The sequence below is a fragment of the Hetaerina americana genome, unplaced genomic scaffold (genome assembly GCF_022747635.1).
Source record: "Hetaerina americana unplaced genomic scaffold, ioHetAmer1.1.p SCAF_7, whole genome shotgun sequence".
Classification (NCBI taxonomy): Eukaryota; Metazoa; Arthropoda; class Insecta; order Odonata; family Calopterygidae; genus Hetaerina; species Hetaerina americana.
In genome coordinates, this window is record NW_027287316.1 from 47,409,855 (window position 1) to 47,481,943 (window position 72,089).

Genomic DNA, 72,089 nt, shown 5'->3' on the forward strand with positions numbered 1-72,089 from the left:
GCATAGTTTCCATGGTTCCGCCCCTCATTCAATATATCCACTCGCCATTGCGTTCGATAATGTTGTTAATCAAATTTGTGCTCGCAATACAATATATATATATATATAATAAATTGGACAGCAAGAAACAATATAGACACACATAAAAAGATCACTCACTCGTTATTTCTTGATCATTTCTACGGAATCCTACTCCGTCTTCATCGGAAGATACAGAAGTAATGCTTTACTTCTGTGTCTTCCGATGAAGACGGAGTAGGATTCCGTAGAAATGATCAAGAATTAACGAGTGAGTGATCTTTTTATGTGTGTCTATATTGTTTGTTGCTGTCCAATTTATTATTCAACGCTTCCGTGTTACGTCGACGAAATCAGATTTCGTCGACGTGTGTGTGTGTGTATATATATATATATATATATATATATATATATATATATATATATATATATATATATATATATATATATATTTATACACACATGTATATCAAGTGTAGTGAAAATTGAGAGGCACTACGTGTGATAACTTTGCTCGCTGCATTTTTAAACGTTGATTCCAAACGATAACAATCAAAAATTTCTCCTAGATTTCTCAGCATATACATGTATGCTGAGTGTTTTGCGAGAAGCTTCTCTGAAGGAAATTTGGTAAAATTCTTCCAGTAAAATATGTCACAGCCTTCACACTAAATTCTGCAAAACGCCAGTTTTACCGTGAAACATACATATTCCGTCCTTGTTGTTATATAAATTAATTTTTTTTTTACAAAATTTTGAATTTTTTAATTTTTGAAATCATGCTCCTCATTTCTCATTCACACACACCTACATAAATTAATGCCCTACAATTCACCTCAGGGTTGGGTGGCGCCATAGATTACACTTGCGGAATAGAATCAAAAGGTTCAGCAAAACATTAATTTGATCAACGCAAGGATATTAGCAACGCCTTTGGGGTTAACTGAATAATAAGTTGTAATTAAATGCATGCTCTTCCACTAACCTTATGTGCTTTGCTATAATAACTCATTCTTTCCGAAGGACCTCATTCATGTTCTGTTCATCTGTTTTTAAGTTTCCCTTTCAATCCCTCGTCCCTCTCCGCGGGGGCAAATTCCTGCTACCTGCAACGTTGGGTCGCATTCCCTGCCTTTTAGAGACTCTTTGGGGGTAGAGTGTTTCGTGGTGCATTTTCATGTGGTGTTTCAATTTCTTGCTTGTTGTGTCCTGGCTTCCGTGTTGTAGGATGGCTTTCGTGCTGCATCATGGGGTGCAGTTGTTAGTTGTTTTGCGGTATATGTGTTTGCATGAGTATTGGATGAAGGGATTTTTGCATGAGTGTGTGCGCTGCTGTGGGTGTAATTTTCCGTGTTGTTTTTTTGCATGTGGTATTTTTCCTTTTTACGGTTGGTGACCTAACACCCCCCGCCACACGCCCTTGCGGCGGCTTGCGGGGTATTATGTAGATGTAGATGTAGAACTGTTTTTTCCTGCTATTTATGGAACCAAGCGTGCACATTTAAAAAGATGAGCAGCATAATCATTTCTATTCTATTGCAGAGGGTATTTTTAAAGACGGTGTATTGAAATAAATAGTAGTAGTAGTTTTGAGGGGAGGCGACCGACAGCTGAGGTCATTTGCGCCATAGGGGATGGACAGGAAAGGATGAAGGGTGGAGAGAAACCCGGCGTCGGCATTAGCCTGCTCTTTACGAAAGGCGCCAAGGGGTCCGCAGTTTAACGTCCCATCCGACGGACGGCGTACTCACTCAAAGTGCCCTCCACAAAGCACCTCAAGTAGGGATCGAGATACCTCTGAAAAATATTCAACACCGCCGGGATTTGAACCCGCGCCCTCAGGGTGGGAAGCCAGTACGTTAGCCCACGCACCATCTCGATCCCCAACAATAATCTTATTCTAATTAATGACAAATTATTCTAGTGATTTCATTTACACAGGAAGTTCTTTTATCATTGGTCGACACATCACAACGGACGTGTCAATATCCGACTATTTTTTCTTTAAAATCACCCATCGTATTTTAGTCTAGGAATGCTTTGAATGACGAACGTGAAAGCGTAGTTATTTCAAAGTAAATAGAAGCATGTGAATTGAAGAATGGTTTATTGCCATGCAGGGTGTCTCGAAATTTATTGTAGTACGAGGCCAATTGCGGTAGTAGGTGTAGCAGTGCTTAGTCCATGTGTCCATCATGAGGCTATCTTGACCGGTGGACTACGTCTCATAGTAATAAATATCCACCTGGACCAGTTATGTCGAACGCATGATCCACAGGTCTACCTCAGTCAAGCTTGCTAAAGACTCTCGATGAAAGTTACAGGAACTTGCTGGGAACTCGCTTGCTGAGATGTTTCAAGTTAGCCATTTTTTTCCAAGTTAAAACGTATTAAATATACATAATAAGGGAAAAATTTGAAAAGGCGTAATGTTTTTTGTTTGATGAGTTAACGGAAAGTAGGTCGGAAAATTTGTCTCAATGTTCTCACACTGCAGGTTTTGATCCATTCCACTGATGCATTAGAAAGTACTTAAAATGACCACCAGCATAATTATTTGAGTGCTAGAGTTTATATCCTTGAATAGATTGCTGTTAATTCATATGCCAATTCGAAGTTTTTGTCAATGTATTACATTTCAAAAAGAACTACCTACGTCAATCCCCGTTTAGCGACTCGCTGAAAGGCAAAAATACCATTCTCAAGAACTAAGTCTAATAATTGAACGAAAATTCCACTTCAGGAGAGTTCACATTCGAGTAGATTTTCCCCGGGAGTCTGTGTTTCCAAATTCTCGTTGGGAGAGGCAGAGACCGTGAGCTTTCGCGCCAGATATGCATCAACTGCTGACCCGCATGGAGAGTGGCTTGGTAAGACTCGGGAATCGTTCCCGAGAACAATATGCAGTCGCTGCGGGAGAAGGGTGGGGTTTGGGTAATGGGGTAATTACCCTCTCTTCGTACGGGTGGCAATTGTTCCCAGCCACTCCTTTGTATCATCCCATCCCTTTGAATGGCTGGTACTTTTTTCTTCCATTTTCGAAGTTGTGGACTATTTCATGTTTTTTTGTAATTTCCTCTACTACTGACGCTATTCATTGTTCCGTTGGATGAGCATGAATGTCACAAAAATAGTATTTTAGTATTTTATCGAAAAGTAATATAAAATTAATATGTAACTACTGGATAAGAATTGGGTCGCTAGAAGATATGCTATTTGCCCACCGGCGGGTAAAATTTTTGTTTAGGTTAATATAGACGATAAATGCATCTCTATTTTATTAGGATTGTTTGCCATCGCTAAAGTAAACTGTCATCTTCAATGTTTTTTCCGGCTTTAGTGTCACTTCTGATAAGTATACCTTGTTATAGGTACTTGGAAAGAATACATTAATATCGGGAAACTTAAGAAAAAGAACCACATTAGTCATTAAAACGTGATGAAGCCTCATAAGTGGATTCGGTTTACTTCATATTGAGCAAAAATAGCATCAGGCAATAATTAATAGCATTTTATTGAAAGTGAACCAAAGTTATTTTCATTCAAAATTAGTGATATACACCAACCGAAGGTCCGTTCTGTCCATCACTTTAATTTATATGAATAGAAACAAGTTTTGCACAGCTCTACATGAATTCGCGCATTGATGATTTGCATTAAAATATTTTGCAACTGTGCAAATATATGGAATATTTCGTAAAAGCATCGTCTCGGATCCGGGAAACATTCTTCTTCGTCGTGACGAACTAATTACTTAACCTTTCACTTCCCATGTGTAGCTGAAATAAACGTAGACTTCTCACAGATCATATAACCTTTTGCAGCGATTTGATGATGCTACGTGGTGACTTTCGAGAGTGGTTGCGTGCGAGGCATTGTGTGGTTCAACGTTTCCCTCGCGTTGCGAGTGAGAGGAACTTAAAGCTTCGCTCTTGAATATGCCTGGTGCAACGCGAGAGAAACGCTGAATCCCGCATAACACTCCAAAAGCAAACACACTCGAAAGCCACCTTACCCTCTTCTCACGTTTTTTAATGCGGATGCCGCGAATCGCATTCGCAAAAGGTTTGAATGAACGTACAACTTACCATTTCCACTCCTGATTCCTCTTAACGGTGAGCGTGAAGAGGCCTTCGAAGAACAGCAAGAGTATGGGCACCGACAGGTACCACAGGAAGGGTTCCCTCCTCCGGGCAACGGCCTGCCAGATGGCCAGCAGCCCATGGGCGGCGAACACCAAGCGGGTGACCACTGCCTTTACTGTAGCCACAATTTTTACCATTTTCCGTTCTCTGTGCCGGAGTCACCTTTCATACGTCACAACAAAGAAGCACATAAAGCAGGTTATGATCACGCGTGTAAAATTCATACATTACCCTACTGCTTGTTGCTCTTAAATTACCAGGAAGCATATGACCATTGAGCACTAGCGATTGATTGGCGCGCAAGGAAGCAATCAATTTCGGTAAGACATAAGAGTACTCGTAAGGAAACGTCTCATTGAACTTCGTGGCAGAGCAAATTCGTAATATAATTCTATCAGATTTGTTATTGATCTGTGAATTTTAAATAGGTATACTATATCCACTGAAGAAAAATCGCCATTACGGTAGAGCGGAAGTACTTGTCTTCTAATTAATGGTTGGCTTTTAAATTGATTTAGGTGAAGGGAGAGATAGATGCTGATCCCCTAAGTACTTGATTTCCTCGATCTCAGAACGCACTTAATGGTAGTAATTCGCACTTTTGCTTTGATAATGAATTTGTGGAAACAATCTTTGAATAAGCCGAACATATATGAATTCACATCAGCATCATCATAGCATGTAAAACGCATTCAGATTTCAGACAAATTGCTGAATGAAAGAAGTTTCGAAAGTAGCGAATTCGGTAAAGAAAATCTGGCTGCAATTTAAACATTAGGGATTTATCGAAGATATGATAGAAACCGCCAGGTAACGGATGCTGGATCCGTGCTGTGCCATTCTTAGTGACAATATTTATTCGCTGGACAATTAATAGGGATAGGAGTTAAATCTAAGGGCCAGATGTAATGCTGTGCGTCGGAATGGTCAATGTTACGTCTGTGCGAGCGGCTGAAGTTAGAACGGTAAGATTTATTGACTGTCCACGTGTCCGCAATGCTCGATGATATCAATCAGCTTATGAAATGAAGGATTTAATGACTGTGAACGTACGCAAGATTTAATGACGGCTGAAGAATAGTGTATTGGTAATTTACTATTAAAATAAAATAACATAACTCCTGCATCGTTATTTTTGATACCTTTAAATGTTTGTGCATACTGATAAGGATGTGAACAAAAGGGTGAAAAGTATAGTCCGTTTTCTTAGAATAGCTGATTCATAAAGTTTTTATCGACTACACATCTCAAGTAAGACAAAATTATTCACTCGCGGTTTTTAACCCATGCGCAAAGGAAAATATTAGGATTCGAAATATACCGTCCAAGCGGGCTTTTGTTTTTAAACCAGAAGAATTCGTGCTAGACGGCATTATTTCACCTTCCCCTGAAAAAAAATTCGGATGCCATTATTTGAAAGCATTATTAGAATCAATGTGTATGGTTTAAGTTTAATTATGTGTATGGTTTAAGTTTAATTTGAGCAATCACAGTACGTCCTTGGAAACGAAACTTTTCAGATATGTTAACCGTTGACTGCCTCAAACAAAAGGGGAGAATATCAGGGATCCACGAGCCTCATTAAATGCATTAGTATTTCGTCTTTAAATGACTGATTATGCCCCATGAGTAGTACTTACGGCAAATATCCCACGTAGAGGAATGAATTATCGTTTTTCATAACCTTTCAGTCATGGGGAACTAATAGCGTTTGATGAATAGCAATGGTGAACCAGGGCATAATATTTTGATCTGGATTCAAAATTTACGTGAGAGGTGTGCACTTGAAAAAATTCAGTTACAAAAGTGACTGAATTATTCTAAAAATGATACATTCGTACAACTATATTCACCAAAATACAACAGTTTATTTAGAGTTTCCATTTTTGATTCCTAATGAGATACGATATTGCGGCAGGCGATTTCCGTGTATCCTACCTTTACGGCAGTATTTGCAATCGCTGCAAATTCTTGGTGCAAAAAGACGGTTTAATGTAAATATAGATTGTAGGTTGTAGATATACCATTAAGGAAATCTCGTTGCAGCGTTGGATGGTTAGTATGGAGACTCCTCACGCCAAAAGCTGGGCTTATTCCCGAAGGAATGGATTTTTTGATACTTTTCTGGTACATAAATATGGAGTAACGCAGAGATAATTTCAACTGCTGTACCCAACGCGTTCATTGGGTGAGACAGAAAACCATGATTAGCTGTGCCGACTTATCGCTTAACTTAATCGTTAACTAATGTTAAAGATGGATTTCTTTCCAATCCTCTCTCTGGTCCCTATTGAACCTTATGTTCTGATTATGACAAATGGTACATATGACCTTACATGACCGAATACCGCGAGGAAAGTGGATAGAACAGGTTTGTGTAAATCAGGATCTACGCCCAATCAACAAGACGGGTCGCTATCCCGTAGAAATCATAGCCCATTTGATTTCTCTTCGCAATACACATATACCATAAAATAATGTTGAAACAAATGTCAAAAGTCCATTAATATGATTTTGTAAGGGACTATAATTAAGGTTTGTCACTCACGATTGTGCAGGATTTCTTCCAGGATACATCCAGTCCTTGCTGTAGGGTCTTAATCGGGATAACTTTGAAATTACACTGTGCGGATAAGAGATTCAACCTCATTTTAATCGAATGGTACGATTCAAACCATCTAGGGTGGAAAGGTGTTAGTCACGTGACTGATTTCCGCGCATCCTCGCAGGGAAGTGGACCGGTCCACTTTTGCCCTCGGACCCTAAAAATATTTTTTCAACCTTTCATCATATTTTTTTGAGGATTATTTTGGATCAATTAATCCTTGTTGGCTTTGGATAAAAATACCGTATAACTCTTTGAAACAAACATAATTTCATTTAACTCTTAACACAATTGAGATTAGATCAAGTTAAATTCTATGCGGTTAAAAACTTTTGCTTTTACATATGATGAAATTAAATTGCATTTTAAGAATTTCGTTTACGTTCAATGGATGAGAGAAATGTTCAGGGTCTGCAATATATGATTCGCATGTTAGAATTGAACTAGGAAGCGGACTCAGATTTATTTTATTTCCGCATAAATTATTGTTGGATAAAATTAAGAAATGATTTCCTGATCCGTGAATGCTAACATGAAATTATAAGAACTTAGTATTCTCCTTGACCTAAGATATATCGACTGATTGGTCCTCCTTTAGACGTAAGTTACAATGAGATAGTCGTAAAGTAGTGGAATTTTATTAATGAGAGTTTGAAAAAATAAAATATACTCTATTATAAAATACGGGAAGAGTATTATTACAAATGAACTCTATATCCCCTGTGTTTCGGGGGTAGTGTTTGATTAGAGTATTAACTACTTTCTTAAAAGCGAATTAGTACATCGTGTGTAAGGATTTTAATCTGTTACATGAAATCGTAATTGGTTTCATTGTAAAAGCTCGTGTAAGCGGGTAAAATATGCCCAAAAATTTATTTTCATACATTGTTTATATTATAGTGATATAGTTTTTAGTTTTTATAGCCTTCTTTTATGATTAAAACTGAAGAATGACGCTTGAAGAGAAAGTGTTATAACACAGAACATATTTTTTTAAATAATTGAATACCTAGATATTGTAAAAGAATTTTTTCAACTTTTAAAACGTAATAATTGCATTAATGTCGTATCCGCTTCAATTTCAAATGCCGGTCAGTACATGCGCCTTTTAACAACGCCACCGTTCAACTGAATAACGAACTATGTTGGCAATCACATTTGATAACACGCTTTGCTGTCATCATTTGTCTGTAATTTTCAGACAGGCATAAAAAAAACAATATTCGTTGAAGTAGATGTGTGTAGAATGTGTTTCTTGGAAAGGCATCTCCCTTACCGCTGAAATGACTCCCCCATTGTACGCTTATCTTGATGTTCGGGAAGTAAGGTGAGTTCTACAGTCGATACCGGACATACGTCGACGTCCATAGTAATCAGTAGCCCAAGTGTATGGACTCATTTGTGTGAGAATTTCGAAGTTGCATGTCTTGACTCATCATTATTTCAGATGAGCCCGTCTCTTCTCGGTTGGGGTGGACTCATTCTCGTGTTGTGTATATCGACTTTTGGTGTGTGGTGGTGTGTGACAGTGACATTGTCAATTATAGTCGTTGTAATCGGGTGAGTGCAATTAGGATGAGTTCACAATGGTGTAACTTGTTGAAAATTCCTATCTATGTGTGGATAACGGCTTACCTCTAAGGGTTTAGTGTTCTCGCAAAATTATCAAGATTTTATCCTTTTTTAGGGGTCTAGTCTATCTTTATGTTAGCCATGCGGAAACTGCTCAGAAATATTACATCAATGTATACCGGTCTAGACTGGAGCTGTCTAGAAATCATCCTTTCGAGGTAAGACCGACCGTACGTACATATGTATGCCCAATAGTTATCGTCAATTCCCGTCCGTGCGATCTTTCAGTTTATGTGAATTTACTGCAAATTTTCTTTTAGCTGAAGAACTATTAATATGAAAGTGTGTTAACTTTGGCTTCAATAATTTTAGAATGTTGTGCATTTATCGACACCTTCGGCGGGCTTCGACTGTCGCTCTTACAAATTAGGCGTTTGGCTTACTTATGAAGTATTCACTAAATATATTTCCATATCTGTAGGTTGTTTTGGGCTTAGTTTGGATTATTTCTGATAACATTAAACAAGCTGAATTTTGACGTTTCAGGAATCGAAGGACTTTGGTTTTTCGAAAGAATCCCAGAAGGTAGACAAACGCTTAACTGGATCCACTGTGATAGATGATTCGCTACAGGAGATTTTGGCATATGTATTTAGGGACTATATATATCCATGGTATGAACGAATTAGTCCAAATGAAGAATTTCCAAAGGAAATCCGCCAAGTGGCTAGAACAGTCGTCGTGGAATTTGCCAGCAGGTAAATAATTAACCATTATACATTATTGTGTGATTTAATGAATAATTCCGTGGAATCGCCATCATTCGAATTGTTTTTCCATTTTGGTTTCGAACATTGTGCTCTTCATTTTACCTCAAAGATGTTTATTATGGGTGTTCGGCCCCCAGTGCCTATTTTTTTAATCAATTGCATGTCTGATGTTCTGTAGAGGTACATTTAATTTCAATTATACGCAGGTATACAACATCGTTTATGATATGTTGCTCTGTGAAGGATGTTTAAATATGAATGGTTGAATTTCAACTAAGTTCATTTTAATGGGCCCATATTTGTAACTTACATCATTATTACCAATGCCGTGGTTATCGTTGCCAATCGAGGTTAAGTTTAATAATTTTAAATTAGCGTAAACTAAATATTTACAGTACATGTGTAAGGGTTTTCCTCAATTTCGTACCTAACTGCTTCTTTTTGCGTGCGGGTTTTTTCAATAGTGTTATTTGAAACAGCTTATCTATATTATTGTGCATTTTTAAATAAATAAATACCTGATGGACATAGTTGAAATTTCTTCCTGGGATATTTCTTATACTTAAGACCAGATTATTGTGTGGCCATAATTCATTATCACAATACATGTTTGCATGATGTACATGTATGGTATTATCTATGGTCATCAATCCTAGGGTTTGACAGCTTTTTACTCAATTCTGCAATAAGCTCAGCATAGTCTTTTTAGCTCATATTCCAGTATAATTATACTTTGTTTTTCAGATTTTTTGGTCATTATTCATAGAATATAAGTTTTATGGATTGTAAAAGTCTTAAGTGTAAACGGGTGATTATTTTCAATTTGAAACATGAATTTTTAGTTCTGCAAAGTTAACCATTGGACCTTCATTTCCAAAAAAGCATTTCAACCGTTTTGATCTAGATATTTAGTCTTAGATACTACGAACATTCTATTTCAAATATACATAATGGTCAAACCCCTATCCGGTTTCATAAATTGTAATTTTGTAGTTGCAACAAAATACATAATTAGTATTATTGGGCTTACCACTGCATTTGGACTACTTGCCTACTATTCCAATGTGGAGAATTTTCTTTATATTAGTAATTTTTTTGTGTACGTGCTTGGGTATACATTATTTCATATCTACTCATGTTCCTGCTAGTCTGGATATTGCTCAGAGAAGACACAATCTCAGTCAAATTATGGTTTTCACTTTATATCTATTGCATATACATTTGTATATTTTTTTTATTTTCTCTCCAGGATGAAAGAAGTTGATTGGGTTAAGTACCTTACAACATGGCTCGTTAATGATGCTGCGTCACACCTTAGATTATTCAGGCAGGCTCGGGCCAGACTTAAAGCTGAACGCAGCATGAATTCACAGTCAGCCCCACAGCAGGCTTCATCACAGCTTTTTTCTCAAGCTTCTGGTACTTCTGGTCCATCGCCTCAAGCCTCTCCAAACCCTCAGGCTCAAGTCAACCAAGGACCAACACCTGTGGTGTCGGCAGCAGCTGCCAATGACCTTGAGGGAGCCTTTTTTGATCTCGAGTTGGAGATGGAGAAAGATCTTTGTCGTGATACAGTTTGCACAGGGGGTAAAGAGTTTGAGGAACGTGAGTGGCAAATTTCGTTAATCCATTAACCTGTCCACTACCAAATGTTTATATATCATTAAAAAATAAGTTTTGCAATCAGTTTTTCATCAGTGAAATTTTGGATGATCAACTATGTGTACATTATAACCACTGCTTGTCATTTTCCGCACAGCTATCCCATTTTAGAAATAAATCAAACTATACGTAATAATAGGAATCTTACATAAGTATTATTTATTTTTCTCTACAGCTACTTTGATGAGGAAATTAATTTGGTGTATAATTGGAGGTGGCTGGTTTTAGTAGTTCACTCCTATTTTCATCAGATGATCATTGCCCAAGTTTTTTCATATATTCATTTCAGAATACATAAGGGATATTGTAGAAGTGCTGCTTTACCTATTAGTGCCTGCTGAGGACTTTCATTGCAAGCCATTAAGATTTCTCTTCAGAGAAATTGTTGTCAATGCACTTCTAGTCCCTTTGCTTCACATGGTATCTGATCCTGATTACATCAACCGTACCATTGTTTGGCTGGTGAGTGGTTTCTATAGGTCTAACATCGGCTATTTTTACTCAAGTGACAAGTATTTATTTAGTAATTAATGTATGTATCACTTATTATCATTGTAAAATAATATTAAAAAATATCATTCTAGTGCTGATAGTTTGAAATTTGCATTTTTTATTTGCTGAAAGACTAAATGGAAGAATAAAAAGGATCCTGAGACTCAAGCAATTTCACTTTGTATGGGATACCTCTGCCATTGATAGGAAGCATTCTAAGAGGCTGTTTTAATAAAATGTGTCCATAAGGTTTTTTATTCACTTAATTTATTGTGCAAAAATATAATTTTGTGATATTGCTAGCTTAATGTGTGATTTATATTTTGTACAAGTTTCAATGAATTAGCTCATGCGTACGTGAACAGTAGCCATTGCAAGTTGAAACTTTCATTTGCCTAAACCTGCTTCTGTTGATGCAAACTGCTTTCTACAATGTTATTTCTTTGTATTGAGGAACATGAAAAAGTGACTTGGAGCAAGGTCTGGACTATATGAAGGTTAAGGAAGGCTTTTCTCATTGATTTTCATGAAATCATAATTTTGTGGATCAACTACACAAAGTATCTCATGAGCAATTTTTCTATTATCAAATGAGCGTATGGCAGCCAGTAAAATCTTAAGTATTTCTTGTAGGACTCTTTAATGTATTTGAAGATCTTCTATCACAGTGGCAGCAGTGGTGTTATTTGAACTTCCATAAGAGCAATAATTGACGTGCTTGGTCGCTCATTCTTTGAAATTGTCTCCCTTCTTAGACATTATAAACAATCTCCTGATTATGCAATCGGGGAGAACAGACTCTCCATTAGTCTCCTGTAGCATTCAATTGGCCTCAAATGATGTTTTATGCAGTCTATAGCAACATTTCTATGCAGGATCGTGTTCTACCCTTAATTGTAACTCGGAACAACTGAAAATGTTTCAACTTGCAATATCTGTGGCTGTCTCAGTGCTGGAGTCAATTCAATGAAGCTTGCAGCGTGTACATATTGCAAAGTAAACTAACAGTGTGAAATGAAATTACATTACGGTGCATGAAAATATGTATGGGTCTGCAGGAGAAAATTAAACTAGGAGTATAACACTTTGGAGGGCTTAGATATTTTTTGTATTGAATCCTTAAGTCATCCTCTTTCATGTCAAAACTTATTCTCATCACATGCAAATTCTAGTTTGAGTCTCATATACTGCACTTGGAGTTGGAAAACCCATTAAAGAGCATATGATTGGATGCATGACTGAGCAAATAACATATATGTTTAAATGGTAATGATGCAGCCAAAAGTGTGCGCTTACCAAATTCTCTTGTAGCAGCCCACGTGCAGGAAAATTTCTACATGACTTCAGAAGGAAGCACACTCGTTTCTATGTAATTTCTGATCGAATCTTCTCTAGAGGTGCTTTAAGGTTCTCTTTGTGTGGGTTATGCTACCTATTACCTCAAATGGCACATCATTACCAGTTCATTGATTGTGAGTGGCTTGCCTAAGCTTATCTGTGCAATATTTGCTTTAAAATGGTTCACTGCTAGGAAGTTTTCAGGGAATGGGGTAGGCAACATGCATTCACTATACATAGTGTACTTTTGTAAGGTGGTGGAAATTCGTTTCATGTGGATATTTATTGTAATCTTTCCATACAAACTGATGTAGTATGGCAGTCCTGCTTTAATGCACATCCATTAGTCACTCAATGATGAAAAGTTATGGAAGGAAAGAACACTGCCACTCCTATTGTAATGCCACTTATATTATCATCCATCTGAAATAAAAAGTATCAAAATAATTACCTCGTATATTTAATTGGAGTTGCATTCCTCTTCTTTATGTGGTGCTGCACTGGTATTGTTATTTCTTGGATTTGCCTCTCGCATAAATCCCAGATAAACACAGCTGAGACTTGCTTCTTTCATTTATAGTGCAGCAACATCCCTTTCACTTGTGAAGCATTCCTGACTGCTATTCGCACAACTGACTGTGTTGGAGAACTCCATGCTACCCGTGAAATGGTTTCCAAGGAAGTGGCAATTTTAGTGAGTAATACTTAAATTTCTTGAGACCATATCTTGTATACTATTTGGACGGAGTTGTAATATTATTACAGTCTGATAGAATTGAATTTTTGCTTTTAAAGATAATAAGGTACTCGTTTTTGTCTTCATTTCTGCTTTTCTTGCCTCACTGAAAATAGTATTCAGTCAAATATCCAGCTAACTTATATTTATCATTCATTTGACAGTTAAATGATCTTTTCTTGATTAAGACTGGGTTTTCAAGAGTATTTCTTTCTTGATATTACTTGTAATTGGACCATTTCAAGTAAATCAAATTTTACTTTTCCTTATATTTTTATGGTATTTTATTTGCTAGTCACTCTAGTTCTTGTTGTAGAAATTTATCTCTGCAATATGTAAGTACTGAGTCTAAAAACTCCAATTACTTTGAAGAATATCATAACATTTCCAATGCATTTGTTTATGTAATATATTATATTTTTGGGAGTAAGAGGTTTCGTAGCCAATGTAAAATTTGAAGTGTGATACCTTGAAAAAATGTAAACTATTGGCTGGGTTTTCATAGTTTGTTTCAAAGCATCCAGGCATGATAAATAATTTTATATTTATTTAAAGTGATACCCAATCAATAATGGCTGTATTATGTTCAACTTAATATGTTGGCTACCCGATTTTATTGAAACCTTGACTCATTACACTCAAGTATTCCTTCATTCCAATTCATGGCTCTGTCAATAATTCTTCCCCCTGTAAATTTAAACTTTTATGATAGCAAGCCTTTCACTCTTATTCTAATGATGTTAATATTGAACTGCATTTTACAGTTCCCTCTATATATGATTTTTGAGGTTACAATGATGTAATTTTCTTATCTGTTATAGAGATCTCGTGATTCTGGTGGTGATGATGATATTTTAGTAAAGCAACAATTAAGTAGCCTCTTATACATGAAAAAGGTAATTGAAACTCGTCTGCACAGACTTCAAGAAGGATTAGAAACAGATTCTGCAGGTAGGAAATGGCCCATTGATCTTGTTATGACGTTGATTTGATTTTTAGTGTTTATCTACAAATAGGTTCTTGATTTTTTAAAATGAATATTTATAAAATTTGTATCCATTTCCTGCATGCTTAATTTCAGGATTGCCTACATCATTTGACTGGAACCATCTGATAGCTCCTGGTTCAAAGCTTTTTTGTTTGCCTTTGGATTTGGTCCTGAAAGATAATGTAGCTTTGTCGTATTTTATTGATTACATGACTAGTATTGGGGCCCAAACGTACTTGTATTTTTACCTGAATGTTGAAGGTAAGAAATGAATAGTTCTTTCGGTAAAGGAAAAAAATTTTAAAGCAGCTTAGCTGTTTGAACAAGTTTGGCAAAAAAAATCATGTGTATTCTAAAATGATAAGCGAGATAGTCTTTAATTATTTCTATTATTCTGTTATTATTCTGAATATTATTGTTATTACATCTAGAACAAATAAAGTTCAATTCTTCTCTTAAATATGGTTCTTTGTTAATGTCACAACAAAATTATTTTAAAAGGAGCTCCAAGATTTTGAAATATGGAAAATTTTTGTTTTCACCTCTTATATTTTGTGACATGTTTATTTCTTCAATCTCTACTATTTGTACCTTAAAATGTCTTAAATTTTCTTTACTGTAATGAATGTGCAAGTTAAAATGGCAAGTAAATATTCAGCTCATAAATTTTTATGTCTAAACTATTTAGGATGGAGGGTATCAGCTGAACAGCAAATGTCAGATTTAGAACTTCAAAAGATAAAAAATTCTCAGGACCAAGGTGAACCTAGCTCTCAAGCCAGCGTGGAAACTCTGCAAGTGCTTCCAAGCAAAGTTCAACTTCTCCAACTTCAACCTCAGGGTCATATACTTGAGAATATGAGGGAGGCAGCTATAAGTATATATGACCAATATCTTTCTGAAAAGGTACCTTGGCTTTACATGGGCATCATAAGATTGTTTCTGTCCATTCCGTTTTTTTATAATAAATACTGCTGTTAAGAATACCATCATTGCCGTAATGCAAAACATGCCCATGTCTTCATGATGGAAATATGGAAAATATCTGACCACTGTATGTATCTGGCGCCTTGTTTTAGATGCATGATGTGTGAGATTGTCACCTTTTGGCATTTGAACATTTGTGTCAGAGAGTATGAACCACTGACAACCTCCCCTACTCCATTTGATGTGACATTTTTACAGTATATGCAGTCACTGGAAGGAGGTTCTTCCTCAACTTACTTCCCAGCAAGCCTGTTGGTTTTTGTTATTTTTTTGTATTTAAAGAATTATGACATTAAGATTGGTCCTATATGATGTAGGTCTACAAGCATTTGTGTCTGCTCCATTAATAACCTTTTCTATGGCACTAACCTACATTTCCTATAATTTTTACACAGCAGCATAAGGATCTTTTCCACATTATGTCCATGCATAGATGTCCTAATTCCCCAGGCCGAGGTCATAGCTGTTCAGTATTTGCTCTCATTGCATTAAATGACATTCCATGTAATGTAATATCAAGTAATATTTCAGACACGAGCCAAAGATCATGGGAACCTTAATATAATTCCTGGGAAGATGAGAATCTATTGTAATTGATGGGCCTCTGCTAAAACTAATTATTCAAAGTTAAAAAAGTGTAATGAATGGTTATATTCTGGTGGACATGAATTGACGGCTACAGGTACTCAAAAGAAAATGGGCTACTTCTAAATAATGTAATTGATTAAAGAACCTTGAGATGCAGTAGATTTATCAATTATGTATTAAGTGAGACTTTAATAATTGTAATTTTGAATTATGAATGTTAATTATATAACAAGGAGGGCAAAGATCATGTCCTTGGAATTGCAGTGTACACAACCCTGAACTTGAAATCCACACCTCTGACTAATTTTTTGAGTCAAGTGAAGACAATAGTCATCAAGACAGTTTTAATTATCTGATTATTTTTTTAACAAATTGCATTAATATGCAGGATTTTGGGTTCCTATTATGCACATAAAAGTTCAATTATCAACCTAAAAAATATGTGATACTCATTGCATTGTGCAAAAGTTAGTACATGGGTCAATCAGAAAGTAATTTTTAGTAGATTTTTTATTTTTCAACACGATTTCCTTTCTGACTGATACACTTTCCCAGCATTTCTATAACTTTTAAAGCCATCCGAAAAGTAGGATATCGGAAATTCCTTAAAATAGGCATCTGTGTTGGCAATGACGTCCTCGTTCTATGAGAATCGTTTTCTGCGCACAATTTTCTCAAGTTTGGAAATGAGAAAGTCACTGAGAGTCAAATGTGGTCAATATAGTGGATGTTGTAATAATTAAGAGTTTTAATTCCTTGATTTCAATCATTAAAATGGTATAGATGTTCACCCATACATTTTCTTGATTGAAGAGAATTTTTTATTTGCCAAATGAGGATGGTTTTCCATAATTTCTTCACTCAACCGGTACAATATTGACACGCAATGCACTCCATTTATCATTAATCCTTTTGCAATTAATTGATGTTTATGATTCGGTGTGCATCCCAAAAATACATGGCCAACAACTCCTTGTCGGCCAATTTCACAGTCTTCACTTTCTTTGGAGCCTGATCACTTTGAGAAACCCACTGTTTCAACTGTTCCTTAGTCTCTGAAGTGTAGTAGATAGTGTAACCAGTTTTAGTCCACAGGTATCAATGCAGTAACTCGTGAGGATTATGGTGGAAAAGCACCCAACCAACCTCCGGTTCAATCACATGATTACATTTATTCTCCACTGAGAGCATTGTGGTTGCCAGCTTATGGAGATTTTTTTCACACCAATCTTTTGTGCAAAATTGAAAACACTGTACCTTGTGATATACCTATGGTCTCAACTATTTAGTGAACTTTGATTTGTCAGTTGCTCAAAACCATATAATGGATTTTTCCAATTATTTTAGAGGAAGTCACTTCTACTGGATGTCCTGAATGATGTTCATCATTTGTGGATGTACAGCCAAGTTTAAACTCATTTACCCAATTATAAACAGTTGCAAACACAGGAGCAGATATGCCATGAACTTCATCCAACTCAATGTTGAACTTTTTCAGTGTTAAGACTTTTAAATATAAGTGTGTTATCAATGCACAAAACTCATTTTTTTCCATTTTGCAAAATAAAAGTTTTTTACCTTAATCAACTACGAGAATGAGACCAGGTGATGGATATTGCTAAAACTTTAACAGCAGAGTAGTGAGAGATGTTTTATTAGAATCAAACATGTTCTATCACCATAGTTCCATCTCATAGATTTGATACAGAATTATTGAATAATCCACATGAGTTCACCACTACTTGGTCCAGTGGCTATGATACTGGCTTCCCACCCAGAGGGCCTGGGTTCTAATCCTAGTCGAATATTTTTCAGTTTTATCTCAATCCCTACTTTAGGTGCTTTTTGGAGTGCACTTTGAGTGAGTACACCATCCATTAGATGGGACATTAAGCCGTGGATGCCCCTTGGTGCCTTTCGTTAATAGTAGGCTGATGCCATTACTGGGTGTCTCTCCACCCTTCATCCTTTCCTGTCCATCACTAATGGCACAAATGACCTAAGCTGTCGGTCACTGCCCCTAAATACTACTACTTCACCACTACTTTTTTGAGTACTTTTTAAGTCTACTTTTTTGACAAGCTTTGGTGGCAAAAATGCATATATGTGGAAAATTGTCTAAACCTTGGATTTTTGCAATGCATATTTGAAGCTTTGTGGCACCATAAATCTTATTTCTATCATAAATCATTGGTAAAACTGTGTTCTAATTATTGTTTAAAACAATGCACTTCTGATCATTTCTTTGCTTTAAACATGATTAATTTTTACCCAGAATACAGCTGTGGTATTAAGAAGATATTGTCATTATTCTGGTAAATTGTCAAAGAGCCTCATAAATTTTAATAAGACATGTGATATATATTTCACTTGATGGTCTCTTAATTCTCACCAGGCATCTCCCAGGTTACGATTTGATGAGGCAGTTGTTCGTCGTTTGGCCCATCAACTTCGAAGTGAGTCTCCGAGCGAAACGTGGTTTGATGATATACAATCTTTAGCATATGAGAAACTACAGGTTAGTTTGCATTAATCTAACTTCAGGAAGTTTTTGGATGAATTGGTGGTGTCTTGTGTGCATTTAGTTTAAAGCATTTATTATATCTGTGAACAAATATTTTACTACTTCCATCATTGCTGATAGAATGCTGTTTTATGAATCAGTGATTATAATATTATGACAAATTTTATTATTTTGATCACTGTAAGATTAAATTAGTCTTAGAAATGTAACATTTGTTTTGAGTAAAATGTTCAACTCAACGTCTGAGGAATGGTTCAGTATATGAGGAACGGTTCAAGTTCTGAAGTCTTTTGTTTTTGACAAACTACCTGACCAGAATTCATAATGTTTATGTTATAGTTACATGGCTGCAAAGAGTGCTTTTGTAGGGTTTCAGGATATCTCTTGTCAAGTGAAAAATTGCTGTTATCCCATGGCTGAGGTTTATTTAACTTGGTTTGTTGATACATCACGTTCAGCCTTTCTTTAAATGTTGCACCATTAAATGTGCATTTTTCACGGCCATATCACACTCACTGCCTGTTTAACTTATTTGACAATAAATATTAATGGGTGTCATACCATGAAAATGGAAAATATGGATGATTACCTGCTGTTATCATGCAATAAATGGTGTAATTTTCTAGTGAAAATGCTTCTCACTCTAGAGACAACTGTACAAATCTTGTGATCTGTATGGTGCAGTGATTTGTCTTGTATTCAATGACACTGCCTGCATCTTTTAAAATAAACTGTATCTTCTCCTATCACTGAATAATAAATAAGGATACCTAGAACTTTAATACACTTTTTTAATATTTCAATAAACCTGCCCTTGGATAATAGTAAAATAGGCTTTGTTATTTTATAAGTTGCTCAACATAATGAGCTTAAGCAAAGCCTAATCATATTACACTTTTGACAATGTACAATGAACTAAGCTATTTTTGTGTTTTTTGTGTCTAACTTAAACACCTTTGGAGTGTGATTTGGTTGGGTGTTTTGCAAACTGTGTTGTTCACATTTTTAGTTATATATCAGTACAGTACAGTCCTTGCTGTCTGATTTATAATGCCCATTGCTGTCATATTACTCTTTCACATGTAATTTATTATTTTAGTCAATTTAAAGCAATTGCTAGAAATACTCCCAACAGAAAATTTGCTTTAATCATCTATTTATGTGCAAAAAATGTGAGAATTTTATTGTAATAAATTCATTTGTACTGACCAGGATTAAAGCCCACATCCCTTGAAGTCAGGCTAAGTGTTTAGGTTGTTTAAAATACAGAGAAGTCTTTTAACTGAATTTATAAGAGGGCACACAGGTATAACCAGTTAAAGCACACAGCCATAAATCAAGAGATTGTTTAAATCCTGGTCAATGCAAATGCATATTTTTATTACTCTGTGAAATTCTGGCATTTGCATTTTTTAAATATTTTCACGATTAAAAAAGTGAAAATCCATCATTCATAAAACCAGTGTATTTGAAGATAAAATTTTGAAGTTTCACTTGAATGTGAGGTTTTTTACATTGCCTTTTCCATTTTTTGGTGATCCAGTCGGATGAACGATTCCTTCCATCATTCCGTCGCTCTGCCAGCTACATTCGCCTGCTGGCTGAACTTGATCTCTTGAAGGAGCCGTCACGTTCAGATGAGGAGGATGATTCACAGTCTCTTGAAGATGAAGCATCCGCTTCTTCACTCTCAGGTGGAGACGCAGCTTCTGTTTCATCACTCGATGCAACTTCAACCCAAAGTACTGAGACCACTGCTCACCACAACCACAGGAGACAGGGGAGTGTGGGCTCAATCCCTACTTCATCCATTTCGGCTCCCTCCTCTCTCCCCCATCGTGCCATGGCTCCAAACCATAGACGTCAGGGTAGTGGGGGCTCTATAAATTATCCTCTGCCCATATCCCCACTGACATTCAATCAGAAGGTGTCTACAGACAGTGGCATCCCTTCAAATGCTGTGGATTTAGTGCCCCCAGCATCTAGTGCAGCTGTGAATGAAACAAAACAAAGGTTGGGCAGACATAAAAGTGGTGAAGCACATCATGGATCGACTGAAGCAACACCTATAAGTAATCAGTCCTACCTTTTATTGGCAGAAATAATTGAAACTGGTGAGTAAGATTTATCAATTAATTTCAATTGCCGGGTCCAGGTATCTTATTCTGTTACATATGCGTCAAAGGCTTGTGAATGTCCAAAGTGATGTGCAGTATCTTTTTCGACAACTCCCTATGCTATTGGCTTATCTTTGCTTGCTAAGTGTTTAAGACTTTTCTTTGGTACCTTGGTTTACAATTGGTTATTGTGGGCTATCGAAAGTAAACTAATAATTCAATAACTTATGGGTCATGCTCCATGGTGCCTTTAGCTTGTAAAATATGTACTTCTTCTCAAATCTTCTGCTCCTTGTCCTTTCTGAAACTGTTCTATTTGCTAATCACTTATTGCTCTAAAATTAGTCTACACAGAGCTTCATCAAGCAAAAGTTAAATTATGTTAACCAACTGTGTTTAATTTGGAAAATCAAAGGTATACTCTGAGGTACATCAATCGAATCAAGGTATATATATCCAAGTACATATTAATTATCACCATTTATGGTGATAATTAATATGTACTTGGGGAGAAGATGAATGATGCAATTTTGCCTGGTTATTCAAATTAATCACTTTCATTTACCAAGAGAGGGTCATCAAATGGAGGAGGTAAATATAATGATCCAAAGTAAACTAAACTCGTGTGTCACATTTGATGTACAAGTTATTTAATTGGAAGTTTTTAAAATCCTGAAAAAACTGTTCAAGTTCCTGTCTAATTAGCCTTGTGGATCTAAATTAGGGTGTGTTTAGATTTTACATAGGCTTAAACAAAAAATGCAGGGGTATTATTTATTCTGGGATGATATGTGTGGTGAGTAATTAAAGAAAATTGCAGAGCTGTTATTGCACTCTAATTTGAGTTGAAAGCTAATCTAAATTTTAATTTTTTTCTTATAATCAGCATTGGTACTTTATTATATGAGCTGACAGTAGTGCACATGAAAGTCTTTCATCATATCCAAATGTCAAAATATTTCTAAGTTTTCCAGTAATCTTAGAGTTTGGTAGGTTTCCCTCATGATCTTCTTTTACAAGATTGCAGTCATAGAAATTGTGATAATATTAGGTAGACTTAATGCTTTTTGGTTATATCGGTGATTATGCTGGATTTATATGGCACAACTATACTAAATGAGAACTTTAGGCTATTATGTCAGTTGTGTGATAATTGTTGTTAAATATTGATGGTGAATATAATATATATATATATATATATATATATATATATATATATATATATATATATATATATATATATATATATATATATATATATATTAATATATATGTATAGTTGTCCAATGTTATTAATTATTTTCAGCAGCAATTTATAAATTATTTCAAAACAGCAATATTCAGGCCCCAATATTACATATACTTGGTATTTCTATCTTAGTTATGCAATTAAAGATGGAATGAATTCAGGGTGATACATTTTTGTCGATGTATGAATTTGTAGCATGATTAATGGGTCCCGACTGATAGTTAGGCAATTTGTGGTAAATTAATGTAGTTGCACCTGGGTTTCATATGACTTCTGTTTACATCTTTGCAATGTCTGTAATTCCCAATGCCATCATCTTTACTTTTACAGGTGTCGTGAATGATCGAGGGAAGACTTACGGCATTTATGCCATTCATGTGACTAAGCGATACGAATCTGGTCATGAAGAAAAGTGGCATGTATACCGACGCTATTCGGACTTTTATGACCTGTACCAGAAGATTAAGGACAGGGTTAGCATGATAGTATACTTTTGTATTTTGTGTTTTTAATGCCTTAGGATTTGAAACTTTTTATGAAATCTTTGCACTGTAGTTTCTTAATACTTTTTTCAGTATTTTGCCTTTTTCTGATTTTTCTCTTTGCCAAATGCACATTGTAGCAAGCATTTTGTAGCCAGCTGATAAATGTGCATTAATGACTTGGTACTTTATTTGTCTTAGCATAAGGCTTTATATTTTCTTTTGGTTTTGTTGATGGGGGTAGAGGAAGAATTTTGGGTGCTTTTTAAGCATAAATTTCCCTGATAGTGAACATCACCATTTTCATGAAAATAATATTTTCATACATGCTGAATGAGTTTGTTTTCAAAGGGATATAAGTTTATACCCAATTGAATGCCTCTAATCCATTTCATTCAACTCATTTTGGTACCTATTTATAGAATCTTCCTTCTGATATTGTTTTTCACACGTTTTGTAAAATGCCTCTAAATGTCTTCATTAAAATTTAAATTTGCCTAATCAAATTACAAAAAAATATATTATGGATATGTAATCCCCAGGGTATTATATTGGTTCATTTAGCCATTAAATAATAATATCTATTCTGCTATTACTTTCATTGTATATTGGCCCTCCAAATACTTGAATCATGCTGGGAATAGCTCTTATGCCTTGGCCTTGCATACAAACTTTGATCTGCTAGCAAATTTAACAAACTTTCATTCATGATTATTAATCAAAACTTGTATGTTGCAAAAGTCAAAGTAATTTTTATGTGTATGACTTTGGCATTTTGAAGGAATTAATATTTAGTTGTATTTTATCCATTCCTAATTACTGATCCTCACTCACATTCAAACGTGTTTTTGTTGTTGTCAACAAATTCTCATGCTTTCCATTCTGAGGTCATGTGTTTGAAAGGTATCCGACTTTTGGCCGGGAAAAATGTGTTATTTATATGATGGTGTTTAGACCTAAATCCCCTTCAAAGTATTACCCTTACGCACTAAGCCAAGTGATCCTTCCACTGGCAAAAACACTTCTGAAAGACTTCTATTGGAATGTTGTTTATTTCTGCTGTTGCGTTTTGCATTATCTCTTCCCTACTCTCAAAGCAAATTGAAGTCACTAGTCACGTGTCTGAAGAGTGTAGAAGTTGTTGAATGACTGATATTCCATGTTTTACCTTAAAAATCTGTATTAGGTGCGATGCATTATCTTCGCTCAATTCTTTCTGTCATCTTGAGATAAATTGAAAAGTGATGAACACATATGACAGCACCTCAATGGCTGCTAGTAGGAAGAGACTGGCTCACTCAAAGATGGAGAAAAAGTTCAAGTATTTACATTAATTTGTCTTCTTTCATTGCTCACAGTAGCGTGGTGCCCTGGTGGGGAAATTCAAAGTGGGATACTTTTTCGACAGGCCTCATAAGTGAATTTTTGCTGCTAGCACCTTTCAAATGGTTTTGTTTCATGGACTGGTTTGATTTCCAAAATAATGTATTTGTACATGAGACCTTTTCTTTTGTAGCACTCACTTTTTTTTAATTGAAGCGACTCTGTGACAATTAATAAGTGCACACAGTACAATATGTGATTACTTCACTCACTTTCCTTAAAAGAATTTTATTTTTATGGGAGGAATTAGAATCTGCCAGGTATGTGCGAGGCTTGGCTGCTGACTTTGAGGATTTCATGTTCAGACCCAAAGCACCATTTTGAATACCCTTAGCCAATAATAGGCTATTTTATTTTGTGGGCTCTGAATAAATCTCGGAAATCATTCTATGCACTGGAAAATAAATTCTCTATTGTCTCATAGTTGCTGTTTTTGTACCCAAAGTTGAAGTGATGTGTTTAGTAAGATGTCTAACCTCTCATATATCTGACTACCTTAAGATACAAGTGGTACATGTTGATGAGTTAGCTAAGGCATTTTAAAATATGGAATTTGTGCTTGATGAGAGAAGAGCTATTTCTTTTAGTTAACTAGCTTATTCATTTCATTTATAAAACTAAAATGTTTTTTGAGAATTTTTCCATCCAGTTAATTTGGGTGGAAGGTAAGATAAGCTATTTATGCATTTTTGGTGGTTGTAATTTTACTTTTTAAGCACTTCTTTAATATTATTCTCTGCTTTATATCAATGCTTATTTAGTTCGATGACCTTGCCAAGCTGACCTTCCCTGGAAAACGTACCTTTCACAACATGGAACGATGGGTTTTGGAGCGGCGGATGAAAATGCTTAACGATTATCTTCAAATCCTCCTCCAAGTGGGAGTCATTGACAAGCATCCAAATCTGAGGGAGCTCCTATTGGCCTTCTTTGAGCAGGGTGACTATGACCGTGGAAGATCAGGGGTGGCCCCTGTAGTTGCACGTACGGTAGGTGGTATTTCATTTGTGATTTGCTTTTTGTATAAAATGTAATTTTATTGTATTTTTTTGAAAGATTGTTGCTCCAATCCTTTCCAGCAAAGTTATAAAGCTTAAGTTTTAGTCCTGAGAAATGAGGTTTAGTCCTTTATATGAGGGTGGGGGTGAAGGGTTTCCAGCCTGATAAAGAAAAAGAAATTTTTTCGTTTTTTTTTGCTATATTTTTAACATTATCTTCATCAAGATTAATACAATATTTGTAAGATTGCTCTAATGCAGTGATACCATTTTTGTAATCTGATTTGTCAAGTCCCTCCAAATACTCATTTACAGCATCGATGGCTGCCTCATTGCTCTCAAATGTTTTGCCCCTGAGCCATTTTTTAAGGATAGGAAACAGATGATAGTCGCTGGGGGCTAAATCTGTTGAACATGATGGATGGGGGAACAATTCGATGATATTAGCCATCGCAATGACTGACGAATGGGCAGGTGTGTTGTCATGGTCAAACAAGATCTTTTTCTTTGCTGAATGAGGTCGTTAATTTTTCATTTCGTCCTTTAAATATTGCAATAACTCTGAGTAGTACTGTCCTGAGGACCTAAGTTTGATTTTGGGTGATGTCCTGGGCACCCTCAGCTTTATTACCCATGCTGCATGATTTTTGGTGTGCCAGATCTTCCTGGTAAACCAAGGGTTATAAATCTAAAGGAACTGGCTACTACCCTGACATGTGAATATCACATGCTGTTGGGCTTAGTATTAGACAAGCACTATCCTTGCCTATCCAACCAACACTTGAGTTTAATACTTTTTTTTTTTTGACCCATTTGACCAATGGTTTCCTGGGTCCACTTTTATTTTACTTCACAGTTAGTTGGGAATTCCTTTGAATCTTAGTTCCCCTTTTTACAAACAATAATGAGACATAAGGAAACAACATACATAACAAAACAGACAAAAAGACAAAAATAATCAGACATAAGGAAAGTTTTTCTAAAATTTTAACATCTACAGGTGCTTATATATGTTGGGAGTTAAACTAATGATAAACAATTCAAGAAAAGAAAAAAAATCACTCAATAGACATATAGAATACATTGCTACATTTTACACAAAATTTTACACAAAATATTTCCCAGTTAGTTCGCTTGTTGTGGTTCACTATTTGCTGGTTTTCTTATTGCAAATTTTCCGAGCAGGTTATTGTTGTTCTTTAGGCAGAATGTAATCATTTCCCTAAAGCTCGTTAGCTTCTCTTCCATACTGTTCCATAAGAGTTGCCGCTCTGTCTCATAGAAAACACAATCCTCCACTCTGTGTTCTGCTGTGTCTTCTTTTCCACAGTTACACAGAGGGGTAAAACATTTCCCTATGAAGTTTAAGTAGGAGTTAAAGTTTCCATGTCCGGTTAACACTTGTGTGCTTGCTGATGTGTGTTTAATATTTAATTTAATCCGGTCATCTATGTTCGGAAATATACGGTGTGTTTTCCTTCCCTTTTCTGTTCTGTTCCATTCGTCGTTCCATTCTCTATGTGTTTCCTGTCTCAGTAGTCTTTTTAATTTTGATATTTGTACTGCATTTTCTGCATCTAACGAGAGGTTGAAATACTCTATATTTAATTTTTTCATCGATTTGTTTATAGCAATTCTTTCCCAAATTCGGTATTTTAGAGGTGGAGTTGCAGCCACTATACAGAGTGCGTCGCAGCTCACGGTGGAATAGCTGTTGCACATCGCTATCAAGCAGGCACGCTTAATACTGCAGTTTTTGTGGGTTATAATAAATCAATATTTTGTTGCAAGTTACTTCTTATCGAACATTGTTTCCATCAAGTTTAGGGTGTGGCCATGGCACGTATCAATTGAAAAATCCAATCAGACCCTGGAACAAGCCTACTATGGCATTTTCCCAGTACTTCATCTGAAATTTGATTCCGTTGATATGATAACATCTTTTGGTAGTAGTTAAAAATGGATGTATAAAGGACAATGATAAATACTGAGAAATTCTTCAAATGATATTGAGGAAGCATTGGATTTTGAACAATGAAGATATTGAAAAAAACACTGCTTGAACTGAAAGGAAACTGCTTGATGTATTAAGCAAACCTTTCAATACGTAGATGAATAATATTAAGTAACTAATTATACAATTATGTTTTTTCAATGATTCTTGCTAGCACTTGGCAATCTCTACTGAAGAAATGCATCACTCTGTTACATGTCATGTTTTCACTTGTCTTCATCAATTTGTGATTGCGACAAAAGCTCAGTCAATGATCTGTGTGTCACAATTGTGGTGCTTTCTTGTTGCACGGCATCATTATGAGCTTATAATGGAATAAAATCCTGTAGCATATTTGATCTCAGGCATTACTAATTGTTCATGTGTCCTTTTTGATCTGCTAATATTTCTAAATGTTCGATATTGTTTTTAAACAGTTGGACAACATTGTGCATCCAATTCGATCATCGATGCGTTCTGTGGGTAATGCTGTTCGATCTGTTCCTGATAACCTTTTGTCAACTGTTGATGGAATGGTGGATAACATCAGTAAAGTATTTTCACCATCAATTGGTTCTAGTCGTCAGCAACAGGATACTCCCCTCTTACTGGATTCCTCCAAAGTTGGTGCATCATTGGACGTGGAGGTAGATGTTTTTGTGCTGCTATGGTATTATTTAGTTGTCTATCTGCTGTGATATCCAAATGCATGCATTATTTTTCAACTTGTGGTATGTGCTATGGCATTGACTACTTAATAGTTATCTTCAATCAAAGTTATTCGATCGCTAATCAGTAAACATTATTTCTGAAACAGTGAAATAATTTAAGGGAAATATTTGATATTCTGTTGGGGATAATTTTTTAATGTACTAATTAATTTTTCACTCTTCCCTGTGGAAAATTATATTTTAAGGTTTCACTCCATTCATTCCAAAAGATTAAAGAAATAAATTATGTTATTGGAGCATTATCCATGTTTTATAAGTCATATTAATGTTACAAACAATTAAATGTACTCTGAAAACTTGTTCATTGTTTTTGTGTTGAGAAACCACTGTTTAGGCAATATTGGAGCAGTCAATCTAATCCTAAAAGTGACAAGGGATTTCATTCTTTTAAAATATCTATAAAATTTGTGAATATTCAATGAGTTTTACCAGATATAAATATTTTGAAATTAATTTTTCTCAATTTTTTTGCCCTTGATACCCTCCATCTTTAGGCTGGAGACAATATCCCTTTGAGGGTAATGCTCCTTTTGATGGATGAAGTTTTTGATCTTCAAAGTCGCAATCAGTGGCTACGGAGAAGAATTGTTACATTACTACGTCAAGTGGTTAAGGCGATGTTTGGAGATATTGTCAATAGGAAGATAGTAGATTACATTGGCTGGGCTACAAGCCCAGAACGTGTCGCTGAGTACCTGAGGGCTTTTAAGTAAGTGAAACCATTTATTTGTGTTAATATTCCTGGATGATGTGCTAATATTTTTCTTATCCCTTCTTAAGGCATGAACAATTTTATGATTTATTATGATTTTTTGAAAACATGAAAGCCCGAGAGATTGGTTAAATGAAATCATAAACTGTAAAGTTTATGGGAATCTTTTTGAGGTAATTGACTGAAATTTAGATGTGAAAATTGGTACTGCTGTAGTAGTTCCTGTACTTTCTTTGTCCTAGTTTCATTTTATATAATGTCAATGATATTAAGTAATAGCTCTTTCCCTTCATTCCCAGTTTTTACTTGAATTTAAGTAAACATAAGGGGTTCAAATAAAACCTTTGTATGTTTTGTAAATTTTGAGGTGATGTTCAACCAAGTGAGGTGTGCAAGTAAGACAGCAAAGTCTGTCAGTTTTAAAGATGACCAAGCAATAGCTATATAGCCAATGGATTGCTGTTATTGTGGAGTGCTTTAAAGGAACAGTGTGAGAGGTATAGGTTGAGGATTAGCTGCAAAAAATAAAGCTAGTAATCACTGAATAAGGAAACTTTATATATTTTTGCATATCTATATATATAAAGGAGAGTGTTTGTTTGTATGTATGTAATTTTTTTACTTTTTTGCTGTCATAGAAACAGCATTTTTCCAACTATGCCAGCAGGATACTTTTGCAAGAACACTATTGTATTCAGAATTGCCGAGATATTATACGTGGAATACATCAAGGAAAGTCTTTTGTAGAAGAAAAATGGGCAACTTTGATCCTGAGAATAATATTTATTCATGTGACGCATTGGGCCGAGTCTACACAGTCCATCCTAACAACGCCGAATGTTATTTTTTAAGAATGCTTCTACATACCATTAGAGGACCTCGCTCATTTGCAGAATTAAGAACGGTAAACGGAGAAATATGTGAGACATTCAGAGAAGCTTGCCAGAATTTAGGGTTGCTAGAAGGAGATCAACACTGGGATGACTCATTGCGAGAGGCCAGTTTGATTTCTCTTCCTGGACAAATCCGAATTTTGTTTGCCATCATAATAACCTCCTGTAATCCATCTAACCCAAAAACAATATGGGAAAAATATAAAGAATCAATGAGTGAGGATATACTGGCTAAAGTTCGAAGTGAAAATCCTACATTGGATATTTATTTTTGAGGAAAAGTGTATCACCATGGTTAACAAGACTTTGGTGGAACTCTGTCTTTTTGCACCTGTACAAGATCAACAGGGTGTATTTTATCCAGATTATATACGTGAAACTAGCTACAATGTCTTAGACTTAGAAGCATACATCGCGGATAAAAAGCCACTTCTTAATGAAGATCAGAAATTCGCATACGAAACAATAATGGATCAAGTAGATAAACAAGAAGGAGGTATCATTTTTCTTGATGCTGCTGGTGGCACGGGAAAAACATTTTTAATTAATTTAGTTCTCGCTGAAATCAGGGTTCATGGAGAAATTGCTCTAGCCGTTGCATCTTCAGGTATTGCAGCGACATTAATGGAAGGAGGAAGAACAGCCCACTCTGCCCTTAAGTTGCCACTTAATATTTCCCGACAAGAAAATCCCACATGTCATATAAATAAAACAAGCGGCCAGGCACAAGTTCTTATAGAATGTAAATTGATAGTATGGGATGAGTGTACGATGGCTCATAAAAAATCTCTTGAGGCCCTCAACGCAACACTTCAAGATCTTAGAGGAAACTGCAGTTTAATGGGAGGAGCTCTGATACTCCTGTGTGGAGACTTCCGTCAAACTCTGCCTGTCATTCCAAAATCGACTCCAGCCGATGAAATTTATGCCTGTTTAAAACATTCTGTTCTATGGAATCATGTCCAAGAAATTAGCCTTAAACAAAACATGCGAATCCTTTTAAGAGATGGGAATGCTCAAAATTTTGCAAATAAACTTTTGGAGATTGGAGAAAATAGATTAGTTATTGAAGCATCTGGTATGATAAAATTGTCATCAGATTTATGTGTATCGGTGAAAACTGTCCGCGATATGATACAAGCAGTCTATCCTAATGTTAATCAAAATTATAAAAATTTAGAATGGTTGCGAGAAAGAGCCATTCTTGCTCCTAAGAACGATGATGTTAATGAAATCAACAAGGAGATACTAGCCATGCTGCCAGGAGACGTGATTGAATATAAATCGGTTGATACCGTAGTGGATGCTGACGAAGCCGTCAATTTTCCAACGGAATTCCTAAATTCACTTGATCCAGCTGGATTGCCACAACATCGCCTTATACTTAAAGTAGGATCTCCAATCATTTTATTGCGAAATTTAGATCCACCAAAACTCTGCAATGGGACACGATTGTGTGTGACAAAATTAATGAAAAATATAATCCAGGCAGTCATTTTAACTGGAAAAGGAAAAGGTGAAATCATTTTTATTCCACAGATACCTCTAATCCCAACTGATCTTCCCTTCAACTTTAAAAGATTACAGTTTCCAGTCCGGCTAGCTTTTTCAATTACCATTAATAAATCACAGGGACAGTCTTCAAAGTTTTGTGGTGTTGATCTAAGATCGCCATATTTTAGCCACGGGCAACTTTATGTTGCTTGCTCCAGAGTAGGTTCGCCTAAAAATTTATATATTCTTTCTCCTGGATATGAAACAAAAAATGTAGTTTATAAACAGGTGTTAAATAAAAAAGATTCTTAAATTTGTATGAAGTAGTGTATTATTGTACTTTATAATTTGTTGTTTTTATTTATGTAGTATATTTATATTATTGTTTCTCCCTAACCCGTGCAAAGCCGGGTATTCAGCTAGTATATCTATAAACTATAAACACAGTAATCAACCTGAAGGTCGGTTTGGTAGGTAATGATAGAGTTCACCCAGTACTAAGCCCAACGGCATGTGAAATTCAGACATCAGGGTTTATTGCAAAAATTTTTCAAGTTCACTCATTCAGTGATCATTAATGTTCACAAAGTTGGACCTCAAACTATTGAATTTAAAACTTATGAGCTTGAGGAGTAGGAAATGTTAGTTAAATATTCAAGCCGGAAGGAATAAACCAGAGCAGTTAAAACAGTTCATGTATCTGGGCGATATTTAAGAGGAAAAGGGAAATATTAGTTGGGACATGATTGCATTAGCAAAAGAGGTACTTGGAAAAAGAAGAGAATTGATTAAGGGTACACTAAGTAAGGATTTGAATAAAAGATACATTCTTGAGCATGAGCATAGAATAGAGGCTTTTGAGCTGTGGGTGTGATCGGGAGAATTAGTTGTACTGTGAAGAAGGCAAATGCTGGGTTTCTAAATAGGGTGAGTGAAGAGAGGAAGTTGCTTTGCAAAACCTGAAAAAGGAGAGAGCGGATTGAGGAAATAATGAAAGGCAGTGGGATGGAGGAGGCCATGATAGAGGGTGGAACGTTGGGTCAGAGGGTAGAGGATATAAGAGACAAGGCTTTCTAGACAGAATGAAGGCTGGTAGAAGTCCTGAGAAATGAAGAAGGCAATAATGATGGCAAACAAAAGAAATTTCTTATGATACGTAGAAGATAGTAGCCATTAGGCACCATCTAAAACCTACCTTTAATAGATAGAATGTCTTGAATGAAGCGTCTTCAGTTATTAGAAATGAGAACAGGCTTGATAGTTTTTAATCAAAATGTAAGAATGATTTCATTTATTCAGCTGATATATTTCGGAACCTGTAATTTTATGTTTTTATTCTAGTAAACTAATATTGTATGTGCTGTCCTCTTTTATTTTGACTTTTTCTTTTTTCATCGTCATCCTCTAATGCAGAGCCTCTTCGTTGCAGCCATTGGTCTCTGTCTATTGCCATTCTTTTCAGGTCATTGTAGGTTGTTACTCTCATAGTACTTTTTATATCATTTCTTGGCCTTCTTCTTCCTTTTTTTTCCTATTATTTCCCCTCCATTATATTTTCCAAGAAGTTTTTTACGTCTGAGAACATATCCAACGAATATCTTTTATTAAATTCCTTTCCTTGTAAATTTCTATCCATCTCAATTTCTATCCAAATCAATACTTCTATGTTGCTTTTCTTATCCAACCATCTTGTCCTTGTTATCCTTCTTCAAATCCACGTTTTGATTGCTTCCAACCAAGCCTTTTCGCTCTTTCCCAATGTCCAAGTTTCACATCCATATAATAATGTACTCCAAATAATCGTTTTGCCAAAGTAAAAAACTTTACTTCTTTTCTTTTTTCACAGATCTTATATGTGTTTTTACCTATCATCTGGATCAATAAAGTTATTATTCTTATGACTAGATATTTTTTGTTATTTTCATAAAAAAGAAAAAATCATGAGGGAATCTTCACTTGGTTTTTTCCTGTTGCTAAGTTATTGTTGTGTTTATCTAAAATCTGTCTTCATCAACCTTGATTTATTCCTTGTAGGCAGTCTTATTGGCCAAATGGCTGTAGAGCCCCACCATCCGAACCCCGCTGTGAGGAAACTCAAATGAGGACTCGAGTGGCTGCAAAAATTGCTCTTCTCTCTAGCCTGTCAGGTAAGATAGTTCTCAGTTCCTCAGTTCAATACTGAGGGTTTAAAGGAAAACATATTTATCGTTGCCAATATACATTTCCTCGAGGCAACAATTCTCGTGTTTTAATTGTCCTGGAATGGCATGGCTCTTTTAATTCATTCCTTGTAATTAGACTGTGTTTGAATTTAGTATGTAAAATTATAATATCCCTAACATCATGTTACATTTATTTTGAGTACGATACAAAATGCATATTTTGCAATGTGATGTGGGTACCAATAGTTTATGTGAAATACATGCTTCATAATGATAAAAATAATTTAAGTACACATGTCTCTGTTTATCTTAAAATATTTGCCGTTATTTTTAGACACTACTATAATAGATAAATGCAACATGTATCATATACACCTTTGGCAGTCCAGGGTCTTTTGTTAGTCTAGGGTTTTTGCCTCCTTTTGGCTTGATATTTTGCGGTGTATAATGATAATCTTCTCATTTTATGTATGAAATCCTTACTTTTTTATAGTACTTTGTTTATCATAAAAATAATAGGATATGGAAACAGAAATATTGCATGCATTCACCTTATCATCCTACCCTAATATAGTTACTTTGAAAGGGATGTTGTTCAGGATGTCAGTTTTGTAATCATGAAATTGTCTGCTTTTACAATTGGCTGGTACTTGCGTTGTTTACTTTCCAAATAGTAGATTTTAGTTAAAATTTTACACAGAAACACATCTTTTAAAATATGTTTGAATAATTGAAAAAGTAAGTTTCAAGTATTTTTTATACGTATGTATTTAATTTCTGCACCTGAAATATTGTAATTTCTAGAGCATTTATTTCACGGTGTAACCTAGATGTATAAACCTAAGTGCTGTTGTAGCAAGCATAAAAATGATCTACATGGCATAATATTTGCAGAAATAATACCATCCTTGGAGATTATGTATCTAAACTTCTTAGATAAATCTGTGGAATTTATTTTAGCCTCAGAAAATGCAAGGGGACATTTTGTTTGTGTGTTGAACTTTCACCAACCTGTAAAATGGGAAACTTTTGGAAAAAGCCATGCATTTTTATTTTGTTTTATTAAAATAGGGAATGTAACAATTTCAGAGTGTAAAAATCATTTGCCTTGACCGGGATTCGAACCTGCATCCCTTAATGTCCAGTCGAGTGCTTTAGCCAGTTAAGCTATCGAGGTGTCCTCTCAAACTCTGAAATTTTGGTTAAACTGTTCGGGTACTGTTCTGCCATCTCCCGCAGTTTCTTTGAAATTAGTATCGGGAATGCCAGGATATTTATAAAAATCATTGGAAATAGTTATTCTTGGTCCTTCGCCTTTTCCTTTGGTAGAAAAATGTGCAAAGTTTGATTGATGTTTTACAGGATTGTGCCTGCAAATTTTCATCGATTTTTGAAGTTGATCCACTGGAAGTTTAATGGAGCAAATCTGGCTTGCAACAATAGATGTTTAATCCAGGAATTGACAGATGAAGTTGATTAATTGTGGTATCATGCCATCATGAGTAAAACAGTTTCATGTAAAGGTTATAGTATGCAGTATATTTTGCATTAGTATGCTGCTTGTTAAAATCAGAAGATTGTTTCATCTCTTGCATGAATGATTAATGGATGCGTAGAGAATTTTGCAAGTAAAATGGATAATCATGTAAAATTACCTTAAAATGTTCAGACACTGAAATTAATGTTAATAGTAATTCGTTCTTAAATCAGGATGGGAAGTTACTGTTGTCCTGAAGGACTTTTTAAATATTTGTTGCAAAAATATTTTCAAAAAATTTTGGTCAAATTAACTTTTTGATTTTCACACAAAATGCTGTGAAAGTATATAATGTGGACATAAAAGGTTTTTCAAGATAGTTTTATGTTTAAGCAGTGCATTTATGGTGTTTTCAAGATAAATTTCAAGGAAAGGTAATGGAAAAACATGGTTTTTGGTCGGGAAATTCTGTAAACATCAGGGAATATTGGAATCAGAAATTATTGTCAATTTTGATAAGTATTCAGAAAAATACTGCTTGTTAGGCTCATGTTGTTAAATTGTCTAAGGTGGAGAAAGGAAAGTAAACTATAGATACACTTAATCCAATTAGTGTAATTACAAATTATTATCTCTCTTTCCTGCAGATGAACTCAAGCATATAATAGGCAGTGAGACCACTCGACGGGGTCTGAGCACAGTGTTTGATGCCTTCCAGTGTCCATCCCTCAACAGACGGCTTTGTTTTGCCCTGGTTGAAGGATTCCTCACAAATCTCTTCCCGGAACGGACCCTCCCGCGTGTTTTCCAGAAACTTCATTCCCGTTCAGTGCGGAAAGCTAAGCAAACGCCCATGAAATCCACTCCCTCCGTTAATTCTTTGGGTGGTTTTGAAACCAGGGCACAGACAGAACGTCCAAGTATCCCCATGACCCCCACAACCACACAGCAATCTCAGCAGAGTAGGTTATTGAGGCAGTTGCAGGCTCAAGGTAGGAGAAGGTGATGGGAAGCTGGATTTAAAACAGGGTTCAAAGAGTGATTTGTTTTCGTGCTCTCAAGCCTGATGCAAAGGTACTGATTGCGCATTGGTGTTGCAAATGTGTAGTCATTGGTCAACAATATCTTGGTAATGATATCTTTCCTATTGCTGACTTTGACTTGACAGGTCATTAATAAGTAGCATTTTTGCTTTTAAAATATTGGACCAAATGTTTCTAGGGTGTCAGTCTCTCTGGAATTTTGATAGAATATGCAAGGGGACTTTATACAAAGTATATAGGCTCATTGCTTTGTTCAGAATGAGGTGATTGATTGAAACAAGTGCTCCACTTAAAGCTTACCTTAAATCTCCATGGGTTTTTACAGGTGAGCTCGGATTGTGTATCCCATATGTATGTAGGTCCAGTGATCTGGTTAGAAACTTATTCTGTAGATTTGTGCCTTCTCTGCTGAAAGTAATGATTACCTTTGCAACTAACACATTGGTGAAAATGTTGGTGACATGAAAGAAAAAAGGAAGGAAGGAATTTAAAATATTCAAATCCCCCAAAATTTTTGTAAAAGAAATTTTAATGTGTCGAAAGCCCATGGCATCAGTTTGTGTTACCTTAAGAGAGGAGTATTGGCCATCCAGCATTGGAATTTAAGGGTCTGATCTCTTTCAAAGCCCAATCAATATTTTTTGGGGCAGCCATCACACATTATATTAGAATGTCTTCCTCTTGGGCACTTAGTTTGCTTGACGGGTCTGCCATTACATGCTGTATATAATACTCATGGCCATATAATGGTGTTAACACAACGAAGGGAACTGTAGGTATAATTAATCATCCCTGGGACCCAATATAAAGTCATTTTTATTCACTATCAACAAGTGGCAGCAGACTGTTTAAGAGTTCTTCCGATCCTGATGATGTTGCGTGGTTGTGAGTCAGTCAAATTGATTGAAGTGCACAACAAATAGTTACAGTAATAAAATGGCACTGTTTAAAAATTAGGTGTGTTGAAGTCTGTTTAGTTTTTTTTTTTAGGGGTAAATGATTTAAAACTTTTTCACAGGTTGAATTTTCTGTAGGTACCAAATGGATGAGTGATTTGTTAAAGCAGTGGAAGGAATTTGATGGTTATTTTTAATTTGGGAGGTAACTGTTTGATAAGTCTTTACTTTTTTGTATCTGGAAGTTGGAGAAGTGGGAAGCCATATTGCTCCATTATCCATTTCACTTTGGACCTTAGTATAAATGAGAATATTTTTTCTGTGACTTTGTGAGTACATACATTTGTCTGTCAAACAGTTATTTTAAATTTGGCTCAGGGATGAAAGCCAAATATATTTTACTAATTTATTTGTTGACAATGTAGAAAATAGACTTCTCTCTCTTGGGAATCAGCTGTCAAATAATATTTCCACATCGACAGAAGTGTGCTTTGCTTACTCTGAAATTTTTGCTCTGGTAATTTTACAGCTTGTTTGATTTTCCTATTTTTTTGTGTGTGGGCTCATAGAATTCATTCCATATTGCATTAACATTTTTTAATGAACATTCCTCATTTTAAAATTCATTCAGAGCCCTTCAAATTGTGTAATTTTGGTTTAGTCCTTTGACTTCACTCAGAAAATGCATTATCTTACATAATTTTGCCTCAAGTATTTTCTTTTTTATGTGTTCATTATAAATCCACCTTATAAGTGAATTATTTAATTTTCTGCTTAATTAATCAATGCTGAAACTTAAGAACCAGCCATTGATGCATTAATGGAATTTTTTAGGAAAAAAAATGAACGAAATGAACTTGCAACCAACAGGCTGGTTTTTTTATCTGTGATGTTTTATTTTTAATCTTACAATCATGCATTCGTTACTCTTGTTTCTATCAATATTATATGTTGTTTATAAGGTTGTAATTTGAATTGGAATTGTAATCTCATTTCAGTCGTGCTATTCATTTTCTGTTGTTTTTGTGATCCACAGTGTTCAATGTAGAGTAATTTATAAATGTGTAATCATAATTGCTGTTTAGTTTCTTCTGTAGATGAAGTCCCCACTCAATTTTTTGAAGTCTTACTAAACCTTTGGTCTTTAAAGTCATGCTTAATAATACTCATAACATTTGACCTATAGATGGTGAAGATGGTTGTTGAGATGAAGACCATATTACCAAAGACATGAAGGTGAATAGATTTTGCGTGTTGGGGATGTTATTAAATTGTTTCCTATGTTAATGAAAAAACTTGCACAACATTCTGTATGATTGTGCCTGTCAAAATTGTTTTATTTTTTTACTTAAATACTCTTTCATTATTTCCATGATCTTTCACTGTATATTTGAATTTCAAAAAAATCTTGTTTATATATTTACTGTTGTTTATAGGTATGAAGTTCCTTGCAGGCATTGAATACCTTTGAAAAAGTAGGTTAATTTCTCTAGTTCAAAAGGTGTACAATACAAGCTACTCAGTATGTTATATTATTTTTGTGATAGTAATATGTTAATCCTTCTTGTGTGTATGTTAAATGTTGACTGTGTTCTCTTGTTGCCCTGTTGTTGTTGTATTTTAGGCATTGACACCATGGATGCTCAAAGGGGGTGTCTTTATTAGTTGATCAATAATGTGACCTTGCAAGTTAAATGTTAATGATCTTGCAGGTTTGATACCTGATTGGCTTATAATATGGATTTATGGCTCCTTTGTTTTAATTGAAAACTATGTAATTTGTTATATGTGCAATGTTTTGTAGGGTACACTGTGATAGCAAATCAAAATTTTTATCAAGAAAACAGGCTTTTGTCAGTATAGAGCTTGAAATTGTGTAGATGCCTATGAACACCTTTCAGTAAGAATTTATCAATAACTTCATGCTCATTTGGTTTTATATGCAAGTATATTGATAAAGCCTGTTTTTCATCATAAAGATTTAAGGTACCTTAGGTAGGGATTTGCCTCCCATGAAAATGTTTTACAAATGAAAATTTGAAAAATGAATAAATTGTGTACATTGAAGCACTTTTGAGTGTTCGTTTTCTTCACTTAGTATAGTAATTGACTTTACCAAACGTAATAATCAAGTTGATCGACAGATATTTTATTATTAAGGAGATTACTTGGCTCTCCAGATTTAATCTGCATTGACTTCTCGGCTGAGACAACATTTGATGTGAAGTTCTCTTGGTATGTGTAATTATATTAAAAACATGTGGGTGTATGCGGATAATTATAGTGTCTAGAAATAATGCCACCTTAAAAAAACAGCATTAAATTGAAAATGGTGCACAAAAAAGCCCTATCCTTACCCATTATTCATTTATGCACTCCAATTGTAAGACTGGTTTTCTAAACATTTCAAATTTTAGTAATTAAATTTGGTACACTTAATGGGTTAATATTTACTCTTGGGGATACCCAGGTGCTGGTAGCCTAAAGGTGTCCTCGGATATATCATTTCTTTTGCGGGAGTGTGTCAGAGGCCTCAGAGAGTTGCCCAAATGGTTATGTAATTAGAATGTCTAGTTTTCAATGGACAATGGCATCAATGTCATTATTATTATTAGTCATCAAAAAGCAGTTGGGTATTTGTAATCATGGAAACATTTAAACATATTTTGTTAATGACTTTCAGTTACCAAAAAAGTAAAAGGGAGTTTTGACGTCATACCATTGTTAATGATAAATATAATTAGGCCAATGATACTTACTTTTTTTCAATCTTAATTAAGCTTATCGATTTGTTTAGGATGCCAAGGTGTACATACTTGATTTGATTACAGCAGGAAATAGCATGAGTTCTCTAGGTGACAGTGAATAAATATTTTAGTGATGAAATGTGATTATGATGCTCTAACCCATTATATATTGGCTGCATTTTCATATTTTGATTATTGTACGTCAAAGAGTTCATCATTACATCCTAAGTGCAGTTTTCTATTGAATTCAATATTCAATAGCATTGCGTTAAAGGTTTTGCTCAGCATCTACTAAAATGTAAAGTATTCTTTCAAATTTTACATTTACAATAATTTGGGTAGGTTTCGATAAAACTAGTCAAGTTCAGCTAGTAATAATTCAATGGACCACCATCTGCCCCCCCTTATCCTTATTTATAGAGTCCCATTTTTTCTTGACCAAGTGTGTAATTCTTTGAGTCTAAACTTATCTTCCTCGTCAGAATCAGTCTTGGATCACTTAATGCAAAATTAAGCAATTGACATTAAAGACAGCAGGGAGGTTTGTTTTGAGTGATATAATGTCAATAATTCATTCTGACATCCAACTAAAGCTCAGTCAGATTATGCATCAGAGTCATCATTTAATATACTATGGTTCAAATACTGTTAGGTTAAAATATTTCAGCAAATAATCATTAATTTCTCCACCTTAAACTAATAGTTTTATTTTTGTGAGTTTAATTTACAAAAATTGTGTGTGCATTAGAAGTCAAGAAATAAGTATTCATAATCTTACTTTGCTGTACTGAAGTTACATATTTTTGAAGTAGATGGGTCGTGGTAGTCCAGTGGGTAGAGCGTTGGACTACTGACTGGAGGGTCCCAGGTTCGATTCAGGGGCAAGTCTCTGGGCACCTGCAGCTCCACCCATGCTATTTGATTTTTTGGGTACCAGCTCTTCCTGGGAAATAATAACTGGCATAGGGAAAGGAACTGGCCCCCCTACCCTGATGTGTGAATTTCACACACCATCGGGATTAGTACTGGGTGAACTCTACTATCACCTACCAAACCTACCTTTGCGTTGATTACTGTGTTTATGGTTTTTTTTTAACATTTCAGCATTCATGCGAGCCAGTGAGACCTTTCATCTCACAGGAAAATATACATGCTGGTATGATGGAATATCAAGGCTCAGAAGTGATTTCAGTGTTTATTTATTAATTTATTGTTTTACTAATATAAATCACATGGAAAAAAAGGTAAATTACATTACACAGATATTTTACAAACAACATGTTTAACTTTTCTTTACGCAATGGACAAATTCATCCACAGAGTACATAGGTGTAATAAGCAAGTATGATTAAAGATTACACTTGAAATAATTTGAAGGAGATGCTTTTGAATCTGTAGGGAGCATGTTGAGAAATTTGGCTCCTTGGTGGTATGATCTCTCACCACTCAAATTAGATGATCTAGCCTCAATGTGTATGTCGAATTTAGTATGTGTATCATAATGATGGATATTTAGGTTTTGTTCATATATATGCATGTTATTCTTAACAAATAAGATGAGATTGTATACATTAAGAGAGCCAGTGGCATAATTTGCAGTTCGTGAAAATGCGGTCTGCAGCAGTGTCTGAAAGGTAAGTAACTTTAAGATAGCTTTTATGGCCTGTTTCTGAACTTGAACAAACTTATGGCTATGGCTTGAGCCACCTCGGAATATAATGCCATATGATAATCGAGATTGAAAATTTGAATGATAAATAAATGTTAGGATATTTGAGCTAGTACTAAAAAACATATATGTCAGCTGAATAAAAGTTCAGATTTTAAGCTGTCAATAAAAAGGAACATTTTCGGAATGATTCAATCTGAACACCTGACAATTTATTCCTTCAGTAAAAATTAGGCCCTAATAGAGAGTTTAAACAAGAGTGAAGAATTTTTGCCAAAATGTATGCATAAGGTTTTTTGTTCATTATTGGCAATGAGTTGTTTTGAAATCAATTTTGAGGGCTTATTACTGTGGGGTCTACTTTTTGTTGTAGCCAAGGATTGGTTTTGGCATTTATTAGAATGGTAGCATCATCAGTAAGTCAAATGGATTCGGCATCAAAGATACAAACTGGCTTATCACTTATGTATAGTAAAAATAGCAAAGGACCCAGGATAGAGCCATGAGGAAGACCTTGTTTAACTTCTTTTTCAACTGATTGGTAGTTTGCTTTGTGATTTTTAGATTCATTAAGATGAGATATTTCAACAACACGATGTCTTCCCTGAGGATATGAACTGAACCATTTATTTGAGATGCCCAAAATACCATAGTTTTTAATTTCCTTAACTAAAGCTCATGATTTACAGTGTCAATAACTTCAGTAAGATCAAGGCATATCCCGAGGGATAGATACTTATTGTCCATAGCATGTAGTACATTTGTAATGAATTAATGGAGTGTCGTAGATGTTGATTTACCTTTCCTAAAACCATGTTGTTGATTGGAAAAAAGTATTTCTCTAGAAATATTACAATACTGTTTGAAATAACCTTCTCAAAAATTTTAGAAAAACCAGAGATCAAACTTATTGGTCTGTAGTTTTCTACATCGTTCACATCACCCTTTTTGTGAATTGGTGTATCTTCACTCAACTTTCAGGTATACTGGGAAAATACCTTCAAACCGAGACAAGTTGCAGAGATACACAAGGGGCTTAGCAATTTGAGGGAAAGAAAATGTAATCACTTTGTAAGGTAGGGATAGAGATGGTGCAGTGGCTATCATACTGGCTTCCCACCCAAAGCCCTGGTTCAAATCCCAGCAGTATTGAATATTTTTCAGTGGTATCTCAATTCATACTTTAGGTGCTTTGTGGAGGGCACTTTGAGTGAGTACACCGTCCGTTGTATAAGACGTTAAGCTGCGGACTCCTTGGTGCCTTTTGTTAAGAGCAGGTAAATGCCAATGCCAGGTTTCTCTCCACCCTTCATCCTTTCCTGTCCGTCCCAAAGGTGCAAATGACCTCACCTGTCAGTCGCCTCCCCTAAATAATACTACTACTTTGTAAGGTAAATCAACTCCCTGAACTAAGCCTATTGCTAAGAGAATGACCTTAATGGTCATAGGCTTATTAATAGTGGACCATTTACTAAAACATTAACTTTAACACTTTACCTGTCTATTTCAGGTGTGGTGGGAAAATACCTTCAAACAGAGACAGGTTGCACCAATACACAATAAGGGGCTTCACAATTTGAGAGATAGAACACTTAATTGCTTTGTCCTGTATATCATGTCTCCCTGACAACCACATTCTCAGGCCAGGAGGTTTCACTTAATAACTCGCCTTTATAATAATTTGGCGCGGAAACACAGAAGGAAGCATATTCACCCTTTGCTTCTAGTTTCACCACTTCCATAGCACTTTTCAATTATCTCTTCAGAAATGATAGTATATCATCCACCGAAATAGACATTGGTTGCACTTACCAAACATGATTATGGTACTTTCTTTTAATATACCCCTGAAAGGACAATTACTGAGATCCTTAGCTTTTTCAAAAATGTACTTAGTGAGTGCATATTTATTAACCCATCATTATCATTAGCTCCACTTAAATACAATCACAATACAAATCACAAACCCATTGGCATTGGCAGGCGAATTCCTACACCCGAAAATATTTTCAGTTATTGACGGGAGAAAATCAATTGCCAGCACTATGGACAAAATTGACACAAATTGCCTGAGGGAGTTTTTAAATTAAATAGACAGTATTACATTTTTACATTACACCACAGCTCACTTTAGTGGGTAAATTTACCTTAGGCGAATTAGACCATCTTCTAAGCTTTTACAAGGATTTTTGAATAAGGTAGCAATGGTTTATTTAAATTCTGGTAGAAAACCAAAGACACATGGTATACAACAATTAAACATTAATTTTATTGTGTTTCCATCGAAAAATTCAATTCGGTGCTACCTTTAATTTACAATAGCTGATGATTTCTTCTTTTTTTAACAGGCCTGCATAGCACTATTCTGCCTGAGGTTTCGTCACAATGATGGACCCCTATGAAGCTGGCTCCCTTTACAGTGGCGTGGTCAAACTGTCACTACTCACCACATTGGATTGAAACGAGTCTACTATAATGGAAGAATTTAAACTACCGCACTGGAGTGAAATTATATATATTCAAGACAATTTTCCTGTATGCTTTGTACTACTTACTGCCACACCAATATAGTGACTTATCATGTGGTCGCATAAATTATTTTTTTTTTAAATCCTCAGCATTAACTCTCAATTAAATTTTATAAATTTCCTGTGCATGGAATTTCCAAATAAATTTTTCTCATCAGAAAAACTTCATTAATTTTCCGAACCTTGGAGATGGGATTTTTTTTAGAAAATTGATTTGTTTGTTTAGATGTTTGGCTTGATAATTTGGGCAATCATCTGCTGTGGCAAAATTAAGAATGGAATTAATATATTTGTGAAATAAAGAATAAATATATCGATTGCACGAAAAAAAATTAGTCCCTCTTTACATTTTTAAAAGTGATCATTCAAATCAAATGAAACATAAAAAGTAACTTATAACATTGAATTTCATCGGAATGTTCGTAAAAAAAACATACATATCAAAATAAAGTAAAATATCATGTAATTTAAAAGAATAGTCTCAAATTCTGCGATAAACACGAATTAAAACGCGTATTTGTCCCTGGGAGCAACTGCTGGAAAATCGGCATTTGTATCCGGCGAACATAATATTCCAGGAGGTATCCTCGTAGAAGGTTCCACTTTACTCCTGATCCTGCGGAAATTGCCTCACACCACTCCACCTGTCGCAGGCGGCCTATTGGCTCTTCAGTCAGGTGGGTGGATCCTCGACCCTCCTCGGGGAAAACTGACCAATCATAATTTTTGCTGCTCTTTAGAATGGGGAGTGGGAGATATCACCGGATTGGCTGATGGCGCTTTATATTTTCTGTGAACTCCCCCTCCCAGTTTTTACTGCCAATGAGGTACAACCGGACGTGAGCGAGGGGGGGAGAATTTTCCTTCGGTGGAAGGAGTATGAGTCAAGTGGAACCTTCTACTAGGATACCTCCTCGAATGTTATGCTCGCCGGATACCAAGTGCCTGAACCGTCGGATTTTCAATGTTTGAATGCTTGCTGCTTCTGGTTTCCGTCGTCATTTTCGTGTTGCGTTCATATTTGCTACCTGATATGCAATTATTTCTTTACGCCACATGATTGATTACATTCTTCTTAATATTTATCCCAGGAATACGTAATATTCCATAGAATATAAAGGTTATACAGCAATGTATTTATTACACGGCGATGGTTGACGTCGAATCGTAATATTCTTTCCGAAGAGCGCAAAATATTATACAAACATAAATAATTGTTTTGGACGTTTTAGTTTAAATTTGGCAATGCATCTTTAAGACATGTATGTTATGTGGCCATAATAAAAACTTCTTATATATTTAAAATCATTCGGCGATTAATACGAGGGAATTCGAGAAATTAGAACTGGAAAGAGCTGAACGATTATAGAGTAAGCGCTAAAAACACGAAATTCTGAAATTTGTATCCGGCGAACATAATATTTCAGGAGGTATCCTCGTAGAAGGTTCCACTTTACTCCTGATCCTGCGGAAACTGCCTCACATCACTCCACCTGTCGCAGGCGGCCTATTGGCCCTTCAGTCAGGTGGGTGGATCCTCGACCCTCCTCGGGGAAAACTGACCAATCATAATTTTTGCTGCTCTTTAGAATGGGGAGTGGGAGATATCACCGGATTGGCTGATGGCCTTTTATATTTTCTGTGAACTCCTCCTCCCAGTTTTTACTGCCAATGAGGTACAACCGGACGTGAACGAGGGGGGAGAATTTACCTTCGGTGGAAGGAGTATGAGTTAAGTGGAACCTTCTACGAGGATACCTCCTGGCAAGTTATGTTCGCCGGATACCAAGTGCCTAAAACGCCGTATTTGCCAGAATTTTCCGCCTGATGTGATTTACACTACATGATAGATCATTCTTAACATAAATATTAATTTATCCCAGGAATACGTAATATTTTATGAAATAAAAAAGTAACAAAATAATGTGTTTATTACAATGCGACTGTTTAAGTCGTCCGTCTGCTATCCATCTTCACTGAAATGCCTCCCAATCGCCTTCAACCTGATCAGATCGATTGCATTTTCAATACTTATATTTAATTTGCGCATTACATTGATCTGCCCTGGGTTTCTTAATAATTGCAATTTCAGATCTTTTTGAAAGTAATTTCAAGATTGATTGTTTTTGCCAAATAAATAATAATTTTTGATTTGGATCATGAGTGCACAGGACGACCAATGCGGTAAAAAGTTCCATTTAATTTATATAGATTGAGTTTTAACAATAGATAGTTAATAGATTGTTTACACTTATTTACCTAATTAATATTTCATATGTCGATCGTGATCAATTTCATTCACTCACCTAAATGCTATTTGGTAGCTACCAGAATTCATGGTACTTTTAAAACCCAATATTTCCGATGACAAGGTACAACATTGATGAGGGCCTGATAAATTTTTTTTTAAATGCCATGCTTATTTTGCTTTTACTCAACACACTTAATAATGTCATTTGTTTGTTGTTTACTTTTTGAAGTCGCATGCAGCAGATATTGTAGACAAAAAATGCACAGCATTTTGTAAATTCTGCTGCCTTGGCTCCATTTATCGTAATGACTTTATGCTTGTAATCGTTACTTCGATTCGTGTAGAAATATATACTTTCACGAGTGAGAGAACTTTCATTGACGGTTCTAATTTTATATTTGTAGATTGAACTCAATGGTATTCCGGCGCAAATGTTCATTCCTAATGAAAATACCCACACATGTTTAAACTGGGAATGTTAATGCATTTAGAACTTTTCAATTCATATGCCTCTTGACATTACAGTTTAGTTGGTGGTTATCACAAGCTCAGTTTTGTCTTACTTAAAATTCAGAAAATATAGCAAATGATTTTCCATAAGAAAAAATTCACGCAGCAGTACTGTCATTATTGCAGAGAGAAGTATTTTATTGTTACTTACACTCTAAAATGGTTTGGCCACCATTTTAATAACCTTCAAATGCAACAACCAACAGAGGTCTTTAAATAAAGATTAATTCATGGACCATGTAATAATAGTAATACTTTATTCATTTGAAAAATGATACAACCACATTAAATGTCTTCAATATAAATATTATTTAACATGGAAACATAAGTTTTTAAATATGATGAAGATTGTCGCAAAAGAATTCATCCAATGAGTAAAGTGGATGACCAAATAACCAAGTATATACCATATTCCTGAAACTCTGGATGCAGTCTGATTTCAACTGAGTAGGTAGATAGTTATACAGTTGTATGTTCATATTATGAAATGTGTTGTAAGTTTATGGCAATCTACAATGAGTAGCATATAAATTTGATTTACCTCTTGTGGAGTAGTTATGGATGTTAGATCTTAGTAGGTAAGTTTCTAGATTAACATTCACATGAATCAGAGCCTTAAAGATACATAAACTAAATAGTCACGATTCCAAACCTAATAAAAAAGGTTTGCAGGAATCATGTGGTGGTATATTAGCAAGATAACGAATGTATAAATATTGCTAGAAAGCAATATATCTTGAAGTAGACAAAAAATAAACAATTACTGTTGCTGCCCAGTACCTTTAATTTGAGAGCATAATTCACTTCTACATATTTAGCTAATCTTATGCATTTCCTAAATACTTAAAAGAATGAATTTTGTTGACTTTAAAAATAAGAACTCTTTTGCATGCTTATTATCTTTGTAATATAAATGGTATATTCATAATTTGAAATTGTATATTCATACAATGACTTCTCTAAAACTAATCTAGGTACACATTCTTGATGAATTTCTAGCTTAATTACTTGCTTACCCTTGTGGGTTGGAATTAATTAGGCAAAATTTTGTAGCAGTTGCATACAAACTGGGACAAAACTTACATTTTCAATGTCTTCCTTCAATCACACTTAGTAGCAGTTTCATGCAGAATTCCATAATATCTAAATGCTTCATGAGAATACTGTATATTGCCTACCAATTTGAAGTTAAATAGTAGTAGTTGTAGTTTTGAGGGGAGGCGACCGACAGCTAAGGTCATTTGCGCCATAGGGGAAGGACAGGAAAGGATGAAGGGTGGAGAGAAACCCGGCGTCGGCATTAGCCTACTCTTTACGAAAGGCGCCAAGGGGTCCGCGGCTTAACGTCCCATCCGACGGACGGCGTACTCACTCAAAGTGCCCTCCACAAAGCACCTCAAGTAGGGATCGAGATACCTCTGAAAAATATTCAACACCGCCGGGATTTGAACCCGCGCCCTCAGGGTGGGAAGCCAGTACGTTAGCCCCCGCACCATCTCGATCCCCTTGAAGTTAAATAAACGCAGATAGTTGTCCAAGCAAATAAAGTTAGGAGGGAGGAAAATTTGATGTTATGAGACAGGCAAAATTCCCAAACACTTCGGTGTCACCATGTCCACATTGATGAATGAATGCAGAAAAGAAAAAGGACTTTCAATATTGCCTCTTAACAGGAGTTTTATTAAAGATTTAAGGTGTAATGAACTCCCAATTATGAAAATATTCCCCAAAGTTATTACTTCACCTAACCCTTCAAGACATGTATTAAAAAGAAAGATAACATTAAAAAAGCATAATTCAGCATAAATGTATGCAGTTGAGGTACTTAGGTGAAAATGAAACAATTACCCAGTTCCCTTGCCTCTCACAAATATTCCCTTCCCTGAAAATGTAACAGTTGTAAACAATTTCATTATCTGTGAATCACCACCACACAGCAGCTGGCAATTACACCCACATGTGATTATGAATGAAGAAGATATTCTCTAGTCCTCCATGTGGAAATATGAATATCTTTAATTCTGACACCCCACCAACTTAAGTTAAAGTTCCTTTTAGAACTTACATTCCAGAAAAGGTACATGGCACCATCATTAATATAATTACCAAAATAATTCCAATTTCCATCCTCCTTAGTGTAGTCGGGTACACACAGTTTAAATTAAATTGTCACCTAATCTTTTGGTGGCTGCTGTCACACTTCTTTGCATAATTTTCATTTTCAACAAATAATTCCACTCTGTCAGATTTTCACAAAGTTTTACTATGATGAGTTGTTATAAAATATGAACAAGTTTATTTGATATCTTGCTTGCACCTCTTTTGACATCACAGAAGCAAGCATTAATACTCATGTCCCATAATAGTGACGAGCTTAATAATAACAATCCCAAAAACATTCCTCTATTGAATAATATATATTATATACATGTAAATTATTATTATTTTAAGGTATTCTACCAGTTAAGGTAGGTTTTTGGATGGACACAAGCAAATATAATGATCAAAACATAATTAAGTCAAACTATGCCACACTGACTTTCTTGAGTAAAAATAACATTCAGTATCGAATCCCATGTAATTTGAACCTTCACATATAAAGCACTGGTGATTTCTTAAACATAACTCTTGAAAAAAGCTTACATGCCATAAAATAAAGGAAGTATAAGACTTCAAGAAGTTCTCTTGGGTTTCCCTCAGGTTGCAGTACACTGACGTTTCGAAGGCTGACTCTGCCATGGCAGAGTCAGCCTTCGAAACGTCAGTGTACTGCAACCTGACCCGGTGGGAAACCCGAGAGAACTTCTTGAATACCGTACACCGGGAAAACCTGAGATCCTTCGAAGTATGAGACCTTTGTTTGGAGGTAAAAATAGATAATGCAGCTACTTATTCATTTTTTATCATTCAAATCAAGAATCACCTACCTGAATTACAGGTATTGCACAGCACTGCTCACAATGGTGTTAACACTTGAGAGTATCATACGAGGAGATAATTTATCTTAATTACCGATAGAGGGATACAAGACCATACCAAGTAGGTAATGAAAGAGAAATGAGCAACAATGTAGTATTTATATACTTTTAAGTAAAGTTTGCCTAGAGATTGAATAAGTATTAACTAATTCAATCAGGGAAATGAACTTCAATCTGAAATGGAGATGTCCACTAATATATCTAGGAAGATAACCGTTTACATCATCTGAGAACATATTCTATCCAAAGGTTATTAAAATCTATGCTACTTAAGATTACTCTAAGTAATGTTTTATTTTTCTTCTTATTATTATTTCTCATGATAATTACATTTGGTTTTCATTCAATTAGTCACATCGAAAAACACGAGTCCCATATCAATAGATCATGGACAATAAATATGACAGGACCAATATCTTTTATAAAATATCAAAAGTGGTACCAATTGATTTACCAACATTAACAAAGGGTGAATGAGGGACATAATTGAAATGACAAAAAAAATGATTTGGGAGATGCATTTATTTGGTATTCTGCCGTTTACTTGGTTTCAGTCACACCAGGCTTACCTTTTAAAGATATGCAGTACATTTTGTGCTGCTATGAAGAAGCTAGTATTGACTAATTGCTAAGTAATTTTGAGGGACTTAATTGGAAAATATAATGATGAAAGAGCACAAGAAGTATGTGATTTATTTAATTTATCTCACAATGACTTGTTGCATTTATAACTCATTCCTGAGAGCAATGATATGAAATTTGGACAAAATACAAAGAAAAGTTGCCCAGTTCATGACAATTCCCAAGAAAATACACAATAGTACACATTTCACAGCTGCTACATAATCTGGTACGGCAGGCTAAAAAAACTCTCCTGAATAAAAAATGAGATGTAAATACTATTTGGTGAAATTGTTATGCAATGCATGCAGTAGATAAATAAAACAATGAATTATTACAGTCGTTGGCATTGAGCAATTAACCATTGACGAAAAGTCCCCAACCACTGAGGACAGTTTAGGTCATAATATAATGTGTTCACCACATGGTCAAACATAAATTGAAGATTGATCAAGTTTCTGATGCCCACCATAAATACTTGTAGTTCATAGGTTATTTTATTGATAAATTAATTTTCTCCACATTACTCTAGGTTTTACAGTAATTAAGCAGTGCACCACAAATATTACAATACCAATACATTTGAAAATTACATTAAAAGCATCATTTTAGAGCTATTAAGCATTATGGCATTCCATTAAGCGCAATGCAAAGGTTTGTTAATGCATGTAGGTATGCATATAATCACTTTTTTCCCACCTTATTAGAAGTAAAACGTTTGCAATTAATGATCTAAAAATCAACCTTCCATTAAAATAACATGTTAGCTCACATCTTAACACCAAAAAAAACAATAAACACAGCAATCAACCCAAAGGTTGGTTTGGTTGGTAGAGTTCACCCAGTACTAAGCCTAATGGCACGTGAAATTCACACATCAAGGTAGGGAGAGGGCTGGTTTTGGTTTCCCAGGAAATTCTGGTACCCTAACAATCACATAGCTTAGGTGTGGCTGCAGGTGATCAAAGGTTTGCTCTGGAATGGAACCTGCACCCTCTGATCAGTAGTCCAATGGGCTACCCATGGAATAACACTAACCACTTTTAACATTTTAGAAAGGAAAATATAAAGGCTGAAAAGCATTAATAAATCAGATTTTTATCTGTATTCAAATTTCAATACGCACCATTTAAACATAAGTGATAAAACTAGCTCAAATATACTTATGCAATATAATTTTATACCATGAAGATACTTATCTGTCTAATGAACAATGATGCACTATAAGTATGATACGATATGCGATAAGCATGAGGAACTAATTAAAATCTAACAGATCAAGGACTTTGAAAGAATAAGTCATGCAAACATTTCTTTCTCTTCATATATTTGCCTTCTTTGGAATCCTCTTCAAATATGCCTTCTTTGGGATCCTCTTCATATATGCCTTCTTTGGGATCCTCTTCATATATGCCTTCTTTGGGATCCTCTTCATATATGCCTTCTTTGGGATCCTCTTCATATATGCCTTCTTTGGAATCCTTTTCAAGCTAACAATACACAAGTGCCTTGTTAAAACTATGCCTTTAATTGTCCTCACTAAATTTCTCACAGATAACATCCAAAATTAATTTTAATACCTAAATACAAAGTTATGATTAATTAAAAACTTTGTTTTCTTGATGAATAATAATGTTTTCAAAAGATATAATTACATATGTCCACTTACAAAGAATGTAAAGAGCTATGAGATACGCCATGAATCTTAAATAGCGTTGTCTGATGATGTGCACTGAAATGCAGAAATTTCATGATGTAAAAATCAGTTATTGACTGGGATTCATACCCAGATCAATCTGGCAAGGTGATCTACTTAGTTAAGCTGCCAAGGAAAACTCTCTCAAAGCAAATATCTTAGGATTCTAAAGGAATGCAATATTCCTGCTTTCATAATATTTTAACACTTTGAAGTGACCATGGCATGGAACACTTTCTGGTGGACATACTTTTGAGAAATTGAGGACTGTTGAGGCCATCGAGATAGGTGGGTTAACTTTAAATAAATATGAATTTTTGGAATTACAATACATAATTTACAACCTGATATGCATATCAACCACCCTCATGTAGATGTTTTTTTAGAATCACAATTCAATGTTCCCTCCACTCTTTGGTGACAGCCCCCTTCCTTGCATGTTTCCACTCAGCATCAAAGGGTAAGGTTACCTAAAAAGTTCAAGCACAAAGATTGTTTTTATTCTGCTGGCTCACTCACATGCAGCAAATTAATCAAGGAGCCACCATCGGCCATTTATTTATTTATTCTTTCTCACAGATAACCTGGAAAAGGCAAAAGCACATAGCAGTCTTCATAAAATTAACTTAAATATGTTATATTTTTAAGGAAATAGAGTAAGTATAACATTAAAAGGGAAAATTCGTTTTGATATACTATAACAGTATGATCAGATTTCGGGCAACAGGGCAATTATATTCTTTTCTTTGCTTGCCTTAATTGAAAAAACAATAAATCTGCATTGAGATTATTTATCATGGACCAATTCGAAAACAAGCTGATATATCAAGATCTCTCCCGTCTTACATGCTGAATGAGGTTCCGTAGTGCCTCCCCGACATTCATCCCTCGGTGGACATGCCATAAGACAATGAGACCAGTACCAAGTACCTGAATGGCTGAACCCCCCGCCACGGTCGGCCTGCCACCGGCATCACCATCTCCACCATGGCCAACCAATTCACCCCACAAGTCAATCATGAGCATGGGAGAGGAACCTGCCTCGGTCATCGAAATTATAATGGCCATGTTGCAACTCACACAACAGGTTCAGCAGAACTCCCAGAAGGTACAACAATTCGTGTCGTCCAAAGCTGTGCCGTCATCCCAGGCGCTCCTGGGCACTGCAGACCCCCCAATACGTCCACTGAAGCAAAAGACTTTTGAGGACCTTAGGACTCCGCAGCCAGCACACTACTTAAACATACCCGAGCCAGATGAGTGCCTACAGTTACTTTTGACTATTATAGACAATAGAAATAGTGTGAAGCTCACCAGGCACGACCTGCATGAGCTTGATGCTTTGACAGCCACGGCCACGGACTGGCCCCAACTTCCAGGTGCTGTAAAGAACATTATTTAAGACAGGCTAAGGGTATTAGCAATAGTACAAATGCACGGTTGGGAAACAAAACCACCATGCATATATGGGAGTAGTTGGGAAACGAGCTGCTCCGGCAGCAGCCGAACATCATCCCAGTGCTGACACCGACCATCATAGTGCAGCAGCCGCCATACTACACCGGCACCGGAGCAGTTTGAGTCGCCAACCCTTCTGCTGGCCAGAATCAAGACCCTTGCTCACAGCCCTTTTGCAGCCATGGAAGGAGGCCATCCGTGTCCAGAAGCAACTTGTCCACCTCCTGGTCCCACCATCCAGCCTCCCGGCAGCACCTCTGCTAAGGTATGCCATAATGAACGCCCAGATACAACAGGTGAGGGGGAGGCGGAGGAATCGAAGGAAATCAGCAGCAACCTAGAAGACTTCCTATTTGAAGAACTTTTAGAGTTAGAGGGATCCACTGCACAAAACCATCCAATCCCTTTGCAGAATATATCCTAGGACCAGGAGGACAAGTGCAAAGAGGGGGAAGAAGACAATGACAACACCATAGACTCACTGCCATCCAGTCTTGGGGGAAAGCTTCAGTTCAGATGCCTCAGACACTGAGCTCGAGATGTCAGACCTCCTTACCAGATTCCAGACGGGATCTCAGTCAGGACAGCCCCTGCAACCAATGACAAAATACTCAGGTACGACCAGCCAAGTTAAACCCAGTGATAAATTAAGCCAAGATAGTGAAGTGCCAGTGTTCCCCCCAGTGCTTTCCCTCCCCATTCCAAAATCTGTCAATCAAGTCAATTTTTGCAGAGGGAGCCAACTTGGCGAAACCCTCAGCAGACCCTTTTATCTTTAAACCAACATGGGTCACTCCCAAAATATAGCAATGGGTTAATGAATTAGTGCAAAAGCAAGTCCTAGCCATGGCACGGCCATCATGTACCTTTCCCCGGGTAGCGATTCCTAAAGCCTCCGGGGGAACGAAAATAATACAAGATCTGTCAGACTGGACAAAACATTACAATAAGCCTAAATTCACCCTTAAAGATACTGCCAGGGCCCTTGAAACTATCCTACCAGGCTCCCTCCTGTGCAAGGTTGACCTGATGGATGCCTTCTGGCAAATCCTGATCCATCCCTCTCAGCCCCATTTCTACGGAATATATGTGGATGGAGAATATTATCAATGGCATCATCTCCCAGTGGGTCACTGGGCCAGGGTGGTAGCTGAGGAAGTTAATCACATATTTAACATCCAAATGATAGTGTACTTGGATGTTTGGTTGTACGTGTTCCCATCCAGAAATGTTGTATGGATCAACCAGATTGTGGGATTCCTTCAGAAAGATCTCAGAACATCCTTGAATCAATCCAAAAGTAATTTACAGCCCTCGCATAAGTATCTAGGAGTTTGAATTGACACTAACACATGAACTTGCAACTCAGAAATGGTGCATTACTTCGCATATGTTACATCATAGACATGATAAGAGCAATCCTTGTCAGTGATATACTGAAGGCAATCGAATTCATACCATGGTGTGTTTACATACTGTAGCTGCTCTACTTCATCATGAATGACTTAGCCAAATGGGACACGGAATGGGCAGAAGACCTTTGGTGCAGTGGTGTCTGGCATAAAACCTGGGAATTCGCAGCCTTCAGAGACAATCCTGTTCTAGGCAGCCTGGGTCATCCCCTGCCTGGACGTTCCTGAGAACATTTGGGGAATACAAACCTATATACAAGGCGGAAGCAATTAAAGCACTGATGGTGGCAGCACATAGCCTCTCCGTGCTGCCAGAAGACCGATATCATTATCTATTGTGATAACCAGTCAGTCTTGTACACCCTTAATAAGAGCAAGGGCTTACTAATGCACATTGACGATGTAAAAATTCTGTACTTATCTATAATTAAAGAAATGTCACGAACTGTGACCAGGAGGTACATCTCCACCCACAACAATCTGGCCGACCTTCCTTCACGGACCGTACTAACTCCCTACGATCAACTCAAAATTTCAAGCTGACATTTCCACTGCCACTACCTATTCCAGAAGAGCAACAGTTTAAATGCCAGTTTTTCACCTAGTTTACATAAAACTACTCCAAAAATGTACGTACAGAATGGGATTTTCACCCTCAGAGTATGCTGAGGTCATTAGGTTAGGAGTTAATTAAGGAAGCATACTGTTTTAGTTTTACAGATTCGAGGGAAACGAGCTGCTACCACCAAGATCTGCACCGATGGCGGCTCCAGGCAGGCTCGAGCCCAGACCCTTCGAGGGGTACAGTGATGGTGTATCATTCATATTCAAATTCCAGTTTTCAGGAAAACCTAACGTGAATGCTCAAGATCAATTACACTCTCAACATGTTCAAGTTACTTTTTGATGAGTCATTAGTGGAAATCATTGCAATCAAAAGCAATACGTATGCTGAACAACAACATTCCAATAAAATATTACTGAAACATTCAAGAATTTGGAAATGGAAAAACACTAATTCACCTTGAAACTAGAACTTTGTTAGCCTATTTCCTGATGATGGGCATTATTTGGAAACTGGAAATGAGTTCTAACTATAAATGTAATTATTTGAAAGAAATCCCCCCCCCCCCTTTACAAGAAATTATGCCTTATAATAGGCTAGTGATGTTGAAATTTTTGTATTTTGTTCATAACTTGAACATTCCTCTAGGACTAAACAAAAAATTGTTCAAAATTCAAGCAGAACATGAATAAAAATGAAATTTCTTGACTGTTTTAGACAAATTGAACTCAAAATTTGGCTATAGATGAGTCTAATATCGTGGAAAGAAAATTTAGGTTTTATGCAGTTCATCAGAATCAAAAGGGTTAGGTTTGGCATACAAACATATATTCATTCTGAGTCACACTCAGAGTATATTTGGAATATGGCTATACAAGTTGGAAAGGACACTGAGATAGTAGTTGGAGAAAATCTATGGTATGCAACAAAAGTCATGATGACTATGGCTGAAAAGTTATTGCGGGAGGGGCACACCATACATATATATGGACGACTTTTACCAAAGCCCAGAATATTTTCTTTTGCTGGAAGAACACCAAACAGACAGTTGGGGAATTGTCCACAAAAACAGAACAGGTCTTCCAAAGGATGTTGCTGGGAAGAAGTTGAAGAAATGAGAGAGATGGAAATAAGATATGCTGATGATTCCCTGAAGCTCATAAAATGGAAAGATATAAGAGACATGCTGCTTAGCACATTTCACAAAGGAGATGGGATAGTAACTGCAGTAAGGAGAAGTAGTGATTCCTACATCGGTAGATGATTATAACAGAAACATGGTGGAGTGGACAATTGTGACTATATGTTGACAGCTTACCCTACTGAAAGGAAAAGGGTGAAGATATGGTGCAAGAAGAATTTTGCCATTTGATAAAAATTTGCACATTTAACGCTATTTATTACACCAGAAACTCGGGAGGAAAAAAATGACGCACTTGAATTCTTATTAGACCTAATTACAATCATCAAGTGAAGTATCATCCAGGAATTGAAGATGCTGCTGTGAATCATGGCAGGTCAGCAGAAGAGACTCCACTCCAGATAGTTCAAAGTAAAGCACTGCAAAAATGACCAATGTAACAAGAATATGCATGGTTTGTGCAAGAAAAAATATTAGAAAGGAGTCCCAATATTATTGCCATGATTGCAATGCAGACTTATGAGCTGCACCTTACAACAAGATATACCATACAGAAAGAAATAAGAAATATTACATGAAAACTTAAATTAATCAAATCGAAAAAAAATTATCTATATGTACCCTTTTTGTTTGATGTAAAAATTCTCATAAATAAAGGAGTTATTCCACTTTTCTTAAAAATATACTTTCAGCCTTTTAAATACCACCATAATGAAAAGAGGGAGAGAGAAAAAAGCAAATAGTATTAAACAGGCAAAGGGTTAAAGTTAATGTTTCAGTAAATGGTCCACTATTCATAGCCCTATGGTCTGTAGATCATGATAATGTTGTTTGTAAAATATCTCAATACAACTTTAATACCCTTTTTCCCATGTGACGTATATTAAAAAAAGTAGAGTACATTTTTTGCTTTATGACGAAACCATGTTGAACTGGCCAATGATGAATAAAGCATCATTATCATTTTCATACGTATGTTATAGAGAATTAACATCACACTCAGGGCTACTGTACAAAAAATCCATTCACACATTCCTCTTTAAATGACTAATTTGCAATATATTGTCCCCTCATTAAATGTCTACATGGTTCAGGAACTAGTTTTTATTTAAAGAACCAATGTTGACTAATATATACGGGTGTTATTTAACTTGAGGCTAGTTAAAATCTAGGCAGTGAAAAATTACTCATATTTGCGATGATGACAGTATTTCTGCAGTTTAATCTGGAGCAATATAATTTTCTAAATTTTCGAATTTTGAAATGAAATAAAAGTGAACGCGTAGAAACAACCAAATGGAAGGTAAAATTAGGAGGCAAAAAGGAAGGAAATTAGTATATGCCTTAGCACTCCCATCACAAAAGTGGTCGGATATTTTTTAACACGTCTTCTTTAACATTTGTCCATCACTACAGTTGTGTACAGTTTACAAATAATAAGAAATGTTAACCATAGCGGAAGATCCGTTTCAAGAGAGAAGAGACACATGAGAAAATTAAACGTCTGCAAACCTAATAACAGCGGCGTCGATGTGAGAAATCCTATCATTATTACGTGAAAAGAAATTATTACTTCAAACACAGCCATGTCCCAAAAACATGGATTAAAAATGTTCAAAGACTCATAAAAGTATTTACTTCTTCAAGAATCGAATTATTGATTATAACCATAGTCATGCTTACCAGTGCAGCCAACACAGTAGAAATTACAAAATTAGGAGCACTTTTCCACTCCTTTGGATAATATTTCTTAAATTAGTAGAGTAAATAAAAAGCAAATGACATCACTAAAGCGTGTTAACTCAAACGGATAACACTGGCATTTCGCTGGATATTTTAAAGCTTTCGACATTTTTCGGCTAACTTGCTCAGATCGTTGTTAATCTCATCGGGAGAATAATCCTGTACTCAGAAATGACACCACAGCTGCGTTAAACCTTGCTCGGCATTATTGCACATTCTGTTAACATGTGTTCACAATGGTTATGCCTTGGCGGACTTGAGCTGAGACGATCAGTCACGAATTGTTCAATTGAACGAGTCACGCAAGTGTAATGACTGGAATCGTTAGGATTGAGATGAACGAGCTTTTAGTGAGCGTTTGACGGTTGGGAATGTTTGGTACGGAGGACAGCGTTGCTGACTCCGAAGTCTTCTCAAGACTCCGGAGCGACTCGGAGAATTGAAGAACTTAGCGACTATTAATTTTTGTTTTCAGGGACTTCATTTCTAATATATCATCCTGCACCACCAAATTCAGAGAGTGAGCAAAACAAAGATTACATTTCCACCCGCATATCCTTGTTGCTGTTTTCTTCTAATGGCAGCATTTTCACTAGCAACAGCAACAACTTTATTTAGCGTAGTCCAATCGATGAAAACCCGCTTAATCTCTACAGATAAGTTTTGAGAAGTATGTCTGTCACTACAGGGGAGGCAGTCACTTACGTATGAGGGAAAAATATATTCTTCTTTAATAAAATGTGCTGTCATTGCTATATAGCTTACATTAGTGGGAGAAGTCCAATCATCAGTAGTAATGCACATTCCTTCTACATCACTCCAAATATTCCTAATGGAATTCTCCTCTCTTTGAAAAATTTATGGTAACAAATTCCCTGAGAGAAACTTTCTCCTGGGCAAAATATAATTGGGATTGAGCATCTGCGTAATTTTTAAAACTGTTTACTTCCAACTACCCCAAATGGTTGATAGTCTTTCACAATGAAACAAACAATTTACTTATGAATCTCCTCTTAAGAGGCCCCCATTGGTTTGGACGCAAACTGAGTTAATGTAAGTGGTGAATGTCGGAGGCCAGTAAAATTAGGAAGCTTGTGTTCTATATCCACAGATGGTTGACCAGTGGTAAATGGTGTCCAATAGATATATTATCAATAGTAGACAATAGATTATTATTAGTAGTAGTTAAATATTGTGATTAGATTTCATTGATTTTTGCAAACGCCATTAATTACTGGCAATAACATGATCGAAGAGAAGAGACTGTATTCACGTGTCTTTGTAGATTGGACACCAAACCACCTTTTATAGATAATGGAACAGAGCAAAATTTGCCGTTTTCTCTTTCCTGATGAACATCGTCCAAACAAAACTTCTTCGGTGTGGTTGCATTTCCAAGGATCCAAAATTTTCCTGAGACGCTCTGTAGGTCACGACTGTCTTGTGCTATGTCTCCCTATGAACTGGCCAATGACATGAATGTATTATACACACCTCAAATTAAATGTGCTTTTCTAACCCCACCGTCGAGTATACAAGAAGACCTTTATTTCTCGATCGGATGGCCTTAACACGAACAGCGACGGTATCCCGGTCCCGTCTGAGATGACGTTTTCGGCGGTGCTTTCGTATTGCCCACGGTCATATTTTACGGAGGAAAAACATCTTCCATGGTGCAGCCGGTATCAGTTATTTGTGCCCTCCGAAAATTTTTCTTTCCCGCATTCGTCTCCGGCGGCTCTCCCGGTCAAGTGCATTCTTCGTCAAATAAATAGTGCTATTATGAATTGCTTTCTTCGCTACCCTGAGTTATCGAGGTAGACTGGCCAAGAGACCAAGGTCTCCGAAATGCTAATGAGTAAACACAGGGGGTTTTGGGTAAGATGAACGTGATGGCCTCTCTAAGGCCAAAGTTTAACCGATAATATGATTAGGCTGTTTTAAACGGATATGTCGAACTTCTTCAAAATTTCTAAAAAATAAAAAAGTAAATGTTAAAGAAATTTTCAAGTAGTAGTTAAATATTGTGATTCTGGCACCTTAAGAGTTTTTTTTTCTTTCACTGCATTCTACAGAATGGTTGACACACGAATCTTTCCGAAGAATTATAAAACTTAGCCTGAAATGAGGCGTGACCAGTGGAATTGTGAACATTTTCCGTCACCTGCAAAAAAGATTACGTCTAAGGTCCGATAATGAATCGAGCAGCCTCGGTCATTCCTACATCATCTATTCGCTGCCAGGATTTTTAAATATTAATGGGAATAGGTGATTTCCACATTTTTCGGGCTGCGTCCGCGTATGTCGTTTAAGTGTACAACAGTTTCGCCAGCTATCCTGCTGGCGTCCTCAGGTCAAGGATGAAAAGAAGCTTGTTGTCCCGTCTTGTATAGGAAAAATCCGGCGCCAATACCGGGAAATTTCTTGGCCAATCAGGGAACGTCCTCATATTTTCGCGGAATAATTCTTTTCCACGCACTGTGGAGTGGATATCCATCCTCTCTGTTAAAATTTTCTGGCCTTTTAACGATTTCAATGGCCTCTCTGATTATTCTCTGGAAGTATTTTCCTTCTTTCGCTATTATTTTAGCGTCGTCGAACAGAATAGAGTGTCCAGGTTCACTACAGGCGTGCTCAGCGATGGCCGATGCTCTAAACTGTTTGGCCTTGGTTGCCCTCTGGTGTTCACTCATGCGTGTTTTCAGCGCTCGGCATGTTTCACCGATGTACCATTTGCCACAGGAGCATGGCACTTGGTACACGCCTTCTGATATTAACGGTGAAATTCCATCCTTGGGTCCGGGTAGGGTGTCAGCTATCTTGGTGACGCAGTTGAATCTGGTCACCACATCATGCTTCCTTAAAGCCCTCGCGATTCTTTCCGAAGTCCCTGCGATGAAGGGGATGGTGACGTAAGCCTTCGGTCGTGGTCTGGAGTCTTCCTCCCTGTCAGGAACAGCGGTGGTTTGTCTCTTCTTTTCTTCCTTCTCGGTCCTTTTTTGGATCATATGAGCGCTGTATCCATTACTTTGTAGGGCATTTGTCAAGTGTTTCTTCTCGTTGGCAATAGAATCGGAGTCACATATTTTATATGCTCGGTTGACAAGTGTGTCTACCAATGAGGTCTTCTGACTGGGATGGTGGTGCGATGCAGCATTAAGGTAGCGGTCGGTGTGAGTAGGCTTCCTGTATACTCTGTGTCCAAGCCTCCCATTCCCTTTATTTCTCTTCACCATGACGTCCAAGAAGGGCAGTTGATGATCCTTTTCCACATCCATAGTGAAGTGGATGGCTTGATGCTATGAGTTCAGATGTTTCAGGAACTTTTTTAATTCTTCCTCTCCGTGTGACCAAATGACAAAAGTGTCGTCGACATATCTTAGCCACAGTGACGGCCGCTTGTCGCAGGATTCCAGTGCTTTCTTTTCGAAGCTCTCCATGTAGAGGTTGGCCACAACTGGGGAGAGGGGTGAGCCCATCGCAGCTCCTTCCGTCTGCTCGTAATGGTCACCATTCCATAGGAAGAAGGAATTGCGGAGGCAATGCTCCACCAATCCTGGAAAGTCCTTAGGGATTCCGCGGGAGGTGAGTTCCTTGATGATATTCAGCGATTCCTCAATAGGGACGCTGGTGAAAAGCGATTCAACGTCGAAGCTGACCATGAGATCGTTGTCGTGGATGGTGATGTTTCTTATTACGTCAATGAAATGCGTCGAGTTTTTTACGAAGCTGGGTGTCTGTCCGACGTGGTCCTGCAGAGACCGCGCCAAGTACTTGGCGAGTTGGTAAGTCGGAGCGTCAATCTGGCTCACAATCGGTCGGAGAGGTACATCCTTCTTGTGAATTTTGGGCAGGCCGTACAGTCTCGGTGGTTTCGGTGCAGTCGGAAGCAGGCGTCGTTGCTCTTCTTTTGGAATAAGCGATCGTTTAATGATAGCCCTTGTGCTTCTCTCCGTCTTGGCAGTCGGATCGCTTTTCAATTTCCTATAAGTCGGACTGCTGAGGATGAGCGATATTTTCCCTTCGTAATCCTCTCTGTTTATCAGGACTGTTGCGTTGCCTTTGTCAGCTGGTAAAATGATTATACTATCGTTGTCCCTTAGCTCCTTCAGTGCTCTCCTTTCTTTGCCGATGGTGTTTGATCTTGGTGGTTTTGCGCCATGGAGGATACGTGCGACATCTTCTCGGATTTCGTCGGCGGCCGCCTTCGGAAGTCTCCGGATCGATGACTCTACCTCCGCGATGATCTTCTCAAGTGGTATCGTCCTTGGGGTCAAAGCGAAGTTCAGACCCTTTGATAAGACTGCGAGGGTGGCTTCATCTAAATGAAGGTCCGTCAAGTTCACAACCGATTGGCCATTGTCAGCCCCATTAATCGAGGTCAGTGGATGCTGCCTACAATGAAGTTTGTTGAATTTGTTGACTTGCTTTTCCCGCGTCGCCATTAGACTGGCTCGGGAAGAGTCGTACGTGATCCGCTCGGTTGTGTCCCAATCGTCAGCTTGTAGGGTGGCAGCCAGCTCCAAATGAATATAGTACAATTCTTCGGAGAAGCGGTCGAGGTTCCAACGTTTATCGTGAATTCTCTCTCTCAGAAGGTCTTCGCTGCAGCGGCGGAGGATCTTCTTAGCCTTGGGTGTGTTCAGGTGGTGTTTGACTTCTACGCAGGTAGGAATCGTCTCCGTGTCTCTGCATCGTTGAAGGAACGCTAACGATGTCAAAAGTCTCTCCTTCCTCGTTCTGAGCTTCTCGAATCTCCTTATTTTCCTGTGAATCCCCTCCCCGTAGAGGTGAGTAATGTTCGTTCTAAGGTTTCCGCGGCGATGAGTAGGTGATTTCCACATTTTTCGGGCTGCGTCCGCGTATGTCGTTTAAATGTACAACAGTTTCGCCAGCTATCCTGCTGGCGTCCTCAGGTCAAGGATGAAAAGAAGCTTGTTGTCCCGTCTTATATAGGAAAAATCCGGCGCCAATACCGGGAAATTTCTTGGCCAATCAGGGAACGTCCTCATATTTTCGCGGAATAATTCTTTTCCACGCACTGTGGAGTGGATATCCATCCTCTCTGTTAAAATTTTCTGGCCTTTTAACGATTTCAATGGCCTCAGCAGGATAGCTGGCGAAAGTGTTGTACATTTAAACGACATACGCGGACGCAGCCCGAAAAATGTGGAAATCACCCACTCATCGCCGCGGAAACCTTCGAACGAACATTAATGGGAATATTTCGTTTGTATGCAACTCGCAGTACTCCTAGATGCCTCTAAGGAATCACTAAAGTGAACGAGTCACTGAGGTGAAGCGATCCAATTAACTAGAGTCAGTAAATTGAATCATTTGGCCTAACTCATATTTTGTTAATGGTCTTTTCGATACTCATTTGAGATCCCAGGTATTGTCATCTGATGAGGAAGGTACTCCGCTGAGCGCCAATTACCGAAGTGAAGATTCACTCCATTTAATGGCGGATGATTAAACCAGCGCCAATCCAATTATTGTAACCTGAACAAGTCTTAAGAAGAGTTGCCATTATCATCGTTAACAGAGGAGGAGGACGAAGAGGGAGATAGGGAAAAGCTTTTACTTTGGCTTAGTTTATCTAAAAATTGCAGATTTTTTTCCGGGCGCCTGACCGGAAAACGTTAAGGAAATAATTATGGGTTTTCTTGGTATCTCGAGTTACCCTGATTACAGAATAGAAGCCCGTGGTGAAATAATTTTGTACTAGGGAATAAAAAAGTTTTTAAGAATAGAAATACCGTCCAAAGGAATCAATCTATCCAAACCTCTTATAGACTCAGCTCATTGTCCCACCTATCCCCAGGGGTCGTTAAGGTAAATGCCTTCAGGCGCTCTAAATTTGATTTGCCGGGACAAATATATTTTCCATTAGTTTAGTCGCGGTGTGGCCGGGAGCCCGAGGCTTTCCGCGATTCAGCTCTCTCGCGCTGAGGTCTGGAGTTTCGCACGATCGACGATTCCATCGAAACGAGCCTATTTGCACAAGGATCCATCTCATGGCCAGGTGAATCGAGTGAAATAAAGGACGTCTCCTCGACAAGGGCCGGCAATGCCTAAGCGAATGAGGTATTTTTGACGCATAAATGCATCGACCAGTGGTTTTTTACTTTTCTTAATGTTTGACCACTGAAGAACCACGAAAGGAGACTATTTTTAGCCACCGAATATTATATTGCCGTTCAAACTTCTCTAGTCACTTTGAGAGGTATACCCCACATAAGGTTCTGGCACCAGTGAGGGAGCGTAGACTCGGGTAAGGGGGGGGGCAGGAATCTTGGGACAGGGAAAAAAGTCATTATGCACAAAGTACCACTTTGATGAGTGATATGTATGGCTTCTCCATGCTATAAATATCAAGAAAACTTACACCAGAATTCTAAGAATGTCATTACATCTTATCAGTGCAACTCAAATATCATGAATTAAATTTTTAATCACTACATACCAATTAAAAAAATGCAACGGATTTGGATTAACCTATAAACTTTTGATTTGTTGGTTCACAACCAGTGGTTTATTTATATTCACATACAAAAATTTACATCTGGCAACAGGTGCAGTGAGGCATTCCTCTGGAAACTGTCACACAATCCATTGCAGCCTACAAACCCCTAATCTCCATTCACCTTTGTCCATCCTTTTTGAGTCTTGGGTCTAAGTTATAAAGCACAACTGGAGGAAGAACCAGTAATCCAATTTAAACCCCCTCCATTATGTTTTGTTCGAAATCATTTCGACACTCGCATAGCAGAACTCCTCGGTACAAAAATAAAACTGCAGCAGACACACGCAACACCACCACAGACTGTTGGGGGGAATACCAAGCCATAAAGTTATGGGTATTGAACTTGGAGCATAGACAATGGGGAAAATATAAGTGATATCCTTCTTGGAAGTGAAGGCCACTGGACTATCTCCACAGGATAGCACATAATGCTTGCCATAAGGGATCCAGCAAGCAGGAATGGAGACTAATGCCACTGGACACAAAAAATCTTTGTCACACTTAATATTTCACATACACGACACTCTAACAAGGCCAGAAACGTGTGCCTTCCAAACATATGGGCAATATATTTCCTTTCTTTGCCACTTAATATTAAGAATACCTTAATCTATGAAGTATAAGCAGGAAAATTCAACAGTCAGCTTTCCATGTTCCACACCATAATACTTCAATGTGATCCCTTCATTTCAGCATTTTAACTAGTGGTGACCAATTTGATCACTATTTTCAAGTTGATTTTTTTTTAATGAGAAGGGAAGGAAAAGTTCCAAGTGAAACTCAGTTATAATATTTGATCAAACGTAGGCAGACCATAATTAAAAATAATTTGAAGTTAAAGAGAATGGGCACACATCCATTAAATCAATCATATGGATGGAATGGCATCAATATAAATCCGCAGGTAATTTTGCTTGACCTTTACCTCTCATGGTTGGTACAGCACACTATTGAGGCAATGTCAAAACTAATATAATTTAAAATTTAATTGGAACTGATCGGTCTTTGTGCCAAATAATCCATTCAAACATATTCTCATGCTTGCTCTCCACTTTACAAACAAATGTTATCATGATTGTCGGAAAAGTTAACATTTTCACACAAAAAATGTTGACAGGAATCAATTATACTTATCTTGACAGGACATTTAATCTTAATTTTAATTTTCAATTTCTGACACAAACAACCAAATATAAACCTAGAATTCACAATGAAACTATTTCATTGATTAATATAGTAAGGAAATTCCAACTTCCATTAACTCAAAAATCTTGAAATTCATCCTCGTTTGCAATTTACAAATTTGTTTTCCTCGACAGTTAATCATGATTGTTTTTTCTTTCCCTTGAATAATTCATCACACTTTCAAAAAGGACGTTGTCAAAATTCCAAAATCAAATGCAACTTTTGATCTGTAATATTGTATTTTAGACAATTAGATGAATTATTTAACATGCATTTGAGATATGAGAGGCTTTTAAATTGTTCTGGGGCATCTAAACCACCAGCAGTGTTGATAACCACAATTGACTAGAAAAAAAAGTTTTTCATCTCCTAAAATGGCATCAATATGTAGAACATCTGCTAAAATTTCCAGCAATGTGGCTTCTATACATGGGAGAATGATTGAAAGGTTGACAATCAGATTTTTGGTTCCTAATGAGTCAAGCTGAGATGATTAGTAGGTGCCTTTTTTTTAACTTTCAGATTTGCCGCAAGAATAGTTTCTTGATGGCAATGAGACTAACCACAAACCAAGATTGGAATATCAAAATTGGACTAATTTTAACAATCACTCGAAATAAAAATAATATTCATGTGGGTAATATGGAAAGCAGACAATCAAAAAATCACATACCACCATCATCAGAGAGTCTGGAAGTCACCCACACCATTCACTCATTAGGCAATAATAAATAAAGTAATGTGCAAGAACATAGGATGTCAAAAAAATCACATTTTTTAAGGGGGTTCCTGTGAAAAATATTACACAATAAGGGAATTTTTTATAGACACAATGAGGATGCCTAATCAAAACAGTTCCTTGGAGTAGTTCGTGTGGAATATAACTACCAGCAAATGGGAAGTTGAAAACACATAGGAATAGGGACACCACTGCATGTGCCACAAAGAACTCAAATTTTCATCCAGTCACCAGCAACATTGACCAAGTGAATGGGCATTACTATTATCATCCAATGCCTAATCTCTTGACACTTGAACATTGTCCTTAGTTTTTTAAACTCCTCTGAGGAATTACCCTGCACACACTAGCTAAACAAAACTGTTCGAGTGATATATAACTGTGCAAGGTGTTGGGTGAGAATAGTAATCGTTTCCTTGGGTAAAATGGGCTAGGTTGGACTTGTTTGGCTGGATCATCATGTTTTACGTGGAGGTGGGAGTGGTGGAGGAGCAAAATTGGGTGGTGGGCCAATGTTGTAGTTGTTGGTGGACAGCTTCCTCTCCTTCAATGGGATGTTCTCATAGATCTGTTTGGGAAGCTCTTCGGGGGGTCTGCAAAGGAACAATGGAATGTCAACTGTGAGGCATACATCAGAGATAATAAGCACTGAGTGGGCGCCCATTAGCTCTTGTAAATATTCAGACAAATAGGAGAAAATCCTGGCAGATCATCTTGAAAATTAACTATTACCCTTAATGAACCAAAAAACCTTTACCCCATAATACTGCTTCAAAACACAAGCTATTTAAGCTACTTAATTTCACTGAAATGCATAATTTTGAATTTACTCTTAGTTAGCCTTGATTTTTGATAGTTTACTAATATTTCCTTTCTTTCAAAAACTGGTAAATGTATTTCATATCTGTTAAATGACACCATAAGTACAATAACCTAATATGCATAAAAACAAAATTGTGAGGAATAATAATGCAACCCAGAAGCAACAGGACATCTCCAATTTTAACCATTTAATTTGGTAGGTGAATTTCAGTTTACCTTTTTAATGCAATTTATAACATATTTGAGCTGGTGATATTTATTACAGGTTTTTATTAATGCGAAGGACTGAAGTACAATTGAATTCATTTAGGATATGGGTCAACCCTCTATACTATCCATTATTTTAGTCACTATACCATCGATACTATGGATACTAAATAAACATCCATGAAGATAATTTCAATACATAAATGAAATAATACATTTTATTGGTGTGCATTCCTGGGACTATGTTCTAATTTCCCAGATCAGCTACCTTTTTAGTTTTTGAAGGCCCTTATTTATTGATACTAGACTGTGCCCTTATAAATGCAAAGTTATAAGGGCAAAGTTCAGTATCAATAAATTACATATTACCCATAATATATATTATTGATACTAGACTATGTTCTACATAGGTACATATTACCCATTATATATATATTTATTGATACTAGACTGTGCCCTTATAAATGCAAAGTTATAAGGGCAAAGTTCAGTATCAATAAATTACATATTACCCATAATATATATATATATATATATATATATATATATATATATATATATATATATATATATATATATATATATATATTTATTATTGATACTAGACTATGTTCTAACTTCCCAGGTCAACTACTTTTTTAGTTTTTGTAGGCCCTTATTCATTGATACTAGACTGTTAGCATAGTAATTGCTGAAAGCTGTGAGAAAAGGCACATATTACCCATTTCCTTGGATATTTCAAAAGACATTAGATAAAAATTACTATAACAGTAAATGTTCATATTAGTCATGGCATTGTCATGAAAACAGATGAATTGTATCTCCCACCAATTTCAGTCATAAGGCTCTTTATAGGCTTGGATATGATGCTTTTAACTAAAAATTTCATCAGGGTAAATTGATGAAACGTATATTCCCTATTGATAGATAAGCAATGCAGTCAAAGAAAGGGAGATAAATTCACTTTAAGTGTCAGTGTATACACACACACACACACACAATGCATAGAATACACATACATAAAAACCCACACAATTTACACAGTAAACCTTTACAAATTTTTAAATATATATGGTCCAGAGATGCATTGTAAATCATTTAACTGGATATTAGACTCATGTAACCCCATTGAATATTTTTCATCACTATTCTTGTCCATGCTTAATCCCTAATGACTTTATAAAAGTATGGTGAACACGAAGCATAAAGTGTAACAACATCATATATAAAGTTGGCAAAATTCTGTTTCAATACATTACATACAAGTACCCTCAGAAATTAGCTCAATTACTTTGAAGTAACTTTGATCAACAATGATAATATTCCATTAGCTACTTTCAATTATATCCCACTTGATCTATTCCTGCATGTTCAGTGAATGGATCAGGGTTTAATTAACTAAATTAAAGTTTAACTTAAGAAAATTGCAAGAGTATCTTAAATTATAGTGCAATGCTCAAGTCAACTCAATTCCTAGGCATGCTAAAATGATGCCATCCACAGGAGAAACATTCTTTCTTCTAGAAAAAATTATGATGCAGATCCAAATTGGCAAGGGTTTACTGCATGCATATACACACTCAGCAATGCAATGATGTAACTTTTGCATATTTTATTTTTAGGATTTACCATAGATTCTTTAGAAAAGATACAACACATATCACCCATATTTACCATAAATATGTACAACATACCACATTACATTAAAGCTTCATTTGAGGGAATAATAAAGTTATTAACCATAAATAAAACCCTTAGCAAGGTTATTACACAATTTATGCCTACCTGGTAGTTAAAGTACAACAGTGACATTCACAGAGTCATTTCATGCATTTATTTCAATTTTATGGCAAAAATTGATTTAAGGGAAAACTGTGAATTTACATGATAGCCTTACCTGGGAAGGTGGGCATCAGAAGCAGCCCTACTGGGGCCCCTCTTGTCCCTTGTTGAGGTCGAAGCAGAGCTGGGCGTTGTTGGCAAGGATGTGGTGGACCTTGACAATGTTAATGTCAGGCCCCCAGTGTTCCCAGATCCCACAGCAATACCCCCACTGCCCCCGACTCCTGCTCCTGACCCTGACCCCAGTCCACTACTGCCTCCTTCACTTGAGTAACGGATGTTGGTGTACTCTCTCCCGAGCTGCAAGATCTTCTGCAGTAGGAGGAATTCTAGCTATAGTTTTTTTTCAGTAAGAATTCTAGTGTAAGCTAAAAACGAGAAATATGGACAACAGGATCAATGTTTTGGTCAAATACATAATAATGAGAGCTACTATGCGAGTGCAAATGCTTGGCTTTGAGCCATTACTTCATCGGCCGTTCAAAGAAACTTCAATTCATGAATTCCAGCAAGAGAGAGATTATTTCCATGAAACGTCAACAGACAGGAATGACAATTCTTCAATAAGGCCAAAGAGTTACTAACATTGAAGACTTCTTGTTAAGTTAACATATTTTCAAATCTTGAGTGTGGAGATGAACATTTATACTTGCAGTTATATTTGCTTTAGCTTAATGTCAAAGATTCTTCCTCGGAACCAAGGAGTGTAATTTTTGTTTAATTACTCTCATGTCACCAACTGCCTGATGGCAAAAATATCAAGAATTGACAGGAATATGATATATTGAAAGCAACTTTACAAAGCAGAAGATTCAGCAGATGATATAGCAATATTTGATGACTTGATTCACAATGATTCGAATATAGTTTAGCATATAAACTGTACGATGATGATTATTAAAAACAATGTTAAGGGCTTCAATTCCTTAAAGGGTGTCAATAAAGTTCTAGCAAAAGAGGATGGACTCTAATTAAGAAAGTTTTCAAGCAAATTTGCAGGATGGAATCTAAGTCACACAATGGCATTGGAAGTGCAAAAGACAATTGTGCAGCAGTTTCTCCATAAACAGAATCCCATTCCAAAGAATAGAGAATAATGAAAGAAAAGGAAAATTGCATTGAGTTGGTAGGGTGCACTGGAGGATTTCTAAAGCAGGGAAGAGTATTTCATTTGGAAAATGCAACCAACAATTGTGCAAATATGCAGAAGAATAAACAAACCCAAAGGATGAAAAAGCGTACAAAAATAGGTTCAGGGTAATCAAGTAGAGTTTCTCAAACAATTTGGTGTGTCTAATGCTGTCCTTTGAATGAACAAACAAAATGCAGCAGAGCAAGTTGCGTGGCAAAAAAAATCATGAAAAAAATCATTTATATACAAAAGGTGCTTGGGAATGGAAATTGACACTTATGTTTTATTAAATTTTCTATAAATTGGTTTTAATGACAAGTAAGCACCATTTAGAAAATAAATTTTTCTGAAAAAATACAAGCTATGTACAACACTGCTTGTAAAATCATAGCTCTATGATATATTTACAGCAGTCAAAAATTAAAGTAAAGGTATGGATTCAATGAAAGGATGGCATTCAGCAAAGAAACATTAAGTTCCTCACCTGTTCTGCTTGTCTCCTCTGAGACTCTGCAGCAATGTAATGCTGAACAGCTAGGTACACAAATTTGTACTGCGCCTCAGTTTGGACCATTCCTGACCTCTGAGATCGCACCATTTGGATTGTGCGCTGTATGTCTATCTCACAGTCAAGTCCTAAGCATAAAAGACCAATTATTTAGATTTTTTAAAGTTTCCAAAAAAATCCCTTACATCCAATAGACTAAAATTAGGTATCTGAGCATATGATAAGATTCAGTAACAACTTGAGCAGAGAACACAAAACTTTTTCTGAGTAACATCTTTACACTGGATTCAAATTAATCGTTTCAGGTGTAAGTTTGTGGAATTGTTCCATGATGAATAATGATAAAGTAAAACTTAGTAAATCTACATAAAAAATAAACTAATGCGACCCAGGTTTCACTTTGGTGCAGCATCATAAGGCCAGGCAGTGAAACTTGGGTCGCATTAAAGTTTATTTTTCATTTGGAATTACAAAGTTTTATTTGGACAGAGAATCAGACCACTTTCAAAACCAAACTGGAGATTACACTGCCCAATGATAGGATTTATAAAATATAACTGATCAAATGACTGAAGAATATTCCTTGGAAGTCTTGTTAAAAGGTTTATTGCAATGAGAGAGAAAATTCATTGTTCTTTTTGTCCAGACCTTTATATTCTTTTATTTTTGGCTTACATGGATAATTCATTATGGAAATTCTATTTTTAATTTATGAAATTTGACTTAAACTTTATTTCTTTGGCAAATTAAATGAAAGATTTCATTATTGATAATGCATTTTCATATCTGAGACAATTAAGTTACTCTTTTAAGCACATGTGAAGATTTGGGAGTAATGGCATGGCACAGGCGGGGAGGAGAGGTAAAAGAAAGAAAGGAACATGGAAGAGTAAAGGCAAGGATTGATGCAGAGATAGGCCGTCTATTTTAAATAGCACTGAGAACAAGAGAGATTGGTTTTTAATGTAGTTGTGAATGACACCTTCACGAAGTGATGAGAAAATTTTATTTCTCCAGTACTTTAATTCTATTTCATATCTTCTCATTATTCCCGAAGGCAATAATGTCATTAATGTATATTTTGAAATTGATATTATTATCACTAATTATTTCAAAGTAAATGTTGATAATCTGAATCAATTAATTCATTTTAACCAGGCACAAATCAATATATCATTGCCACTAAACCTTGCATATGATAATTTAATATTGCATCAATAAGGTTGATTGCCCGTTGGGTATTATCTTAAGTTATATGTCTGTTTGCATGGATGAAAAAGGTGTTTTTCAACCACTCATTTTGTATTTGCCATTTAAGCTACTCTCTTATTCTTCTACAAAATGCTGAAAATGCATTGAAAATAAACACAGAAGAATGAAGTAAGTCAATTCTCGTTACTATTGAAAATGCATGGTTAATATGTACTTTACCTTGCCGTTCTATCTGGTCAAGGATCATATCAATCACAATAAATGTTCCAGTGCGGCCAATTCCAGCACTGCAGTGGACCAATACAGGCCCAGCACAACGTATTGACTCCTGTCGAGCATTTACATCATGCAAGAAGTTGAGAACACAGCCTGGGTCTGATGGAACTCCATGATCAGGCCATGCCTGTAAATTAAATTGGATGTTGTTAATGCTAGTTGAGAAATCAATTAGAAAATACATAAATGGATGCGAGATATTGACTGGAATTCAGAACAAAAAATTTAATAATGCAGTTTCTAAAATAATAAAAATTAAGAATCTC

General features: G+C 36.3%; 2 protein-coding genes across 8 annotated transcripts in view; one reads left to right on the plus strand and one right to left on the minus strand.

The window, feature by feature from the left end:
- The first annotated feature begins 7,971 nt into the window (after nt 1-7,971).
- LOC139696264 (sorting nexin-13-like) lies at nt 7,972-38,117 on the plus strand. The gene is made up of 18 exons (XM_071594952.1): nt 7,972-8,095; nt 8,216-8,328; nt 8,456-8,558; nt 8,887-9,098; nt 10,360-10,715; nt 11,062-11,234; nt 13,183-13,296; nt 14,160-14,289; nt 14,420-14,587; nt 15,015-15,232; nt 18,297-18,419; nt 19,969-20,539; nt 22,122-22,264; nt 24,418-24,645; nt 27,085-27,294; nt 27,873-28,087; nt 32,512-32,624; nt 34,764-38,117. The coding sequence occupies exons 2-18, from the start codon at nt 8,216-8,218 to the stop codon at nt 35,120-35,122; spliced, it is 3,549 nt and encodes a 1,182-aa protein (XP_071451053.1). The 5' UTR covers nt 7,972-8,095; the 3' UTR covers nt 35,123-38,117.
- A 25,763-nt stretch (nt 38,118-63,880) lies between these two features.
- The window catches only part of LOC139696676 (tyrosine-protein phosphatase non-receptor type 11-like), a 1,102,100-nt gene continuing 1,093,891 nt past the window's right edge, over nt 63,881-72,089 (minus strand). For 5 of the 7 annotated variants that reach the window (XM_071595503.1, XM_071595499.1, XM_071595501.1 and 2 more), the window contains 4 exons: nt 71,767-71,950; nt 70,312-70,463; nt 68,751-69,007; nt 63,881-66,417 (listed from right to left, as the gene is read on the minus strand). In XM_071595503.1, the coding sequence (XP_071451604.1) occupies nt 66,282-66,417; nt 68,751-69,007; nt 70,312-70,463; nt 71,767-71,950 (729 nt within the window). In that variant the 3' untranslated portion in view covers nt 63,881-66,281. Of the gene's footprint in view, nt 66,418-68,750; nt 69,064-70,311; nt 70,464-71,766; nt 71,951-72,089 lie in introns of those variants that run through there. The other 2 variants (XM_071595498.1, XM_071595500.1) reach the window with 2 other exon arrangements.

Bases quoted from the DNA above. Each gene is read 5' to 3' on its own strand.
- LOC139696264 (XM_071594952.1), top strand. From the start codon at position 8,216: ATGAGCCCGTCTCTTCTCGGTTGGGGTGGACTCATTCTCGTGTTGTGT. The intron at 10,716-11,061 runs GTGAGTGGCAAA...TATTCATTTCAG, and splicing joins GGGTAAAGAGTTTGAGGAAC to AATACATAAGGGATATTGTA. The intron at 22,265-24,417 runs GTTAGCATGATA...ATGCTTATTTAG, and splicing joins ACCAGAAGATTAAGGACAGG to TTCGATGACCTTGCCAAGCT.